Raw genomic sequence first — 71,702 nt, 5'->3', positions numbered from 1 at the left:
CCCTGGGGTTTTGGCAACGCAAAAGGGAACATCCCTGACGGGGAACGTCCCCATCAGTCCTACCTCTGTTTTGGGGCCAGGTCAGGGTAGTTTCCTGCGCCAGAAGAATCGCCTTCGAAAAAAACAAAACATTTTAAAAAGGAACACGTGTTCAACCAGGATCAATCCCTCAGATGAATCAATGCTGTTTTTATCACAGGATGATAACACGTGCCCCAAACGAGTTCTGAAGCGCGGAGGCTGGAATCCCTCTGCCAAATGGGGGTGTGACACGTGCCCCACGCAGCTCTGTGCACAAGAGGTGAGCTTACCTCCACAGGAGGATAATTTCACCAAATATCCATATCTGAAAACATTCTCTACATATACCTCATCACCTCCCCCCTGTTCATACATTGACACTGTTTTATCCCCCCTTCTACCACACACTCCCTTCTCCCTCCCTCCTCCTGAGACACCTCACAACCAGATGGCTGACATAACCCCAGAGGATGAAGCTTTCATCCAAAGGTTTGTTGGCCTTCACACTACCGACAAAACCATATCCCCTTTTAAGCTACCACCTAGTGCAACCTCAAGCACTGACTGGACACGGGCGCTTCTGCTTCGGGTAGTCTCTGATAGAACAACCCTAGATGCTCCACTCAAGGATGCAATGACTAAAGCATGGAACTCCCACCCGGATACAGTTTTTAGATCTATCTCCCGTAACTGCTATCTAGTGGAGTTTTTCCGACAAGAGGATATGGATACGGCGCAGTTAGGAGGCCCTTGGACCTATCGCGGTGATTTGGTTGCTCTACAACAAGTCACATCCCACGCAGATTTACATGTCGGCCATGTGCAGTACGGGGACCTATGGGTGCAGTTTTTCAATATCCCCGTTAATTCCCTATCAGAGGCGGGGGTTGCTATGTTGGGTGATTTAATTGGCAAGTCCTTATCTCTACCCTCAGAGGGTTATGTTAATGGGCGCAAGTTCGTCAAGCAACTGGTTCGGGTCAGGCTGGATCAAGAGCTACAGGACGTCTTACCCTTGGATCATCCTACCTTGGGCACTCTCAAAGTCCACTGTCACTACGAGAAAGTGACTAGGATCTGCACGTTCTGTGCTAAAATGGGTCACGAGATCAGCGCATGTGGGGATCGATTGAGGCTGTCTTCAATCCTGCAAAAGCCAGGGCAACAAGGGAAGTACAACATGGAACAGGCCCTCAGCCCAAAATTGGGGGACTGGATAACAAAGTTTGGGTCCATTCCCAGGCCTAAAATGCAGGGCGACGGGACCAGCGCCAAGAGGTCTCACTCTCGCCGCAGCCCAAGTAAGAACAATTCGTCAGGAACAGAGGGTTTTGGGCCTACCAATGCTGACATCAACACCTCTTCTTTGGTAATTCACTCTCAAGGAAACCCTGTTAAGAGGCCGAGGCCGGCGGGCCTGAATTCGCCGGCAAGGGATATATGAGTATTCTCTCGTGGAACTGTCGGGGTAGTGGAGGCACGACAGTTCACACGTTAAACCGTTACCTCCACTGTACAAGGGCAAGCATAGCGTTTATTTCCGAGACTAAGTGCAATTCGGAGATAGCCAGGAGAAGAATCAATCAACTGTCCTTGCGCAACTATTCGGTGGTTCCTTCAGAGGGGCGCTCTGGAGGATTATGGTTAGTCTGGGGAGACGATGTCAAAGTCAATGTAGTCAAGACATCAAAATTTTACATCTTTGCAGAAGTTCAGTTTAATGATGGAAAGGCACCCTGGGGCTTAGCGGGTATTTATGGGGACCCGCATAGAACTCTCAACCCGGCCGTCTGGGAGGAGATTGAGAATTTCCTCGGTCGGGTTAATGGCAATGCATGCCTACTGGGAGATTTCAATGCAATCTGTGACACCAAAGAGAAGAGATGACAGTGCTAAACTCTGAGCCGACGGATTCCACCTCATTGCTGACTGAGAAGGAGCTGAACAAGGAACATCAAAGCATTCTGTTGTGGAGAGAGAGATATTGGCATCAAAGATCGCGCATTGACTGGGCCCTGTTCGGTGACAACAACACACGATTTTTTCACGCTACTGCTGTCACCAGAAAGCGGAGAAACACTATTCGTGCGATTCTAGATGACAATGGAGTTTGGGTGTCGGAGCTTAAAGGGATCCGCAGTCTCTTTGTCAACCACTACAGGGGTATCTACTCAAAGGTGCGTACTGAACCTATCTCGCAGGTATATCCAGCCCAGATGCTGCAAGGTCTGCAGGGAATTCCTTCCTATGCTCATACTCATCTGGATGCATAGCCCACCGAGAATGAGGTCCATAAAGCCCTCTTAACCCTTGGGTCGAACAAGGCAGTTGGCCCAGATGGTATCACAGCAGGCCTAATTCAAGAGTAGTGGGAGGTATTCAAACCCACGGTCCTGGGCCAGGTAACAGCTTTCTTTCAGAGAGGCTGCTTGCCATCATCCATTGCGAGATCTAGTTTGGTGCTGATTCCAAAAACTGAGCAGGCATCAAAAGTGGGAGAGTTCAGACCGATATCGGTCTGTAATGTCATCTACAAGATAATCTCCAAGCTCCTAACACTCAGGCTTAAGCCATACATAGGTGGATGTATAGCCCGAGCCCAAAGTGCTTTCTTACCAGGACGGGAGATTTCGGAAAATGTAATTCTCTTTAGGGAAGTTTTGCATTCCTTTGCTCTCCCAAATTACCATAACAAGGAGTTTTGTTTGAAAGCGGACCTCTCAAAGGCTTTTGACCGTATGGATTGGGGCTTTTTGGAATCAATTTTGCCCCTGTATAATTTCCCCCCGCAATTTTCTAGCTGGATTATGAGGTGCATCAGGTCAGCCGAGTTCACGATTATCATCAACGGTAGAGGGGACGGTTTCTTTAAACCGGAGTGTGGATTGAGACAAGGGTGTTCTCTCTCCCCTTACATGTTCATTCTTGGAATGGACATCTTGTCTCGGCATCTGGACTACCTGGTGCAAGTTAGAGCTATTAAGGGAGTTAAGCTTGCCCCCTCTGCTATCCCTTTAACTAACTGCTTATACGCGGATGATTTGTTGATTTTTGGTGCAGCGGAAATAGTGGAAGCCCAGACATTTGTAAAAGCTCTCCACGATTTCTCTTCAATATCAGGCCAACAGATTGGGCCGCAAAAAAACACCCTTTGGTTCAGTCGGCCCACTACTGTCCAAGAACAGGAGGACATCTCTGCGCTTCTCCAAGTCCCGACGAACTCCCAAAGTACCTCTTACCTTGGTGCCCCGGTCTCTACAGATAGAGAGGCCTTTGATTTTCTCCTAGCGAAATTTTACTCAAAGCTACAGCTCTGGAAGAGTCGCATGCTCTCCCAAGCTGGAAGGATAGTGTTAATCAAATCTGTCCTTCTAGCCCTCCCCATCTACTACATGGCCACTTGCAGCATCCCTAAATCTGTCATAAATGAGATCACGGCTCTCATCAGGAGGTTCCTTTGGGACAAACCAGAGAATACCAAATACATGGCATACATTGGATGGCCGAAAATCACGAAACCAAAGGGCATGGGGGGCCTTGGTATTAGGGATCTCAATGTGGTAATTGAGACCCTTTTGATGAAATTCCTGTTTCGTCTAGCTTCGGGCTCCCAAGCTTTATGGGCCCAGGTTGTCCAAGCCAAATACATGCCGAGATCTGACCTCTGGCTGACGAAAAGGGATTATAAATGCACTCCTTTCTGGCGAGCTCTCATGAGACTCCGAGATTCTCTGGCTCCATGGCTAACCTGGAGACTGGGGGATGGGGGAAACTGTAGCGCCTTCGCACAACCTTGGTTTGAAGGAGCCTTAAACTTTCTCCCCCAAGTCTCTTCTGATCGGGAGTTGAAGGTACGGGATCTCTTAACTGAGGAGGGGAATCTATGGGATGTAAACCGACTTGCTGACCTATTTGGGTATGTTAAGTCTTTGGAGATAGTGCAAAACATCCAACCACCAGTTACGGGTGCAGGAAGGGACGTACTGGTCTTCAAGCATTCCTCAAATGGTGATTTCTCGGTAAAAAAGGCGTATGGGCTGATAACAGGGGCTGCTATACGGCTGGATCCCCAGGAAAAGAAAATGTGGGACCTTGTGTGGGAGAGAGGCTCAATCCAACCCCGAGTCAGAGTTTTCATTTGGAAACTGGTTCATAATGGTATACCATTGGGCTCTATCCTAAAACGAAGATTCCCATCGGTAAATGATCAGTGCCAGGTGTGCGGTGTAGGAGAAGAAGACGTGCCGCACTTGGTGCACTTGTGCCAATTCTCAAGAATGTGTCACTACACAGGCCCTCTTGCTCTTAAATCAAATACCCTCCCCCAGACATTTCCACAAGCGCTTCAATTTCTTGACTCGGTTCTGGATGATGATCAGTGGACCTCTTATGCAAACTCTCTATGGGCAATATGGAGATGCAGAAATGAGGTTATGTATGCCGGCAAAGGAGTAGACCTTGGTTCCTTTCAGAAGTACCTTTAGGCAATTACCTGGGAGTCACAGCTGGGAGCTGGTAGGTCGAGTCCAATCTCCTCCCCTCACCCGGCTGAGGCTCCAGAAGGAAGGTATCAATTCAGGTGTTTTGTGGATGGATCATGGTCAAATGGCTGGGATGGGGGAATTGGGATCTACCTAGTTCAAAAGGAGGAACTCAGGGCGTATGTCTCCAAGAGGGTCAGGGCTACCTGTGCTATCCAGGCAGAAGCGATATATGGCTTTAAGGGCTGCTGTTGAGTTGGTAAAGGAATTCCAGATTCAGGACTGTTCTTTCCTATCTGACAGCATGGAACTGGTGAAGAATGTTGGTCAGCCCTTCCCCCCTACGAATGCAGATTGGCGGGCCTTTCTGGATATTCTGCCCGTCTGGAAGCAATTTCAAGAGTCCAAGAACTTTGTGTGCTCTCACATACCACGAAGCCAGAACGAAATGGCTGACTATTTAGCAAAAGTGGGGCGTACTCAGGGATGGGACTACAGGGGGTTTACGTTACCTATGTTTGATAGATCTGTATAGGTAAAAGGGACTGGAAGAATCTAGAGGGGGTGTTTTACTTGTGATTACTTTGCAATTTTATTTATAGCGCAATCACATGTAAGAGAAAGTTTGTTGGAATGGGAAGGACCTACGGGTCATTTGAAACAAAAAAAAAAAAAAAGTAGTAGCGACTGGGGATTTGGTCAACTTATTTTTGCTGTATTTTGAATAATTCGAGCATGCATGGATGCCTCCGAGAATTACTTCAAGAGAAAAAAAAATATGAATCCATTTCATTAGAAAGAAAAACTAAATATGAATGATTCTAAATTGAAATATTTGACATGGAACAATAAATTCTGGATGAAAAATTTCGGCCAATTTTTCTGTTCTCATTATTAAGTTTATGAACGGTTCTTAAAATTTTATAAATGTTCCAATTTGGACCTTAACCTTCTATATGATTATTATTTGTCCTGAAGCTTTCATACTTTTCCTGGAGAATATATGATGACATGCCATCTGATTAAAGTAGAAAGGCCATCTGATTAAAGGTATCCATTTTATCAAAAAAAAAAAAATTTCAAATAATAAAAAAAGAGTGAGCCTATGGTACTATGCATATTACGATTTGTTACCGTGCTACAGCTCTATATTCTAGTTTTCAAATTCTAACAGTCAATCCGAACCGTTCATCTTGTTCTCCATATTAATATGTGTTTGGAGACCAAATTTTACATTTTTTGAAAATTTTTTACTATTTTTTTATATTTATTGAAAATCACTGTTTTTGGATGGTCCAGAATTTTCAGATCAAGTGATTTTCTAAATATCTAAAAAAATAGTAAATTTTTTTAAAAAAATGTAAAATTTGGTCTCCAAACACATTAATATGGAGAACAAGATGAACAGTTCGTATCGACCGTTAGAATAAACTCAAATATAGAGCCGTAGCACGGTAACAACCCGTGATATGCATAGTACCATAGACTCACTTATAAAAAAATATACAACATGTCTAATTAAGAAAAATTCAGTCTTTTCAATGGTGGATTTTAAGGATAAATGGAGAGGGGTGAAAACGAAGCCGAATTATCCGGCGGATATTCGCTTTGAATCTGATTTCTATCCGGATTCGAATAATTATTGGATACCCCATAGAAGATCCGGATTCGGATAAGGATGATAATTCCTAAATAGAGCAGATATCCAGACCATCCGTAATCCAATTATATGGTCAGACCCGCTAGCAATTAAATTCATTCGAAATCTATTGGTATGTCGGACCCGCTAGGAAACATATCGAACCCACTAAGTAATAAAATGACAGTTAAATTTGCTCGTTCAAACCCTCTTCCTCTATGTAGAGAGCTTTAGTAACTAAGGTTTGAACCACTACACCACATCAATCTTGTGTTATTATTTCTTTGTTTTGTCTATATATTATATATCAATACATTATTTCCCCCTCTCCTTTAACTTATAGTTATCATTAATATTTATATTTAATTTTTTAATTAATATTTGTATCTTAGAAGTTCATATATCTTAATTATCCGACCATTATTCGTTTTATATCCGTATTCGTGGACTATCTATTCCGTATTCGTATCCGTTTAAGGCAGATTTGGTTTTGAATTTTGATATCCGTATCCATATTCATATCCGCTCATTATCCGACGGATGCGGATATGGTATTAGCATTATCCGCTCCGTTTTCACTCCTAAAATGGTTCATTTCTTTATTTTTGACACGTATAAAGTGAGTTTTAGATATACACTTACACATACGTCATAAGTAAAGAAATGAACCATTTACCCTTCAATAAGGGCTAATTAAAATACTGATATTAGATGGTCTAAATACGCATATCATCATAATTTGTTATCATAATTTGTTAAAAATAATTAGTTTAACTTATCAAACTTATCAAATAAATTTATTTTAACTTAATTTTTTCTTATGAATTCATAAAGTTTTATAAAATTATTATTTAACAAAGATCTAAATAAGATAAGACAAAGTATAATACATATGACAAATATATGTAAAAATAATAATAATAAAAAGAGGAGGGTTCCGCTGCTCCAATAATTTGTGATCCAAAAATAAGCCAAAATCTCAACCACACATTTTGCATCAAAATGTATACTAGATCTAACCTCTAATCAGCGAAAAAATTATTTCGTCCAGTTCTACTCTTACCTCTCCAGTTCCCCTCTTTACCTATTAGTTTTCCCTCACCCATGGCGATCTCTGCAAAACCTACTAATCATTCTCACTCCCTTCTCTTGAGTCGTCGAGCCATCGAGCCGCTTAGCCATCTCTCAACTCATCTCACTCTCGCTTTCCCTCATTTCGCTTTTCTGAACGACCACATCGCCTGAGAAGATGAAATGTGAGAAAGTGATTTCAGCCGTTGAAGGAAAACAAGTACGAAGAAGAAAAATAATCGTTTAGAGTCAGGTGAGAGTTCCATTATTTTTTTTATAAGTTTTGATGTCATCTGTTGTATTGTACTAGTACTATTTTGCACTGGTACCATCACACCGACAATTATAATGGTAGTTATTAAGAGCTGATTATGGATCCCGCTCTAAAATTTCAGTCATTAGGCTCATTGATGTGGAATTTTCTACCAAAGAAATTACAATGAAATTAGACGAATTAGTACCTGGTTGTCCTAAAATTTCAGTCATTAGGCAAATTTTATATTTCTGAGTATGCCTCAAATTGTCCTAATGAGCCTAAATTAGCACCTAGTTATTTAATTTGATTCTTAATTCAATTAATTGAATCTTAGCTTATGCAAAAGTGTATACGGGGTTTAATTTGATAGGAAATCATGCTTTCTTATACAAAGTTAATAAAAGTGCATATGCCTTTATTTAATTTTCCCTAATGATCCTCAATTAGCACTTGATTGTTTAATTCGGTTCTTAATTCAACTAATTCAATCTCAACTTATGCAAAATTGCAAAAGGTGTATATAAGACTAGCTTTTATTTCTACAAATTCATGCTTCTTACACAAAGTAAAAAGAATTTAATGGTCTGATTATGTTTTTTAGGCGAAAGGCATGAAGAGTGCAAAGACATTTGGCAAAGCTGCTCCTATTATTTAGACTGAAGCATAGAGAAGAAATCAAGGGAAATGAACAAAATCAACATCTTTTGTAATATTTAGGATAAATTGAATATGAATGCTTGTAGTTATGAAATCTTGTAATGTTGTACCCTTCAAGATTAATGAAATCTTGTCATATCGAGTGATTGATGAAATATTTTGTTCCGAAATCTTAGTTCTATCTTTTTTATTTTTCTTGCTTGAAGTCATTTTTCTCATTTTTGTATATGTTAATGTTATGCAATATAAAAGAGATGTTGGATCAATTGTGTAAATTTGTTATTGTGCATATGTATGTCAAAATTCTACTTAATACATATGATATTTCAAAGTGGTAAATATGGAATAATTATTCAATTAAGCAACAACTGTTGTATGATAACCAAATGCATCAGAATATTTGATAGCAGGTCTTCATCTCTAAAATTCAAAATATTTTTCTTTTTCTTTTATTCAAAATATGGAATAATTTTTCTTTTTCTTTCTTCATTTCTAAAATTCTTAAAGAAGGTAATATTATAAGGTCTATACATCTCCACGCAAATCCATTCAGGATTTTTAGAGAAATTTATAACAACTTTAAAGAAATTTAACATGATATACTAATTTCAGTTCTCTTTGCAAAATTTGACATAAATTTAAGAAAATATATTATATCAGAATCAGGGAATGAAGTTGGCGGAGAAGCAAGTTCGACGAAGCTTGGAGCCATGGCCGGTGATGAAGCTTGAGCTTGTTCGCTAGAGAGCCGAGCAGAGGGAGGAGCGGCAAGAGCCACCGTGTGTTTTCTTTCTTCATCACGGAAAGGAGAAATAGTAAAGCGGAGAGAAGAAAGGCATCGCAAGATAAAGAGAGGACATTGCTGGAAGGAGGAAGAGCATCTCAGCAGGAAGCCATGGCAACAATTTTTTTGGGAAAACTGAAGAGACCACTAATTTTATTTACTGGAGAGAATTGAGGCGCATTATTTTGGAAACAAAACGTCGGAGGTAGAGTCAATCTGAATGGCTGATCTGAATAAGATGTGCGTTTGAGATTTTGGCTTATTTTTGGATCACAAATTATTGGAGCAGCGGAACCCTCTTCTAATAAAAATGACTGATTAATCAGACGTGTAAACGGTAAGCGGACGAAATCGGACCATTAAATGGAAACGGACAATTAGTCGGATAAATCGACCGATTAATCGTTCCCATCCACAAAATCTTTCAATAAATCTGTTCGTAACAGTTTGATCAATGACTAATCGACAGATTAATCGGACTAAATTAATAATCATTGTTTACAACGCTGACATAAAATATCTCTTATTACTTGATTCGGCTTGAGAGGATTATCCGATTATGTGAATTCGACGCGTCGCCAACAAAGTTATTTTGTGGGACTCATTGACCTTGCAATTTTAAAGATTTCGACCAAGTCAAAGTCGTCGCGACTTAAAAATTAAACAGTGGACTTTCCATGCACTTTCGTGATTTCAGTATATATCCACATGACCACTTAAATGATTTATCATTTTTTTTATTTATATATGAAAAGTTCAAGAGAGTAAAGATATATTTTATCATTATTGTATTAGTATATATTTTGTTATTTCGATCTTTTTTAAGTGTCGACGTTTCTAATTATATAGACGATTCGTATTAATCTAAATGGCCTAACAGTTGAACTTATTTTTCTTATGCACGAATCTCAACGTACCAACAAAAGCGATAGGAGAGTAGTAAATTGCTAATTTCTTATCATATATATATATATGGTATGTAGAACATAACTATCATTTTATCCACATACAAATTTTATAATGGTTGTTAGTGTTTCATACTTATAATCATGATATCAATTAAGGATAATGAACTTTTATTATTATTTATTCATTTAATTATAGAGTTCTATAATTCAAGTTTTCAACTAGAATATCCATAAATAATAAAAATTCAAGTAATAAAATTATTTATTAATCGTCCAAATTGATTAACAAAACTTATGATATATACAACCACTAAATGATTGGCTGATCACTTTTTTCAAAATACACCAAACTAACAGTTCACTTTCCACATTTGTGACTAAGTATTCACATGGCCACTTAAATGATTTATAATTTTTTATTTATATATAAAAAAAATCAAGAGAGTAAAGTTATATTTTATTATTATGAGTGAGTCTATGGTACTATGCATATTACGATTTGGCCCATAATACGGCTCAATATTTGACTTTTCAAAATCCTAACGGTCAATCCGAACTGTTCATCTTGTTCTCCATATTAATATGTGTTTGGAGACCAAATTTTACATTTTTTTGAAATTTTTTTTACTATTTTTTTTAGATTTATTGAAAATCACTGTTTTTGGATGGTCCAGAATTTTCAGATCAAGTGATTTTCTAAATATCTAAAAAAAATAGTAAACAAATTTCAAAAAATATAAAATTTGGTCTCCAAACACATATTAATATGGAGAACAATATGAACGGTTCGGATCGACCATTAAGATTTTGAAAACTCGAATATTGAGCCATAGTACGAACCAACCCGTGATATGCATAGTACCATAGACTCACTCTTAGTTTATTACTATTTTGTTATTTCGATCTTTTTGAAGTGTCCAAGTTTCTAATTTGCCCCCCTAATGTTTCACTTTTTTTTTTATTTGTTTAGTTTTGCCTTCAACTTCCATTAATTTTTTTTTTCTCAAAGAGCACCAGTACGGCATAAAATACCCTTTTAAAAGAATGATCCATTTTTTTCACTAATTTATGAAAGATAGAAACTTATTTAAGAGATTAGGATATATTTAGGACAACCAAATAACATTTCTGTAGAAAATAAGTGCACAACCCAAGGAAACAAAATTAATTCCGGTAAACTATTGTGCTTTAGTTCTTGGCAGAATTTCATGTATACCCCTCAAAAACTTCAAATTTTCATATTTCCCCCTCTAAAATTCATAAAATAATATTTACACTTTTAAATTAAAAAAAATCACAAAATTATTCATTTTATTGTCTTTTCTATTAAAAAATCATTTTAAATAAAATTATTCATTTTATTGTCCTTTATTCAAATAATACAAAACATGTAGCATGTTATGAAACTTCAGTATTCTGATTGTTCGATTTTCTAGGAAAAATGGTTCATTTCTCTATTTTTAGCGCATACATGATGACATTTAGGTATACACTTGTGCAAGCGTCAAAAGTTAAAAAAATGAAGCATTTATTCAAAAAAACCGACAAATTAGAATACAAGCAAATATTTATCTTAAATATGTTACATAGTTTTTATATTTTTCATAAAGGGATGTACAATAAATGAGAAAATTTGTGATTTTTTAAAATTTAGAAGAATAAATATTATATTATGAATTTTAGAGAAGGGAATACGTAATTTTGGAGTTTTTTATGGTATGCATGAAATTTCCCTTCTTTAATTTTATTATTTTAACTATCCAACTCTCCCACTGTACTGTTGTAGTGAGTTGTGAGTGGTGACGGCGGGGGGGGGGGGGGGGGGGGGGGGGGATGGTTTGGTCAACTTGCTCTTTCCCATCTCATCAGATTGAGATCCAGATACAAAATCTATTCATTCACAAGATCTTAATTGGAGCATGGAGGCCTTCGAGGATTACTTGAAGATAGCAGATTTGGATAATGATGGGAAAATCAGCAAAGTCGAGGGTGTTGTTTTTTTTTCAGGATTCGGTTTGCCTAGTGAAGTGGTTGCGCAGGTTAGTACCTTTGCTTCTTTGTTTTCAGGTTCTCTATTTCTTGATCTAATTGAACTTTGACTACTAATTATATAGGGTTACAACTTGGTAGCGCTACCAAGTCTTTCACAAAAAAAAATAAAAAATAAAAAATACTAATTAGGGTAATAGAACAAAAACTAAACTGAAATTAGAAATGCTAGTTAGGAACATTGTTTTTGCTGCTTGTAGCTAATGACAATGTGTGTTCTTCTATAGTTTAGCTTCAATAAGCATAATCTGAAGGACAAAACATAAACTGAGGTGGTACAAAATCAATAGAGTGAGGCTATGGTACTATGCATAGCGCATATTGGCTGATGCTATGTACTCAAATTTTCGGTTTGAAAGTCCTAATGGTCGATCCGAACTATTCAACATAGTCTCCATATTAATATGTATTTGTAAACAAAATTTTACATTTCTTTTACCATTTTTTACTTTTTTTTAGATGGGTATGAAATCACTCGATTTGACAATTCTAGACCATTCAAAAACAGTGATTTTCTACCCATTTATAAAGGTAGTAAAAAAATTCTAAAAAATGTAAAATTTTGTTTATGAGTACATATTCATGCAGAGACTATTTTGAGCGGTTCAGATTGACCGTTGGGATTTTGAAAACAAAAATTGATCCATAGTATGGACCAATCTGCGCCATAGCCTCACTCAAATAAATATCTATGTACTAGTTCTTGGATCATAAACTGATGCTACATTACATTCTTGATATACAGATCTGGATGTATGCTGATGATGACAAAAGTGGCCTCCTTGGTCGCCGAGGATTCTTCAATGCCCTGAGACTGGTTACTGTGGCACAAAGTGGATGTGCCTTAACACCTGAGATTGTAAAATCTGCTCTCGATGGCCCAGTGGCAGCTAAAATGCCTGCTCCACAGATGATGTCTGTAGGGCCCACACCTGCGCCACACGTAATCCCCAGCCCCACTATGCCTCAAGGTGCCAACCCTGCCGTCTCTGTCTCACCTTTGATTGCAATTGATGAAGGGTACAAAAACATTGACTTGTTATCATTGAACGGGGATGATAATTTCGATGTAACATCCTTGCATGAGCCTCACTTGGGATCTCAAGGTTCCACGCCAGCACATGATCAGGTGTTCTCATTGCTTCCAAATTAATATTATAGAAAACAACTGAATCAAACTTTTTTCGATCCCTTCCCCTGCCCTCCAATTGCTTATAATCTTAATTCTATTTTACTTTCCCTATTTTACATATCAGACGTATATCCGTTTAATATTTTTCCATAGTATTTCATCCTTTACTCTTACTGCTTCTATAATTCTAGCATGCATGTTGTCAGTATGACTTTTCAAACAAGCCGCCTGCACAGTAAATATACTACAATTTTTGTGTCATTGAATTATTAATCAACCAGTAGCATGATTAAATAAAATTTGAAATAATATGTTATTGTTTCAGAAGCATATTAGTTTAGCTCCGGGAACTTATTATTCCAACTATTTTCCAGAAATGGTTGCTAAAAGCTACAAAAAATAAATGAGTGTGCTAGTTGTTTCCTGTTGAAAGTTAATTCAAAATTATATTTAGATAATCTCTATATGTTTAGTTTAGTTAGAAGCAGTTTTTAGACGCATAAAAACTGCATGAGTTATTTTAGGCATTGGTTATTTTAAGCATAGTTATTTTCGGACTAGTTAGCGTAGTGGTTAGTTATTTTTAGCATGTTGTGTAGTGGGTGCTTAATTTAGGGAAGTTGTGGGTGCTTATTTTAGGAACATTGAGTAGTGGGTGCTTAAATACTGCATAACTTTATGTACTTGAGTAAGAGAGAAAGGAAATAAAGCGTTGTTTCTATTCAGAAAAATATTCTTCTCTCTTCAATCCTTTGCATACTGGCACAAAGCAGTGCAGTATTGCTAAGTTTATCCCAACAAAATGGTATCAGAGCCGAAGGTTCGGTGGGCAAGCAATTGAAGGCAGAGTCAAGTTGCAATTGATGGTAGAGTTGATTGTTGTGCAACCTTGAAGAATTGGGGCGTTTTCAATGGCAGAAAACAGCAGCAGCTTGGTGAATGTGACGCAACCAGCAATTCCTCTCTTCAAAGGCGAGAATTATGAGTTTTGGAGTATCAAGATGTCGACCTTGTTCAAGTCACATGGTCTATGGGACTTGATAGCAAATGGAGTTCCTAATCCAGATCCTAATCCGCAAGAAAATCAGAAAAGAGATGCAAGGGCGCTATTCTTCATCCAACAAACAGTGCATGACACCATCTTCTCGAAAATTGCAGCAGCCACCAACGCAAAGGAGGCGTGGACAACCCTGAAAACAGCATTTCAAGGGAGTACTCGAGTCATGGCAATAAAGCTTCAAGGCCTATGCAGGGACTTCGAAACATTGCAGATGAACAAGGAGGAATCCGTGCAAATTTTCCTCTCACGAGTACAAGTGGTGGTCAACCAAATTCCAGCATTTGGAGACACCATGGAAGAGAAGACAGTGGTGGCGACGGTGTTAAGGAGCCTAACACCCAAGTTTGATCATGTAGTTGCAGCAATTGAAGAGTCCAAAGATCTGGCAACCTACACCTTCGATGAACCAATGGGATCACTGCAGGCCCATGAAGCAAAGTTCATATCAAAGGAGAAAGGCAATGAAAAGGTGTTCTACAGAAAGGGGGAGTCCTCTCAAGGCAGAGGTGGACGTGGCCATTGTAGATTTGGCGAGTTCTTGTTTCAGCACGACATAGAAGATGTCCAGTGCTTCCACTACAAAAGATACGGCTGTGTGCAAGCCGATTGTTTCAGAAAACAAAGGGAAGAACAGCAAGCATGCTGTGAAGAAGAAAAAAAAGAGCAACCCATGCTTTTCATGGTGTATAAAGCAGGTGGAAGGCAAAGATCCGCAATCTTTGAAGAAATGGCAGAAAATGAAAAACTAGCATCAAGCATTGCAAGAAGAAATATTAGAAGCGAGAACAATGGAGATCAAGAGTGCAAGTTCAGAAGAACATAAGGCTGAAATTCTGATTAAGACATTGGCAAGAGGAATGTTTGAAGAATTCAAAGCAGTTTTTGGCATAATCAATTTTGAATTAAGGGGGAGTGTTGAAAGTTAATTCAAAATTATATTTAGATAATCTCTACATATGTTTAGTTTAGTTAGAAGCAGTTTTTAGACGCATAAAAACTGCATGAGTTATTTTAGGCATTGGTTATTTTAAGCATAGTTATTTTCGGACTAGTTAGCGTAGTGGTTAGTTATTTTTAGCATGTTGTGTAGTGGGTGCTTAATTTAGGGAAGTTGTGGGTGCTTATTTTAGGAACATTGTATTGCTTTAAATACTGCATAACTTTATGTACTTGAGTAAGAGAGAAAGGAAATAAAGCGTTGTTTCTATTCAGAAAAATATTCTTCTCTCTTCAATCCTTTGCATACTGGCACAAAGCAGTGCAGTATTGCTAAGTTTATCCCAACATTTCCATCACACTAATTTGACATAAAATTTCATAGTTCTTTCAGGGAAATATTGAAGACATTTGCGCGAAACTTCAAGTAGCCTTAGCAGATGCTGCAAAATACAGGTTCGAACTTAATGAGGAGATCTGCAAACGTGAAAAGGCTGAAATGGAACTGGTTTCCTTAATTCAAAAGGTATCTATTTTTACAATTTGTTGTTTGGCGGGAGCGTTGCACAAGGATATTTACAGACAAGTCAAATGAAATTGAGCAACTCATTCAATAGATACACAAACAGTGGTCAATCACCATGAAGACAGATACATTAACATAGGCCTATACTTAATCTACTTAACCAGCAACTGAATCAGATCAGTATACTGGCATTTTTACAATTTAGCTGATTTTTATTTTTCACTTTCATCTTATTTTGCTTTATTTTCTCAAGCTCAACTATATTGAGCTACTTGTCTCTTTATTTAAAATTTGGATATACATCTCATGTAAACCTAATCCGCTTAATTAATCAAATGAGGGCATGACCCGCATTTTTTCTCAAAAAAAAAGAAAAGGTATCTATTAGATACGCAAATGCAAGTTATTTGGAACTTCAATTACGACAATAAAAACTGGGTATGATTTATTGGCACAATTGAATTGGACGTTCCAGGTAGAAGAATCAGAAAATGCCCTCTCAGGAGAATTGGACTTGAGCGAAAGCCGACTATACTTACTGCAAGAAGAAAATAAAAAATTGCAAGAGGAGCGAGATAATGAAGTTAAAGAGGCTGAAGAATCAAAAAATGCCCTTCTAAGAGAATTGGACTTGAGGGAAAGCCAACTAGATTTGCTGGAAGAAGAAAATAAGAAATTGCAAGAGGCTCGAGATAATGCAGTTAAAGAGGTTGAAGAATCAGAAAATACCTTTCTAAGAGAATTGGACTTGAGGGAAAGCCAACTAGATTTGCTGCAAGAAGAAAATAAAAACTTGCAAGAGGAGCGAGATAGTGCAGTTAAAGAGGTTGAAGAATCAGAAAATACCGTTCTAAGAGAATTGGACTTGAGGGAAAGCCAACTAGATTTGCTGGAAGAAGAAAATAAAAAATTGCAAGAGGAGCGAGATAATGAAGTTAAAGAGGCCGAAGAATCAAAAAATGCCCTTCTAAGAGAATTGGACTTGAGGGAAAGCCAACTAGATTTGTTGGAAGAGGAAAATAAAAAATTGCAAGAGGCGCGAGATAATGCAGTTAAAGAGGTTGAAGAATCAAAAAATACCTTTCTAAGAGAATTGGACTTAAAGGAAAGCCAACTAGATTTGCTGCAAGAAGAAAATAAAAAATTGCAAGAAGAGCGAGATAATGCAGTTAAAGAGGCCGAAGAATCAAAAAATGCCCTTCTAAGAGAATTGGACTTGAGGGAAAGCCAACTAGATTTGCTGGAAGAGGAAAATAAAAAATTGCAAGAGGCGCAAGATAATGCAGTTAAAGAGGTTGAAGAATCAAAAAATGACCTTCTAAGAGAATTGGACTTGAGGGAAAGTCAACTAGATTTGCTGCAAGAAGAAAATAAAACATTGCAAGACGAACGAGATAATGCAGTTAAAGAGGTTGAAGAATCAGAAAATACCTTTCTAAGAGAATTGGACTTGAGGGAAAGCCAACTAGATTTGCTGCAAGACGAAAATAAAAACTTGCAAGAGGAGCGAGATAATGCAGTTAAAGAGGTTGAAGAATCAGAAAATACCCTTCGAAGAGAATTGGACTTGAGGGAAAGCCAACTAGATTTGTTGCAAGAAGAAAATAAAAAATTGCAGGAGCGAGATAATAAAGTTAAAGAGGCTGAAGAATCAAAAAATGCCCTTCTAAGAGAATTGGACTTGAGGGAAAGCCAACTAGATTTGCTGGAAGAAGAAAATAAGAAATTGCAAGAGGCTCGAGATAATGCAGTTGAAGAGGTTGAATTATTAGAAATTACCTTTCTAAGAGAATTGGACTTGAGGGAAAGCCAACTAGATTTGCTGCAAGAAGAAAATAAAAAATTGCAAGAGGAGCGAGATAATGCAGTTAAGGAGGTTGAAGAATCAGAAAATGCCCTTCTAAGAGAATTGGACTTGAGGGAAAGCCAACTAGATTTGCTGGAAGAAGAAAATAAGAAATTGCAAGAGGCTCGAGATAATGCAGTTAAAGAGGTTGAAGAATCAGAAAATATCTTTCTAAGAGAATTGAACTTGAGGGAAAGCCAACTAGATTTGCTCCAAGAAGAAAATAAAAAATTGCAAAAGGAGCGATATAATGCAGTTGAAGAGGTCGAAGAATCACAAATTGTCCTTTTAAAAGAATTGGACTTGAGTAAAAGCCGACTAGATTTGTTGCAAGAACAAAATAAAAAATTGCAAGAGGAGCGAGATAATGCAGTTAATGAGGTCAAAGAATTATGTGATGGTACTGGTCCTGGATCTTATGAAGCGTTCTCTAAGTTTTCTATGTTAGAACTTCAACAGGCAACTGAGAACTTCAATAATTCACATAAGATCGGCGAAGGAGGTTTTGGCTGTGTCTACAAAGGCTTTTTACGGAACACCATGGTTGCTATAAAGATGCTGCATCCGGAAAGCCTACAAGGCAAGTCAGAATTTGCACAAGAGGTATAACTTCATTTTATTGGAACCAACCAGTCATTTGACTGAGCATATTGTTGCAAGAAAAAAAAACAAATTGAAACAAAAGAATGTTCAATGTTTTTACCTATTTTGGATGATATGGGACAGTATCAACTCATACCAACTCATGTTTCTCGTTTTGCATTGATAGGTCACTATTCTAAGCACAATGAGACACCCGAACCTTGTTACTCTTATAGGAACATGCTCAGAACAGTCAGCTCTAGTCTATGAGTATTTACCTAATGGTAGCCTTGAAGATCGACTTGCTTGCCAAGGTGGTACCCCGCCACTGACATGGCAGGTGCGCACGCGTATCATCGGTGAAATCTGTCGTGCTCTACTGTTCCTTCATTCAAACAACCCCAATCCAATTGTCCATGGAGACCTTAACCCAGCAAACATCCTCCTAGATGCCAACTTGGTTAGTAAGCTCAGCGACTTTGGCATTTCTCGCCTCCTAATCGAATCCAACACAAACACGTTAGTGTACCGCACCGAGAACCCTAAGGGAACGTTTGCATACATGGACCCAGAATTTCTAAGAAGTGGACAACTAACAGTAAAATCTGATGTCTACTCATTTGGTATAATCGTCTTTCGACTATTGACCGGAAAACCTCCATTAAACATAATACCTGATGTGGAGAATGCAGTTAATGATAACTGCTTGCACTCAATTATGGATAAGTCAGCTGGAGAGTGGCCTTTCGTACAAGCAAAGCAATTGACAAACCTTGGGTTGAGATGCACTCAAATGCATAAGAGGAAACGCCCGGATTTGGAGAGTGAGTGGAAGTTGGTGGAGTCCTTGATGATGGCTGCTTCCTTATCTGTGTTGCCAAGTTTCAAATCTCAACTTGATGACAAAGGCATACCTTCCTACTTCATGTGTCCTATTTTTCAGGTAAATTTTTTTGGGATCTCGTTTGAATTGATGAACCATTATTCTTAGTGTGGAACTTAATTTTGTTGAACACATAGCATGCCTGAGTAATAATAATGCACTAGTAAGCATAAACCGAGCAAATAAAGTGGCAATCATATAACCACCTCTTGGGAATATATATGACTGCTGATATTGCCTGATGAGAAATTTTGTTTTTGTTGGTATGGTGTTTCCATCTTCTTTTTCTAAGTATAACAATAAATATCTAAACAATACATAGATATTTTTATTTTGGAAAAGATCTATTACACTAACAGTTTATCGGTGGAATTTGGGGAAAAAAAATGATTTTCAGGAGGTAATGAAGGATCCTAACATAGCGGCAGATGGTTATACATATGAAGCTGAAGCCATTAAAGGCTGGCTCGATGGCGGGCATGAGACGTCACCAATGACAAACTTGCCCCTTGACCACCTCGAACTTACTCCAAACCGTGCCCTTCGTTCTGCCATTCAAGAATGGCTCCAGCAACATCCATAACAGTATGTAGCAACATGAAATATATCTTGTATATATACAGTGCCTTAATTTAAGACTCAAAATGTAAATTTGTTTTGATATATAATGTAAAAGCGTGCACATGAAGAGAATTACAGCTGCAATATAATTAATTTGTAGGATAGTTTTTCTGGTAATGTAAGTGACATTTTTTGTATAATGATTATTGCTGGTTGATGTCAGCGATTGCACTTGCGAAAGTTCAATTCTTTCTAAATATTCTGTCTAATGAATTCCTTTGGGGCGAAGTGCAGGACACCTAGCTAGTATCAGTAGTTCAGTACTCTAAAAATGAATTCTCTATATATGTTAACACCTGGTCGAAGTTAAGTTTCAATAATAAATTACAACATTAGAATAAAAAATTAATGTCAAATATTTTTTAATTATGAGATGAAAAGATTAATACAAAACAAATTATTTGTTACTTGATAAATGAAATTTACTCGATTAATGAACAAATTTGACATTCGTATGTATAGTAAAATATTTTGAACGAAACTGTTATTAATGAAAGCTACGTGATAATGAATGCTAGAACATACTAGATGCATTAGTAAATAATATTATTTGAGTCATGAAATCTTACACTACTATGAACATGCGTGCTGTTTGAGTGACTCATATTCTATACGTATGAGTATGCAACATATATTCTACTTTTATAAATTAAAGAAGGCACAAGAAAATATGTCGTTTATTGGTCGAACCGCTAAAATATAATTAAAGACCATTGCATTTTGTTTTTTGTAACAAAGTTTGATCAAATTTAATTTTTATTTATCTATCCATCCAGTTGATGAAATATTAAAACATCGGAAGACTATAAACACTTCACGTGTTGATCGATATTCAAACATGCATAATTAAATTGCAAAAAAGTTTATATTGGTTATGTTCAGTATTTTCTTAGATTATTTCGGAACAAATTTGGTGTCATATTGTAAGATCAACTTTTGACTATCTCATGTGAAAATAAATGATCCACAAATATTGGCATATATTGAAGGTGGGAATAATGATAAAATTCTTTCAAACTATCAAACTAACTATTCATTACGATTACAGTCGGTGTTAGTGTTGTTCAATTGAAAAAACAGTCAATATAGACTAAACTATCAACACTGACTATTATACTAAAGAAGCTGTTGGTGTACATTAAGACAACACTAACGCTTCTCTTAATAAAATAGTCAGTGCTGGTGAACTCATCAACATTGACTGCTCATTAATATAACCGCTAGTGTAGGTTATAAGCAACATTGGCGGTTTTCATAATAAAACAGTCACTGTTTGTTCACTGACGATGGTTGTTTACAAGTGAACCATCAGTGTTGAATTTTCTTATTTATCATTTTGTCATGCAATCTCTATACTGACTGTTACATATTAAAACCGTCAGTGTTTGAAGGTCATTGTAGGGTTTTTTTGTACTAGTTTAATCATTCTATTCATGAACAAAACCTATAATACAACCATTAAATAATTGAATGTAGATAACAACACTAACATAAAAGCAGTGTTGTAAATAATGATATGCGCTCGTCCGACAGTTGGAATACTACCAAGTGATTAATCAGTGTACGACCTTTGAGGACAATTTTATGTTTTTATTGAAATTATATACATGTCATCATAATTTGTTACAAATAATTAATTTAACTTATCGTACTTATTAAATAAACTTATTTTAACTTAATTTTTTCTTGTTAATTAATAAAATTTTATAAAATTGTCATTTAGCAAAGATCTAGATAAGAGAAGACAAACTATAAAACATATAACAAATACATGCAAAAATAATAATAATAATAAAAATGACTGATTAATCAGACATATAAATATAAAGTGGACGACTAATCAGACTGTTTAAACAAAAAATGAGCGATTAATCGTTCTCATCTACAAACAGTTTTCTAATAAATATATTCGTAACAGTTTAATTACTGTCACTGAGTAATCGACAAATTAATCCAACTAAAGGATTATTTTTTACAACACTGGCATAAAACATCTCTTATTACTTTTGAGCGCAAGACGCTTTGTACCGGTCTGTTCGGCTTCGGCTTGAGAGGATTATCCGATTATGTCAATTCCACGCGTGGCTAACAAAGTTATTTTTATGGGACTCATTAACCTTGCAATTTTGAAGATTTCCACCAAGTCAAGTCGTCGCGACTTAAAAATTAAAAAGTGGACTTTCCATGCACTTTCGTGATTTCAGTATGCACATGACTCACCACATGACCACTTAAATGATTTATCATATTTTATTTATATATAAAAAGTTCATCAAGAGAGTAAAGCTATATTTTATTATTGTTGTATTACTATTTTGTTATTTCGATATTTTTTAAGTGTTGGAGTGTCTAATTAATTATAGAGACGATTCGTATTAATCTAAATAATTTAACAGTTGAACTTTTTTTTGCGCACGAATCTCAACGTACCAAGGAAGGCGATAGGACTTATTAGGAGAGTAGAAAATTGCCAAGTTCTTAATTATCATATGGTATGTAGAACATAAAACCATTATTTTATTCACATACAAATTTTATAATGGGTTTAGTGTGTCACACTAATTATGATATCAGGATTATGAACATTTTAGAGTATTTATTAATTTAATTATAGAGTTCTACAATTCAAGTTTTCAACTAGAATATCCATAAATAATAAAAATTCAAGTAATAAAATTATTTTTTAATCGTCCAATTTATCAACAAAATTTATAATACAACCATTAAATATTGGCTGATCAACTAACATAAAATACACCAAATTAGACAGTTGACTTTCCACTTTGGTGACTAAGTATTCACATGACCATTTAAATGATTTATCATTTTTTATTTATATATAAAAAATTGAAGAGAGTAAAGTTACATTTTAATATTATTTTATTACTACTTTGTTATTTCGATCTTTTTGAAGTGTCCAAGTTTCTAATTTTACCTCTAATTAATGTTTTCACTTTTGTTACTTATTTAGTTTTGCCTTCAACTTCCATTAGTTCTTTTCTAATGAAATCAATTCATTTTTTTTTTCTCAAAGAGTTTCAGTACGGCATAAAATACCCTTTTAAAATAATGATCCATTTTTTCACTAATTAATGGAAAATAGAAACTTATTTAAGAGATTAGGATTTAGGACAACAAAACAACATTTCCCTATAAAATAAGTGCACAACCTAGCTAAGGAAACAAAATTAATTCCGGTAAACTATTGTTCTTTAATTCTTGGCAGAATTTCATGTATACCCCTCAAAAACTTCAAACTTTTGTATTCCCCCCTTAAAAATATGCATAATATCATATTTACCCTTTTAAATTAAAAAAAATCACATAAGTATTCATTTTATTATCTTTTTCTATTAAAACTCATAGAAGTGAAAACTCAATTTAAAAGATTCTATTTTATCCTTTATTCAACTAATACAAAATATGTAGCATGTTTAAGAAAATTCAATCTTCTTATTGCTCGGTTTTCGAGGACAAATGGTTAATTTCTCTATTATGCATACACGGTGACATTTAGGTATATACGCTTGTGCAAGCGTCAGAAGTAAAGAAATGAATCATTTGCTCAAGGAAATCAATCAATTAGAATACTGACATTTTTCTTAAACATGTCATATAATTTTTATTTTTATTTACATAAAGGGTAAAATGGACACTATAGATATAAAATGAGTTTTAATAGAAAAAGGTAATAAAAATTAGTAAATTTGTGAGTTTTTGAATTTTAGAAGGATAAATATGATATTATGAATTTTAGAGGAGAAAATATGTAATATTGAGGTTTTTTAGGGTATGCATGAAATTCCCCTTCTTTAAACTTAATTTGTCAGCTCTCCCGCTGTACTAGTAGCTACCGGGGATTTGGTCAACTTGCTCTCTCCTTTCCCCCATTTGCGTCGAGATAGTGGTACCAACACCCTCCTGTCTCATCAACGGGATCAAAAGAACCTCAACTCCTCTCTACTATCTCTTCAGATTCATATGCAGAGATGAAACGATTCTTTGATGTGACTTCACGAGATCTTTATCCGAGCATGGAGGCCTTCGAGAATTACTTCAAGGAAGCAGATTTGAATAATGATGGGAAGATCGGCAGATTCGAGAGTGTTATTTTTTTATCAAGATTCGGTTTGCCCAATCAAGTTGTTGAGCAGGTTACTACCTTTGGTTCTTTGTTTTCTGGTTCTGTATTTATTGATCTAATTGAACTTTGACTACTAATTAGGGTTGTGGTCAACTTTTAAGAAGCTAAACAAAACTAATTAGGGTTGTGTTCTCCATATTAATATGTGCTTGGAGACCAAATTTTATATTTTTCTGAATTTTTTTACTATTTATTAAGCCACTTTGAAAATTGTTGATCCAACAGTTGGTTAACAAAATAGTAAAACCGTTGGATCAGCGATTTTCAAAGTGGTTTAATAAATAGTAAAAAAATTCAGAAAAATGTAAAATTTGATCTCCCAACACATATTAATATGGAGAACAAGATGAACGGTTCAGATCGACTTTTTGGATTTTGAAATTTCAAATTTGGACCGTGTGTATTTCGGCCCATATGCTACCGAAAGCACATTAGCCTATCTATCTCTCTCTCTCTCTCTCTATATATATATATATATATATGAGGAGGGATCAAGTTACAACAATTTTTGAGTTACAACAACTATTTTCTACATTTTCAAAATTCAAATCGTCGATCCATACCATTAGATGTGATCTCCACAATAAAATGTGCTTGGAGACCAAATTTTATATTTTTTGAAATTTGTTTACTATTTATTAAGATGGGTACAAAAACTAGTCAAATTCAGACCATTGAATTTTGTACCCATCTTAATAAATAGTAAAAAAATTCCAAAAAATGTACAATTTGGTCTGGAAGCACATTTTATTGTGGAGATCACATCTAACGGTTTGGATCGACGATTTGGACTTTGAAAATGTAAAAAATGGTTGTTGTAACTTGTTGTAACTTGATCCCTCCTATATATATATATATATATATATAAAGGTTGGCTAAGATCAAAGTGGTAGTTCCTGAACTTTGGTGCTACCAATTCGTTTTTTAATTTTCAAAGTTCAAAACGTCGATCCGAACCGTTCAAATTGATCTCCATATTTGTGCTTGGAGACCAAATTTTAAATTTTTCTGAATTTTTTTACTATTTATTAAGCCACTTTGAAAATCGCTGATCTAACGGTGGCTTAACAAAACAGTAAAATCAGAAGCCACCATTGGATCAGCTATTTTCAAAGTGGCTTAATAAATAGTAAAAAAATTCAAAAAAATGTAAAATTTGGTCTCCAAGCACAATTTAATATGGAGATAAACTTGAACGGTTCGGATCGACGTTTTGAACTTTGAAAATTGAAAAACGAATTGGTAGCACCAAAGCTCATGAACTGCCACTTTGATCTTAGCCAACCTCTATATATATATATATATATGGGTCTGGCTAATTTGCTGCGGGCAGCATTTTAGCCGAAGGTGCTGCCACAGTTTTTTTTTCATTTTTTGATATTCAAACGACAAATCTAAACCGTTAGATGTTTAATCTATATTATAATCTACTTGGAGACCAAATTTTACATTTTTTGGAATTTTTTTACTATTTATTAAGCTGGTTTGAAAACCGCTGATTTCAGTAAATTTCTGCAGCATTGAAATCAGCGGTTTTCAAACCAGCTTAATAAATAGTAAAAAAATTCCAAAAAATGTAAAATTTGGTCTCCAAGTAGATTATAATATAGATTAAACATCTAACGATTTAGATTTGTCGTTTGAACATAAAAAAATGGAAAAAACAGTAGCAGCATCGCTGGCAGAAATGCTGCCAGCAGCAAATTAGCCACTGCCTATGTATATATATATATAGGTACTCGTTCTTGGGTCATAACTGATGCTATATTACATTCTTATATACAGATGTGGACGTACATCAATCATGACAAAAGTGGCTTTCTTGGCCGCTCAGAATTCTTTGATGCCCTGAGACTGGCTACTGTGGCACAAAGTGGGCGTGCCTTAACACCTGAGATTGTAAAATCTGCTCTCCATGGCCCAACAGCAGCTCAAATTCCTGCTCCACAGATTAAGTCTATATGGCCCACACATGTGCCACAAGGGACCCGCAGCCTCGCAATGCTATTTCCCAACCCAACTGCCCCACCATATAGTCAAACGAATGAATTCACCCCAACCCGGTACATGGGAGCAGAGTCACCACAACTGATAACTCCAAATTTGGGTATGAATCATCAAATACTTCCGACTTCTTCTGCATATCCATTTCAAACGCTTGGTATCACCGAAGGATTGGGCTTGATCCCTCCGAGTCCTTCTCCCTCCCCACTTCAAGCGCTCGAGCCTTACTTGGGATCTCAAGGTTCCATGCCAGTATGTGAGCAGGTGCTCTTCAGTAGCCTAATGCTTGCTTCATTGCTTCAAATTTTTTTTTTTGTGTCATTGAATTACTAATCAAACCAATAGCATGATAATCTCATTATAAAATTTGAATAATGCATTATTGTATCTCGAGAAGCAGCACCGTATTAGTTTAGCTCTGGGTAATTATTATTCCAACTATTTTCCAGAAATGGTTGCCAAAAAAAAAAGAGTGTGCTAGTTGTTCCCATCACACTAATTTCACATAAAATTCCTAGTTCTTTCACGGAAATATCGAAGACATTTGCGCGAAACTTCAAGTAGCCCTAGCAGATGCTGCAAAATACAGGTTCGAACTTAATGAGGAGATATTCAAACGTGAAAAGGCTGAAATGGAACTGGTTTCCTTAATTCAAAAGGTATTTATTTGATATGCCAAAAGCAAGTTATTTGGAACTTCAATTACGACAATAAAATTAAGTATAGTTATTGGCCCAATTGAATTGGAAGTTTCAGGTCAAAGAATCAGAAAATGCCCTTTTAAGAGAATTGGACTTGAGGGAAAGCCGACTAAATTTGCTCCAAGAAGAAAATAAAAAATTGCAAGAGGAGCGAGATAATGCAGTTAAAGAGGTTGAAGAATCAGAAAATGCCCTTTTTAGAGAACTGGACTTTAGCGAAACACTACTGTATTTGCTGCAAGAAGAAAATAAGAAGTTGCAAGAGGAGCGAGATAATGCAGTTAAAGAGGTTGAAGAATCAGAAAATGCCCTTTTTAGAAAACTGGACTTTAGCAAAAGCCTACTATATTTGCTGCAAGAAGAAAATAAAAAATTGCAAGAAGAAAATAAGAAGTTGCAAGAGGAACGAGATAATGCAGTTAAAGAGGTTGAAGAATCAGAAAATGCCCTTTTTAGAGAACTGGACTTTAGCAAAATCCTACTATATTTTCTGCAAGAAGAAAATAAAAAATTGCATGAGGAGCGAGATAATGCAGTTAAAGAGGTCGAAGAATTACGTAATAGTGCTGGTCCTGGATCTTATGAAGTGTTCTCTAAGTTTTCTATGTTAGAACTTCAACAGGCAACTGATAACTTCAACAATTCACATAAGATCGGCGAAGGAGGTTTTGGTTGTGTCTACAAAGGCTTTTTGCGCAACACCATGGTGGCTATAAAGATGCTGCATCCGGAAAGCCTACAAGGCAAGCAAGAATTTGAACAAGAGGTAACTTCATTTTATTGGAACCAGCTAGTCATTCGACTGAATCTACGGGAGCATATTGTTGTGGGAAAAAAAAAAATTAAACAAAAGAATGTTCAATGTTTTTATTTATTTTGGATGATATGGGAAAGTATCAACTCATACACGAAAGTCGATAACAATTTTCTTTTCTGATCAAGACTAACTCATGTTTCTCGTTTTGCATTAATAGGTTGCTATCCTAAGCACAACGAGGCACCCGAACCTTGTTACCCTTATAGGAACATGCTCAGAACAGTCAGCTCTAGTCTATGAGTATTTACCTAATGGTAGCCTTGAAGATCGACTTGCTTGCCAAGGTGGCACCCCACCTCTGACGTGGCAAATGCGTACGCGCATCATTGGTGAAATCTGCTGTGCTCTCTTGTTCCTTCACTCAAACAAGCCCAATCCAATTGTCCATGCAGACCTTAAGCCAGCAAACATCCTCCTAGATGCCAACTTGGTTAGTAAACTCAGCGACTTTGGCATTTCTCGTCTCCTAATCAAATACACTACAAACACGTTAGTGCACCACACCGAGAACCCTAAGGGAACGTTTGCATACATGGACCCAAAATTTCTAAGAAGTGGACAACTAACAGTAAAATCTGATGTCTACTCATTTGGTATAATCATCTTTCAACTATTGACCGGAAAACCTCCATTAAACATAATACCTGATGTGGAGAATGCCGTTAATGATAACTGCTTGCACTCAATTATGGATAAGTCAGCTGGAGAGTGGCCTTTCGTACAAGCCCAGCAATTGACAAAGCTTGGGTTGAGATGCACTCAAATGCATAGGAGGAAACGCCCGGATTTGGAGAGTGAGTGGAAGCTGGTTGAGTCCTTGATGACGGCTGCTTCCTTATCTGTGGTGCCAAGTTTTAAATCTCAACTCGATGACAAAGGCATACCTTCGTACTTCATGTGTCCTATTTTTCAGGTAAGATTTTTTGGGATATCGTTTGAATTGATGAACCATTTTTCTTAGTGTGGAACTTAATTTTGTTGAACACATAGCATGCCTGAGTAATAATAATGCACTAGTAAGCATAAACCGAGCAAATAAAGTGGCAATCATATAACCACCTCTTGGGGATATGACTGCTGATATTGCCTGATGAGAAATTTTGTTTTTGTTGGTATGGTGTTTCCATCTTCTTTTTCTAAGTATAACAATAAATATCTAAACAATAGATAGATATTTTTATTTTGGAAAAGATCTATTACACTAACAGTTTATCGGTCGAATTTGGGGAAAAAAAATGATTTTCAGGAGGTAATGAAGGATCCTAACATAGCGGCAGATGGTTATACATATGAAGCTGAAGCCATTAAAGGCTGGCTCGATGGCAGGCATGAGACGTCACCAATGACAAACTTGCCCCTTGACCACCTCGAACTTACTCCAAACCGTGCCCTTCGTTCTGCCATTCAAGAATGGCTCCAGCAACATCCATAACGGTAGCAACCTGAAATTATGTATATATACAGTGCCTTAATTTAAGACTCAATGTAAATTTGTTTTGATAATGTAAAAGGGTGCACATGAAGAGAATTACTGCAACATAATAAATTTGTAGGATAGTTTTTCTGGTAATGTAAGTGACATTTTTTTGTATAAGGGCTGGTTGATGTCCCCGATTGCACTTGCGAAAGTTCAATTCTTTCTAAATATTATGTCTAATGAATTCCTTTGGGGCGAAGTGCAGGGCACCTAGTATCAGTAGTTCAGTACTCTAAAAATGAATTCCTTTGGGGCGAAGTGCAGGGCACCTAGTGAGTATGGCTGAAATTTCAGCTTGTACGCTCGAGAGAGTAAGTGTAGAGAGATACAACGTCGTGGAGGGGGGACTGCATGAGGGCACAGAGAGAGAAGAGAATGGGGCAGTAGCGCAGTTGGCTATAAAAAAGTGTTGGACCGTTGTTGGGTCCAGCCCATTTGGTACAGTGAATAGAGAGTTCTTCACAACTTACAAGACTGAAGACCTTGGTACAGTGAAGATGGGTAATACTAGCTACTCGAGCATTGTGGGTATTGGTGATATTTGTCTGCAGACAAAATTGGGATATCGGTTAACACTGAAAGATGTGCGGCATATTCCTGATTTACGTCTAAATTTGATAACAGGTGATGCATTGGACAAAGATGGATTCAAGCATTACCTAGGTGGTGGAGAATGAAAGCTTAGCAAGGGATCAATGGCTGTAGCAAGAGGGAAATCGTGGCACTCCCTATACATAACCCATGTGAAGGTACTCAAGAATGGGCTGAATGCAGTACAAGCTGAAAGCTCTCTAAATCTGTGGCATCAACGCCTCGGCCACATGAGTGAGAAAGGGCTGCGAATTTTGGTGAGGAAGTCACACATCCCCTCGACCAAAGACGAGGTTCTGGATCTATGCGACTACTGCCCTTTTGGTAAGCAACATCGAGTCTCTTTTAGTCAAACATCAGAAAGGAAACATAATGTGTTGGACTTGGTTTATTTTGATGTGTGTGGTCCTTTTGAGGTGGAGTCGTTGGGTGGCAATCAATACTTAACATTTATTAATGATGCATCTAGAAAGGTGTGGGTTTATTTCCTGAGAACGAAAGACCAGGTATTTAATTACTTTCAAGAGTTTCATGTCATGGTAGAGAGAGAGACAGACAAGAAGTTCAAATGTCTTTGCTCTGACAACGGGGGAGAGTATGTTAGTTTGTAATAATCTAGAAGTCAATAATACAATAAATTAATCATAAAGCTTTATTCATGAATTGAGTGTTTATTTATATATCATTTTGTTGCCTTGAGTATTATTGCATTTATGGATCATTTCGAGTTCATGACTGAAATTGTGAAACTCCATAATATAGATGATATATACTCTTAAAAGGTCACTGACCAAGGTAATTAGCAGGAACACTAATTACCGCTATAAGGTTAGTATGTGGATTAAAAGATGGTTAAGTTTTACAAACCACCTGACACGAGATGTCATTTTAATCACATAGATACATGTTCTAGGAACATGGTATTTGACAGACCCCGAATGAAACATTAAATAGAATTGTGTTCGTGTCATTAATGTTTTCATTCAGTGTCAAAGTTCTACAGTATGAGGTATTTATCGTTCCCACTAAGAAATATATATGAGCAAGTGTTATCTAACGCTGTTCGTAAAAAGCAGCCATAACGGTAGCATTTCCATATGTATAGCTTAGCTGAGGAAGTGATAGTCTGCCAAGAATACTATTTGTCCCTCGTATCTCTATACGAGCTATAGCATCACTGGGCCCCTTGATAGAGTTAGATTATCTGCATGCGGTATAATTACAAGAGTAATTATATTTGATAATCTACTCAAGATCAAGAAAAGATACAGTTAACAAGGATGACACATATCTACCTTGAAACTGATCTGATAGCTATGAGACAGAAGAACAGACACAAGTAAATAGTTTACTGGATCGTGATATTGTACAGTACAGCATCATCTGTGTAATTGGATGGTCATGATGTGTTGCCAGACGCCACCCATGATTATAGAAGTTAAAACAGTTTTAACTCTGTTTACCAACATAACACAGATCCTATTGGGTCACACCATATAGGAGCTACTCGGAGAATCTTACTGATTAATTATAAATTGATTATAATTAATATTAAGATGGTTATAATTAATTATATGTGATATAATTAAATTATAAATGTCATTTAGAATGACAAGCAGAAACATCGGTTAATTTATAAACGTACACGTTACGTTGTATAAAAGTTACCGAACAACAACCGAAAAGAAATATAATTGTATATGACAATTATATATATTTGATTTGGATTTTAATTTGTTAATTATGGATTTGAATTATGGGTTTAAAAGCCCAAAATAATCAAAGTCTTAATTAAAATTAAAAACCCAAAGTCAAAGCCCAAAATCAAAGCCTTTTACTATTCATGCCTTAATGGGCCAAGGGCAAAATAGTCATTTCACACCTATGCCACCTTGCATGACACCTTAGGGTGTAGAAGCATGGAGAAGAGTGTGGAAGGCTGTGGAAGGGGTATTTTGGTCTTTTCACATATTAAAGGATGAGGTGTCAAGGGTTTTTGGTAAATAGATTTGTTTTGAGGGGTATTTTGGTCTTTTGCGAACCTCCTCAAAACACTATAAATAGAGGGGTGAGGGTAGAGAGAAAATTTGCTAATTCACATGTTAATCTGATTACTTTGTTAATCGATTTTTCTCTCTTCCTTGATTTCGGTTATTTCGAGATTAGGAAATAATATATTTTGTGTAATCCTGCGGTTTAGCTTTTAAAGCAAAAAATCGAGTTACTTCGGGACACAAATATATTTATTTCATCATTTTCTCGGTGAATAGTGTTTCTGCAGAATTCTGCGGTTTACGGTATTTCTGGCAGAAGAAGTAAATCGCTCTCCGGTTAGTCCTGGTGGATAACCAATAGAGGTATCACACGTGTGATACTGTGAGTCGATTCCATCCCTGGTGAGGCTCTACTCGCTCGGTCTGTATTCCAACTGAGATTTGGAATCAAGGTATAAATTGTTATATTAATCTATTTAATTTGTAAATAGATTTAATGCTTTAGGAAATCAATTATGGAGTAGATCTGTAAATAGGATTAAACGAATCTTCTTGATTCATTTAATCCGTAGCTTAAGTTAGATGTAAAAATTTTTGTTTTACTCTTTCCGCAGCTTAAGCTAATTAAATGGGTTTGAACCGTTCCACAAAACCCAACAGAGTATACCTCCAAAGAGTTCAAAGCATATTGTGCAAAATATGGAATTCGGCATGAGAAGACAGTACCTGGAACCCCACAACACAATGGTGTGGCTGAGAGAATGAATCGCACCATTGTAGAAAAGGTGAGATGCATGCTGAAGATGGAAAAGTTGCCTAAACAGTTTTGGGGAGAAGCAGTTCGCACAGCTTGCTATCTCATAAACAGGTCACCATCTGTTCCTTTGAAGTTTGAGATACCAGAAAGAGTATGGTCCAAGAAGAATGTTTCATACTCTCATCTAAGAGTGTTTGGATGCAAAGCATATGTGCATATTCCAAAGGAGCACAAATCCAAGTTGGATGATAAAGCAACTCCATGTATTTTCCTTGGATATGGAAATGAGGAATTTGGGTACAGATTATGGGACCCAGAAAAGAAAAGAATTGTTAGGTGCAGAGATGTTGAGTTCTACGAGGGTCAGATAGGGATAAATTCGGAAATCAACAAGAAGTCAGAGAGAGTTGATGAGTCCATAGAACTCATACCAGTTCCTTCACCTGTACAGTCAACAGCAGCAAATGAAGATGAACATAATGAAGAAGCCACTGAGGAAACCTCTGACATGAATGGTAGTAATGATGATGAGATCGTTTATGATGCTCCTGAGCAGGGGGAGCAACATCATCAAGAGGAGCCAGAAGAGCTCCAGGTAAGAAGGTCCGAAAGAGAGCACCAACCTTCTAAAAGATACCTTTCTTCAGAGTATATCTTATTGACAGAAGAAGGAGAGCCAGAAAGTTATCAGGAGGCACAAGTTCATAAAGACAAAGCTAAGTGGCAGGATGCAATGAAGGACGAGATGAAGTCATTGCAAGAAAATGGCACATATGAGCTGGTAGAGCTTCCTAAGGGCCGAAAGGCATTGAGAAACAAATGGGTGTTCAATCTAAAGAGAGATGGAAATGGAGAACTTATGAAGTACAAAGCCCGACTGGTAGTGAAGGGTTTTGGACAAAAACAAGGCATCGACTTTGAGGAGATTTTCTCACCAGTGGTAAACATGACCTCCATTCGTGTGGTGTTAGGTCTAGTAGCTGGCTTAGATCTTGAGCTTGAACAACTTGATGTAAAAACTGTATTCCTTCATGGTAACTTGGAAGAAGAGATCTATATGGTGCAACCAGAGGGATTTGAAGTGAAAGAGAAAGAGTACATGGTTTGCAAATTGAAGAAGAGTCTATACGGTTTGAAACAAGCTCCGAGACAGTGGTACAAGAAATTTGACTCTTTTATGATGAGTCATGGGTACACACATGCTGATATGGCTGGAGACTTGGAAGGCTACACACATGCTGATATGGCTGGAGACTTGGATCATAGAAAATCCACTTCGAGTTATGTGTTTACTTTTGCAGGGGGAGCCGTGTCATGGCAGTCCAAATTGCAGAAATGTGTGGCTTTGTCAACCACAGAAGCAGAATACATTGCAGCAACTAAGGCTGGTAAGGAGCTATTTGTTGGGGTTTACGGTGCTGTAACCAAAACCCATTTAGGCTTAAGCTGCGGAATGACCGTAGAACAAAAATTTCTACAGCCAACTTAAGCTCAGGATTAAACGGGGTATGTCAGGAAACTTTCCAAGGCGGTCTACCTTCAGTATTCCTTTGGCATCAAAACCCAATTTAATCATTTTTACAGATCTACTCCATGATTGATTTCTAAAACTTTAATCTACTTACCAATTAAATAGATTAATATAGCATATTTATACCTTGTTTCCAAATCACAGTTGGAATGCAGACCGAGCGAGTAGAGCCTCACCAAGGAAGGAATCGACTCGGAGTATCACACGTGTGATACCTCTATCGGTTATCCACCAGGACTAACCGGAGAGCGGTTTATTTCTTCTACCAGAAATACCGTAAACTGCGGAATTATGCAAAAACACTATTCACGGGAAAAATATGAAAACCCGTAAACACGAATTTTCGATTGCTTAGTTTCATCAATATGCAAAACTGACATACCGCGAAATTAGGTAAAACACTATTCATCGATCCCATAAATATACTTCACAACAACTCGCAAGATTATACATCAACTACGTATAACTTTTTTTTCTCAACCGAAACACTATTTGGGAGAGAAACCGAGAAAGAGAGAAAATACCGATTCGATTCTACACGAAACAATACGTGTGAATTAGTCATTTTTCTCTCTACATGCACCCCTCTATTTATAGGCTTTTGAGGAGGTTCGCAAAAGACCGAAATACCCCTCAACATATGCCTATTTACAAGATATGCCATTGAATGGATAAGGATGACATGTCATGTGGATAGGATTGATGACGTGTCATCTGGATAGGATCGATGACGTGTCATGCGGATAAGGACGAATCTGAAAAGACCCAAATGCCCTCGGCCCGAATACAAATAATATTCGTATAATTATTCTGAATAATTATATATATTTATATTTTATTTCTTGCGGTTGTTGTTTTGGTAATTTATACAACGTGTCCTGCACATTTATAAATTAACCGATTAACTTTTATACAACGTGTCACACACGTTTATAAATTAACCAATGTTTTTGCTTGTTATTTTTACATAACATTTATAATTTAATTATAACACGTATAATTAATTATAACCATCTTACTATTGATCATAACCAATTTATAATCAATCACAATAAGATTCTCCGATTAACTCCTATATGGTGTGACCCAATAGGATCTGTGTAAAGTTGGTAAATAGAGTTAAAACTGTTTTAACTTCTATAATCATGAGCGGCATCTGGAAACACATCATGACCATCCAATTACACAGATGATGCTGTATAGTACAATATCACGATCCAGTAAACAATTTACTTGTGTCTTTTCTTCTGTCTCATAGCTATCAGATTAGTTTCAAGGTAGGTGTGTGTCATCCTTGTAAACTTAATATTTTCTTGATCTTGAGCAGATTATCAAATATGATTACTCTTGTAATCATACCGCGCGCTGATAATCTTATTCTATCAAGGGGCCCAGTGATGCTATAGCTCGTATAGAGATACGAGGGACAATAATACTTTTGGTAAACCATCACTACCTCAGCTAAGCCATGTATACCGAAGAGCTACCGTTATAACTGCATTTTACCGACAGCGTTTGATAACAATCACACATATACATTTCTTAGTAGGAAAGATGAATACCTCATACTTTAGAACTTAACACTGAATGAAAGCATTAATGAGACGAACACAATTCCGTATAATGTTTCATTCGGGGTCTGTCAGATATCATGTTCCTGGAACATATATCTATGTGATTAAAATGACAACTCCTTGTCTATGGTCTGTAAAACTTGACCATCATTTAATCCACATACTAACCTTACAGCGGTAATTAGTGTTCCTGCTAATTACCTTGGTCAGTGACCTTTTAAGAGTATATATCATCTATATTATGGAGTTTCACAATTTCAGTCATGAACTCGAAATGATCCATAAATGCAATAATACTCAAGGCAACAAAATGATATTAATCATCCAATTCATGAACAAAGCTTTATATATAATCAATTATCGTATTATTGACTTCTAGATTATTACACTAACACTATTGTGGTTGGTTAGATTTCTCCTGGAGCTTGGTATGCAACAGGAAGATGCAATTGTTTTCTGTGATAGTCAGAGTGCTATAGATTTGAGCAAAAATGCTACATATCATTCCAGAACTAAGCATATTGATGTGAGATTTCATTGGTTAAGAGATGTAATAGAAAATCAGCAGATGAAGCTGAAGAAAATCCACACGGATAAGAACCCGTCAGACATGTTGACGAAGATAGTTCCGAAAGACAAGATTAAGCTTTGTTGCCGGCTTGTCGGCATGAATACCAAGTGATGACTTGAAGATCGGCGTGCCTCTCTCCGTGGGCTGGAGGGGGAGATTGTTGGGCCATTGTTGGGTCCAGCCCATTTGGCAAAAAAGGAAAGAAACAAAAAAAAGGGGGCAGTGTGCTTCGTTAGACACACAGAGAGAACGCAAAGAGAGAAAGACAGAGAGGAGGCGGAAAGAAGAAAAGAGAGAGAGAAGAAGAAGGAGAGAGAAAGAGAAGGTGGAGAAGAAGAAGAAAACGAAGAGCAAGCTAGTCTCTTCGATTTCACTACCTTGATCAACTTTCTTCTTGTTTGTAAGAAGGGAATTTTCTCGCTTTCTCAAATCTAGGGTTTACTTGGGTTTGAATGAAATTGGAAATTTGAAAGGGATATTTCTTTCTAATATGTTATCTCTTTTTTTTCCTCTTTATTACTGTGTGTATACCTCAGTTTAGGGTTAAACTAGAGAAGAACAATTGTACCCATTTCTTGTTGGTATAGTGAAATTTGCCGGTGTGCCCCGTGGTTTTTTACCCTCCAAGTTGAGAGGATTTTCCACGTAAATCTGGTGTCATTTGTGATTGTGCTTGATATCATATTATCTTGTTTGGCTTGTGCATCTTTACCTTGAACTTTTCAGTACCAACTGGTACGGTGCTTATATTACCCATCTCTCACATTGGTTGATTACACAATAGGCATTTCTCTCAAATGGTATTATTCTTAAATTCCCAACAAAAAGTCGAGCTTCTGCGAAGATTTTGTAGAGATAGAGAGGTGTTTGGAGGAAAACGGACTGAACAACACATACTGGCGAGCAGAATCAGCCTTGAAGGAGAGATGTGGGCAAAATACGGATGAGGCCTCCTACAAGAATAGGACAGTATTTGCGAGGGTAAATTGACTTTCTGCGAGGGTATACCAACAAAAATGTGTTTTTTCTATTAGCGACGGGAGTATCTGTGAGGGTATACCAACAATATCCCTCAAAGATACTATCCATATACTATCTGCGAATTACTGCATTAATTGGTTTGTATTTTTTTTTCTAAGCGAATTAGTGCTATATCGCACCAATACAGTATATATTATGGGTTTTATGCCATCTTAAATACCCTTCAAATAGTGCTAAATCCACATCAAGTAAATGTTGATAAACATTAAGTTGTTTTCAATATATAACTTGTTATATTTGAATAAATGTTGATTTATAAAACGGTAATTTACCAAAATCGTTTAATTTAATTAGCAGTTTACAGTGTTTGGTATAATTTTGTTAAATTATATCTCTATTTTAGTAGTAACAATTGAGTATATTTTGTGGAATATTGTGAATGATTAGAGAAGATTTTGGGTATCATAATAGCATTTTATGATTTTTCTATATCTAAACAGTAGATAGCAATTGATTATATTTTGTGGAATATTGTGATGGATTAGAGAAGATTTTGGATATCATAATAGTATTTTATGATATTTCTATGTCTGAACATTAAAATTAGACACTAGTGGAAAATATGAAATAAGGATCGGTTACATACGCATATTAGTATCAGAATACAACTGATCCTGATGAAGGCGATACTGATACTACACTAATCTGAATCGGTTAAATAACCGATCCCAATAATTACTATCAGGATCGGTTGTTTCAAACAACCGATCCTGATGTTATATTGGATCTAAAAAAAATATTTTTTTATTTGCCAGTTTCCATATACATTTGCTGGCCAGCATAAAATATTTTTTTTATATACCATTGATTTACTGGAGCTCAAAACCAATTAAGAACACAAAATAAAATTCATGAAACACAAAAAGAAGTACAATAGTTGAAGAAATTTGGTGCAATAACAAAATAAAATTCAGCCACATGTATGACACTCCCTCTTTTATCGTTTCCACCAGTGCAAACTTCAAAATCTGAACAAATATTTATATCATTAATTGCTTGCTTGTGCATCTTCGATACATGTATTATTTAAATTGAAAGACAAGGAAAACCTAGCTAGCATACCTCAAAGTGTACCTCTTCACCGTCAATGGAATAATCTCAAAAAACCTTGCTCAAATGAAAAAAAAAAAAATTTGAAACCATGAACTGTAACACTACAATTTAGTGTAAATTAAAAATACAAAAGATGCTCAAATGTACATAAGAGATTTGAGGAAATAAACAGTATGTACCTTAAGTATAATTTAAGGGCATAAGTCGGCATCATCATTCATCTCATTCCATGAACTTGGAAGAGATGGATGGCACATCCTTGTCAATTTTTGTCTTCTTCGCCTTTTTTTGACATGATCGAGACAGAGAGAGACAGAGATCGCTAAGTTGAGAGGCGCCGGAGACAGAGAGAGAGAGACGGAGGAGTTGAGAAGCGAGTTTGATTTTTGCTAAGTTGAAAATGAGAGGCGCGAAATGAAAATAAGAACCCTTGAACAGGGAGAGACTGAGACAGAGAGAGAGACGGAGGAGTTGAGAGGCGGGTTTGATTTTCGCTAAGTTGAAAATGAGAGGCGCGTAATGAAAATAAGAACCCTAGGGAGTTATCAGGATTGGTTGTTTCGAAATAACCGATCCTGATAGTTATACTATCAGGATTAAAAAAATACTCTAGACAGAATTAAAAAAATTGATATTCGAAGTCCGAGTAAGTTACTATACAGTGTAATTTTATTTTATAAAAAAATCTTAAAAAATGAAGTACTTATTAAAATTATAAATATAAAAAACAAAATTGTTAACTTTTAATTTATAAGAATGACTTAGCCATCTCTAATCAACACATAAATCCGCCCTTATACTATAACTAATTATAAAATTTCTGACCAAAATTAGAATGTGATGTGCTCATCAAGAGTGGTTGGTGAACACACTTCTAAAAGACTATCGGATTGATTTTGAACTACGAATACAAACCGTTGAAATCCATGTACTTTGTGATTGATGCATGTACATACAAAATTTTTAAAGTTTCAAATTCATTTAGCACATGGTCAAGTAGTAAAAATAATAAATATTTTATAAGTTATTTTTTAAATTGTTTTGTATATTTATTTTTCATCATTTTTCTGACTGCTTGACTATGTACTAATTAAATTCGAAACTTTAAAAATTTTACATTTACATGCATAATTGCCCGTTTTTTTTATGTACCACCGTGATAAATCAGAATTAAATCAATACCACCGTTAATTCCGAATTCAGATTCCACCACATTCGCACAGTAGATCTGCGAACGGGTCGCTACGCGTTCGCGTAATGGATAAACGGACTGACCCGTTCCCGACGACCCGTGCGCGTAACTGATCTGCGGACGGACCCGTGCGCGACCTGACCCGTTCCCGACGACCCGTTCACACTATAGATATGCGTACGTGGTGGATCCGGATATAAGCCCCTCCGCAGTGGTTTTTACGCCTGTCCCTGTCTCCGCACTGCCGCGTCCAGCATAGTAAAAAGGTAATTTTTTTTTTATTAGTTTAATTTTGTTAAATAATTTAATTTAATTTAATTTAGTTATTAAGTAGTTTAGTTTTATTAGATAGTGTATTTTAGTTAGGTACCAAAATAGTTGTATATTATAAATTAGATTAATTTTTTTTCTAGTTTTAGGTAGTTTATTTTATTAGATAGTTTATTTTAGTTAGGTACCAAAATAGTTGTATATTATAAATTAGATTAATTTTTTTTCTAGTTTTAGGTAGTTTATTTTTGTTAGGTACCAAAATAGTTGTATATTGTAAATTAGATCAAAATTTGGTACCAAAATAGTTGTATATTGTAAATTAGATCAAAATTAGGTACCAAAATAGTTTATTGTAAATTAGATCAAAATAGTTGTATATTGTATATTGTAAATTAGGTACCAAAATAGTTGTTTATTTTTTTTTGTAGTTTTGTAAATATTTGTGTTAATTAGATCAAAATAGTATATTGTGATCTATTTGTAAATATTTGTGTAATTTACGATATACTATTATTTGTGTATATTTTTTATTAAATAGTAGTATATTGTAAATTACACTAAAATAGTAGTTTAGTTGGGTACCAAAATATTTGTGTATTTAAACCAATTTAGAATTGTGATTGTATGTAGAATTTAGAAATGTACCAATTTACAAATCGACAAATTTAGAAATGTTGTATTTAGACCAAAATAGAGTATAAATGCACCAATTCAGAATTTATTTTTTTCTGAATTAGCTTAGATTGTAAGATTTTTTACCGATTCATTCAAGAATGGTGATATATTATTGAATTACCATAGATATTTGTATTATTGTTAGATTTGTACTATTTGAAATTATCAATAGAGGTCAAAATTGATAAAATTGTTAAATTTGTTGTTAGTATGGCGTCAACCAGCGGTACCAATCAAAATCGGACGCAAAATGATTTACAGTTAGATTTATCACTGGCCCGTCACATATTTCCAAATATGACGGAAGAGAGTATCAGTCCTCTTTGCTGGTATAAATTCGAGGAGCACAAGATCAAAAACGCATATGTAAGTTTTTGTTTTGAGAAATGCAAATAATTTTCATTTTCATTTAGATAAAAATAGGTAAGTTATATGTTTGTTTGTTTTGAAATTGAATGCAGACTCATACCTTGACGAATACGCGGAACAATCAGATGAGTATCATCTACGACGACCGATACGCTCCCATGTTGAAGAGTTTGGGTCTGTGGCATGTCTCACAGCTGACCCCCATTGTCGCAGATGTCGCTCTTCTATCTCGCAGATGTCACACACATTTCACATGCCTGTCGGAGAGATTACGGTGTCTCTCCAGGATGTCAGTTGTCTCTGGGGACTGCCTATTACTGGACGAGCTGTGACGGGTGTGGAGTACGGGGACTTCACAAAGGACGTCGAAGAACTGTTGGGACCCAACCTGAAGAAGGAAAGGTCCCTCAAGAGGTCGAAGGTTGCATCGAAGAATGACATTAGTATCCCTCTTTTGCGGGCGGTATTCAGGTAAGTATTTTTTTTGTAATAGTAAGTATTTTATTGTGATGCTTCATACTCTGTACTAAATTAGTTCGTATATGTAGTGGAAAATTGGAAGAAGATGCGCCTGAGGAGAAGATAGATCGGTGGACACGGGCTTACATAATGGAGTTATTCTCTTGCTGGTTGTTCCCAGATTCCTCTGGGAACACCGTCCCTGCTTGTATGCTGCAGTGGCTAAAGGACTTGGATGACCTTCCACAGATGAATTGGGGTGCAGCGGTCTTGGCATGTCTGTATCGAGGCTTATGCATTGCATGCCGGGTATAAATTACTTTCTCTTCTTATTGTAAATAAATTATTTTCTCTTATCGAATTTAAAAATAAATGCAACTTGTATAAAAATAGGTCGACAAACAAGGTCTGTACGGACCGATTGGTCTCCTTCATCATTGGTCGTGGACGAGATTTTCATTTGGTCGTCCACAACCACTAGACGAGCGTTGGGCTCCAGACTGGGGTCGTCCGAACGGGGAGACCTGTCCTGCGTATGCTCAGAGATTCTGCGCTAAAAAGACCTTTGTCGCGACCCCTCACGGCAAGCCTTCGGGAGTTTTCTTTTTCAGAACTCAATTCGAGCAGATGACTCCAGATCTACATATCGAGTGGCGACCGTATGATTTTCGCGTCACAGTGTATGAGGATTACAAAATACAAACCTGCGAGAAGTTTTGAAGACATGGTTGAGCGATTCGGAACCGTTGCTAGTCATTATTTCCCAACGAGATCCATCATCCATAGCTTGATACACCTTCCATGGCTTAGGCAGTTCTTCCTCGTCATTTTCATTATATTTGCCACATGTATCCAAATAAGCCAACCAAGCAGGATTTCGCCTCCCGATTGCATCAAGTCCTTCTTGCAATCTTCTTCTCTTCTTCTTTTTAACCATAACCTTGAAAAAAGTGGAAGCTACCTTATCCTTAGTGTGCTTTCCAAAATTCTCAAACACATGTTGAGAGCAGTAGCGGTGAGCACACTCTCCTTTCTCCTCACACCAACCCAAATCATCTTGAATAAACACCTTTTTTATGCCCTTGTGTCGGTCAGATACCACACACATGTATCTATTTCGCCCAATTACAAACTCCCGCACCCACTTCATGAACCATCCCCAATTCTCAAAATCCTCGTTCTCTACCAGTCCAAATGCTAACGAGATTAACTGATTCTCTGCATCATATTCGGTTACAATTAACAGCTTACCCTTGTATCTGCCAGACAAGAAACAAGCATCGATACTGATGACGGGTCTGAGGTGACCGACTGCGGCAATACATGGTCCCCATGCCCATGCTGCTCTCATGAAAAAACGATACCCTGGCTTAGTGGTTGGCTTTGAAACAATTTTATATTGGGTTCCCGGATTTGACCTTTTTATTGCCTCCAACAAAGGGACAATCAGCCCGTAAGACCCCTCCCAACTACCAAAGGCCCGAGCAATTGCTAACTCTCTACCACGCCATAATTTGTTGTACTTTGGAACGATGCCCTCCTACCTTTCAGCGCATAAGTCAGCGACTGCCCGGATAGAAATATCAGCATTTTTTAACAATGACAATTTTATACAGTTGGCGACCATAGCGGACGTCAACTGTGCATGATCTAACCTGGATGCCGATGCGTGACATGTGTGCTTAGCCACATTCTTCGTGATGGCCCAAGTATTACCAAAGCCTGTAGCCCTCGCAACCAACGCCCACCTGCACCGAGCGCTAACACACTTGTACCTCAACCTGGTGGTATCGCTGTGTGTATTTTTAATCTCCCTATTTTGTTTGATGTGCCAGTGGTTAATTGTATCTTTCATCTTATCCTTGTTGTCATATGTCATCCCCTCAGACAATTCATGTCTTTCTCCCTTTTATTGTACAAAAGAAACAACAAAAATTAAACAACATCAATTTAATAACAACATTTTAATAATTAAATTAAAATTAAATATAAATTAACAAACATACCTCACAAGTCACAAAAAAAGAGCTATCGGCCTCTCCAAACCCTGATGTGTCATGAAATTGCTCAAACGGATGTCTTTCCCCACGATCCACTATAGGCCACTTCCGTCTACCAAGCACAGGAATACCAGTATCCTCATCACTGTGATATGATACCCCACCGTCCCCATTATCATCCCAATTACCCTCTGCCTCCATTTCTTCAGGATCATCGTCCGTATTGTCAGCATAATAAAGCCGTTCAGGGGTTTCAGATCGCTCCCTCTCAGATTGGACTCGGTTAGAGGACGAGGATGGAATCTGAGATCGACCCCTGTCAGATTGGACCCTACTAGGGCCCGCTACACATGGGACCCGACTTGGACCCGCTACAGATGGGGCCCGGCTAGGACCCGTTACAGATTGCTCGAGCCCCAAACCCTGAGTCAACTGCAACAATTGCCTAGTATTCTGTCTGGAGTTATGTCTAGAGTTTTGTCTGGGGTTGGCTACAACATATAACTCCAGGAACTTGAAAGTCATATTCATTGTCATTTGGACATATAACTCCCAACTGCTATCGTCTTGTACCGGTAGCTGTTGGAACCAGGTTTGATTGCCTTGGCCAATATTGATTCTTGCGGTAATTATCAATTCATAATTACGGTGGTCAATACCGAGTTGTTGGTACACTTCCCTATTTAAACCTCTAAAATCCAAACCAAGCTGGATATTGAACATTTTCGGCACTTGGTGGCTATAATAAGCGCCATTTGGTCCTTGTAATACTTCACCATCAAAATAACAAGCAATTCCAATCATAATTGGTTGAATAAACCTAATAATAAAAAATAACTAAATTAAAAAAACTACAAAAAAATCAATTTAAAAAAAAAAGGATGAAAAGGAAAAAAAACGTACCTATGCAGCAGCTTCGGTGAAAATGAGGGTGTAGAATGCTCTGCAGAACTGATATATATCTATATAGGGAGAATGTGCCACGTGTGCAGATCAACAATGCGAACTCATCCGTCCGCAGATCTGTTACGCGCACGGGTCGTCGGGAACGGGTCAGTCCGCATATCCATTGCGCGAACGGGTAGCGACCCGTTCGCAGATCCAGTGTGCGAACGTGGCGGAATCTGAATTCGGAATTAACGGGTGGTATTGATTTAATTCTTATTTATTAGGGTGGTACATAAAAAAAAACGGTCACTCACGAAGTACATGGATTTCACCAGTTTGGATTCGTAGTTCGTAGTCAATCCGGTAGCCTTTTGAAGATATGCTCACCAACATCTCTTGATGAGAACATCACACTCTAATTCTGTTCAAATTTTCTATTGTGGAAATCATTTACTTGAAGAACATATTATTTGTGGAGATGAAATGGTAGAGCAGTTGATTAGAAAAAAGTCATATGACAAATAGAAAATACGAGCTCCTCTCACGACTTTGTAGATTATCACAAACTTTCAAAAAAAAAAGAAAAAAAAAAGAACATATTACGCCTATCGTGATCAGAACAATGAGACATGATTTGCAAGGAGAAAAAAAATAGAAAATAAATGAGGCACATCTAATTTAATTGGAATTAGTAAACAAACATATAACGAAAACAACCATCTCTATTTCATAATCAATTTCTCTCCTCCTCATGCACATCTAATTTCTCATTTCTTTTCAAGAATATCTGAGAGTTGCAATCGAGTAGAAATTAGCGAAAATGTCATAAAGAAAATATTAGGTCAAGGACAAATGGACAATAAATAAATTAAGAAGTGAGGAGAAAAGAGAAACACTGGAGAAGGCTCAAGGCAATTAAGCTTATTATTATTTGATATATATATTTCAAAAATCAATATTTTTGACAAATATTCTAACCCTATTTATTAATTCAATGCCTAGTTCTTAACGTCTTGGGTTTGATCGACATTACGTTGTTAAATTGTTAATATGGTTAATTAATACAAAGTTGTGATTTCTAAAAATTCAAAAAATATAGTAAATTTTTTTCAAAAAATATAAAATTATGTTGAGAAATTCGAATGAACTGTTTGAACTTTGAAAATAAAAATATGAGAAGTAAAAACATCTTTTTTACTTTCCAAAGCAGTGTAGCATCACTCTAAACTAATTATATTACAGTTTAAACTGGCTACTAAGTACTAACAGAGACAAATTAACATGAGGCATGCACGGTGCTCTTGGCTAGTTCTAAAAATGTTGAATACAAATTAACAAAAAAAAAAAAAAAAAAAAAAAAAAAAAAAAAAAAACCTAAGAAGGATCAAATTTGTAGTGTTTATCTACTGCCACAGAAACTTCCCAAGTGCAACTATGCCCCTTGGGAAATATTACAAGATCACCAGCACCAATCTCCACAAATTCATTTGAGCCTTTCACATGCCCTTTGATCGATCTTTCCTCTCAAGAAATAGCATGTCTGTTGTGCATCAAATTTCACTGGAAACTTGCCTGGTGGACACCCCCATCTGATGTCAAAAGTATAAAGAATAAAGAAGATCAATGCTACTACTACTGGTAAAAAAAAAAAACACACACACACACATACAAGATTTATATATTAATATACTATCAGGATCAGTTGTTCGAAATAACCGATAGTATCAGGATCAGTTATTTCGGAACAACTGATCCTAATAGTATTAGGATCGGTTTTTACAAACAACCGATTCTAATTAATTAACTATTAGGATCGGTTGTTTGTAAAAACCGATCCTGATAGTATCTGGATCGGTTCTAACAAACAACCGATCATAATAGTTCATTTATTAGGATCGGTTGTTTATAAAAACCGATCTGAATAGTTTTTAGAATCGGTTTTTTTAAGAAAACCGATCTAGATAGTTATTAGAATCAGTTGTTTCATATAGCCGATCCAGATAGGCCGATCCTGATTCTAGTTTTTACACTAGTGAGATTCTTTAATAACTCGTTTTCCTTGTTTGTACAGGAACCTCTTTGTCCCTTTTGTATATCGGTATATACAAAAAGCAACTAAAAGTTTCAAATTTAAAGGTTTTGAACTTAAAAAAAGTATCGAAGATCTTTAAATTACGCAACACGGCTGGACGTACCATTTGTGCAATTTTGAGATGTTCTTTCGACATTGATTTGTAAACACGAACTATGTTTAATAAGGAGGAATTCAATGTCCATGATTAATTGTTGGGATTAATTATATTAGTGCCAATAAATTTAAATATCAAATAATTACTACTTAAACTCCTAATCTGCGATGATATCCTAATTTTCTATATATGTTAACACCTGGTCGATCGAAGTTAAGTTTCAATAATGAATTACAACATTAGAATAAAAAATTAATGTCAAATATATTTTTTTAATGATGGAATAAAAAAATTAATACAAAACAAATTATTGGTTACTTGATTAATGAAATTTGCGTGATTAATGAAATTGACTTGATTAATGAACAAATTTGACATTCGTACAGTAAAATATTTTGAACGAAACTGTTATTAATGAAAGCTACGTGATAACGAATGCTAGAACATACTAGATGCATTAGTAAATAATATTTGAGTCATGAAATCTTACACTACTATGAACATGCGTGCTGTTTGAGTGACTCATATTCTATATGCATGAGTATGCAACATAAATTCTAGTTTTATAAATTAAAGAAGGCACATGAAAATATGTCGTTTATTGGTGGATTTGAACGGCTAAAATTAAAAACCATTGCATTTTGTTTTTTGTAACAAAGTTTGATCAAATTTAATTTTTATTTACCTATCCATTCAGTTGATGAAATATTGAAACATTGGAAGACTATAAACACTTCACGTGTTGATCGATATTCAAACATGCATAATTAAATTGCAAAAAAGTTTATATTGGTTATGTTCAGTATTTTCTTAGATTATTTCAGAACAAATTTGGTGTCATATTGTAAGATCAACTATCGACTATCTCATGTGAAAATAAATGGTCCACAAATATTGGCATATATTGAAGGTGGGAATAATGATAAAATTCTTTCAAACTATCAAACTGGCTATTAATTACGATAACAGTCGGTGTTGGTTATAAGCAACACTACTGTTCAAAAAACAGTCAATGTAGACTAAACTATCAACACTGACTGTTATACTAAAGAAGCTGTCGGTGTACATTAAGACAACACTAACGCTTCTCTTAATAAAACAGTCAGTGTTGGTGAACTCATTAGACCCGTTTAGAATTAAATGAAGCTACTGTAGCATTACACCTATTTTTGCATAGGCAACTGTTGGAATTTACAGCTGTTATTCCAACAGCTATTTTTTTCTTTTAGTTATAAATAGAGTTGTACTGTAACAGAAACAAAAAGTAAGTAATGAAAAAATAATTTTCTCAAACTCAAAAACTCAACAAGAATCTGTCGCAAGTTAAGAAGGTATGTGCCCCGGATATGCACCTGAGCTATATATGCATCACATATATTCAAATTGAAGTATATACTTGCACATGCATCAGTTGGTTTCTCAAAGAAAAAAAAAATCATGTGGCGGTCATAATATCATCCGTTAATCCACCACCTAATAGTTACTGGTACCAAGGAAAGTATTGATTGTTTCTATTCGAATATGGCCACTTGGCCAGCATCTAACCTCACGTAAATTAAAGGACCGTAATGTTAGGTGCTCGTACATTGACCATTGTACAAGCTAAAAGCCTCACACAGGAAGAATTTAAATTTAAAATGATGATGCAATAACTTGTATAGACAAATGAATGGATTTCCCACTAGTGGAAAATATGGAATCAGGATCGGTTATATACACATATCAGTATCGGAATCCAACCGATTCTGTTGAAGGCGATACTGATACTATCAGGATCGGTTTTATATTTTTTAAAGAACCGATCCAAATAGAAACTATTAGGATCGGTTTTTTAACAAAACCGATCTTAATAGTTGTTATCTAGATCGGTTTTTGCCTAAGAACCGATCCCGATACGTACTATCAAGATAGGTTTTTAGATAAAAACCGATCTTGATAGTATTTTCGAATTTTTTAAAAAAAAATTACATAACAACTGATCCAGATACGTACTATCAAGATCGGTTTTTATATAAAAACCGATCTTGATAGTTTTTTCGAATTTTTTTTTAATTAAAAATTACATATCAAGATCGGTTTTTATATAAAAACCGATCCAGATACGTACTATCAAGATCGGTTTTTATATAAAAACCGATCTTAATAGTATTTTCTATTTTTTTTTTAAATTACATATCTAGATCGGTTTTTATATAAAACCGATCCTGATGTTTTATTGAAGCTAAAAAAATTATTTTTATTTATTTGACCAGCTTCCATATATATATTGCTGGCCAGCATCCTAAATTTTTTTTTTTTGCACAGTAAGAAGCAATAATCAATTAAATATCATATACACATTCTAAATTAATTATCATACACATCTTAAACTATTACAAAAAATTCATGTACTTCATACAAAGTTTTGTGAAGCATTACATATTATAACAAGAAATTTAAATCAAAAAAAAAATTAATTAACAAACATACAAGTGACTAATTGGGCTATTTCTTCAATTAACACACATTTATGCAATTAATGTAAAGCACAACAATAAAAAAATCAATAATTACCTCTTTTGCAATCACATCACTTGAGATTAAAAAAGACCCTAAAATCAAAAACAAAGGTAACAATTAGATGGAAAAACATTTTCCAATAAAAAATACAAAAAAATGTGTTTTAAAAGTATAATAATGAGAAAATTAGATAAAGCTAATACCATGATAGTTGATCGGCCGGATGATTAAGTAACTTGAGCGAGATGTCCTCAAAACTGTAAAACAATATACAAACACCATTAATTAATTTTTGAAACAATAAAAAAAATTAAAAACTTACACAATTGAGCCGGAGTTGCGAGAGGCTCGGCTTTGAGAGGAAGAGACGGAGAGAAAGAGAGAGAGAGACACGGAGGAGAGGGAGAGACGGAGAGAGAGACGCTAAGTTAAAAATGAGAGGCGCGAAATGAAAATAAGAAGAAACTTAAGCAGGTTATATAGGGAGTTATCATTAGGATCGGTTGTTTATAAAAAAAACCGATCTTGATAATCTTTTTTTTTTTCAAAGTCGGTTCTGCAAAAAAAAAAAAAAAAAAAAAATCAGGGTTGGTTTTTTATAAAAAAACCGATCCTGATACTATTAGGATCGGTTTTTTTATAAAATACCGACCCTAATAGTATTTTTTTTTTTTTTTTTTTTTTTTTGCAGAACCCACTTTGAAAAAAAAAAATAGTATCAAGATCGGTTTTTTATAAAAAACCGATCCTGATACTATATATAAGAAAGATCACTGAGGTAAACCCCACTCATATTGATGGTCTATCAACCATCAAACGGCTACCATTTATTTTCTTTTCTGTTTGGTAATGCATGTACACAGATTAATATTAAGAAAAATGTGAAAAATATAAAATTTATTTATTTGTGTTTGTATGGCCAAATCAACTCTACTATGATCAATTTTGTACAATTTTATTATTATGAATGGCATCAAATTGTTAAATGGAATGCAGACCGTTCATTTCTGCATGATTATCCAACGGTGGGTCTGTAATTAAATGACATGTAATAATTTTTAAAATGATCAAGATATAACATGGAACATTAATAACGTAAAAGTGCCGAAGGCCCGACAACTGTAAGTTTTGATCCAACGTAAATTATTTACGGCTGTGCGATGTTGCTCTATTGTTTTGCTTTGATGAACTAGTACACGAATCCCGAATTGTATCAAATTTTATAATGGTGAAATTAATATGACATTCTTTCATTTTAACGGTTCCGATCGACCAAATGCTAATATTCGTATTCGTTCCTTCACAACCCCACACAACAAGAGTTCAAGTCCTATGTATATTATTATATGGCACAAGTCATTGATGCATCATGCATGATTGTATAAAAAAAAATTAATTTTCAAAATGACTTCAAAATGAAATATCAATGTCAAATAACTAATTATATTATCACATAAATTTTAATAATATAAATTACATTAATTTTCATCAAAAAAAATTTATAATTGAACCATATGCCATATACAACAACCATATATATATTCTATTAATCACCACACTAATTACATATAACACAAATTCCTAATTACATATACTTCTCAATATTAAAATTACAAACATAAATATTTTAAAATATTGAAAAAAAAACTAATTATAAAATGAAATTTGATATCTCAATTTTGAAGCTGTCACTGTGCCAATTTGTTTTCAATCCGAACAGAGCATTTTAGACTACATACAGCGCACCACACAAAGTTGGTTCTGCAAACAAAAAAAAATAGTATTAGAATTGGTTATTTGAAATAACTGATTCTAATACTTTTTTTTTTTTTTCAAAGTTGGTTCTAAAAAAAAAAACCATTCTTTCTAGTACAACTACATGTGCTTTCTATTATTTCAAATATATATGTACAATTTTTTTGCATTTCAAATATTTTGTATTTCAACATAAAAACCATGAAAAGTTAATTTCTAGAAGTAAATATTGCTATGCTAGATTTCAAAACTGTACCGGTCAAAACAGACACAATATCTATTTTGTTTGAGATTGTTTTTACGTCCATAAAATTATATAGTTAATTAGGTAATTTAGTATCAACCCATAAATAAGTGAAATGGTTTTTAATTAGTTCCCAAAAATTTACTACACAATCCTGGTTAAAGCCTTTTGCTTCTGTTTAAACAGTTTTATATCTCAAGCAAAATAATCATATATATTTTACAGGAATATACAAATCTAGTCGGAAATAAATCCAATTTGGTGAACACAGCATGGGCAATGCTCTCACTTCTGAAAGCTGCCCAGGTTTTACCATGCTGCTAAAAAAAAAAAACAAAAAAAACAAAAAAAATCAAGATCGGTTTTTAGCAATAAAACCGATCCTGATAGTATCTGGATCGGTTTTATTGCTAAAAACCGATCCAGATACTATCAGGATCGGTTTTTATGTACAGAACCGATCCAGATGCTATTTTCTGATATATTTTAATTTGTTAGATGTATTTAAGTTACCTGGATCGGTTTTTAGCAATAAAACCGATCCAGATACTATCAGGATCGGTTTTTATGTACAGAACCGATCCAGATGCTATTTTCTGATATATTTTAATTTGTTAGATGTATTTAAGTTATCTGAGAAATATTTGGTTAGAATCTGAGAAATATATATATAACCAGAGATTATTTTAAAAAATAATCTTTATCTCATGTACAGAAAATTGCAACATGAATTATTGTATTTTATAACAAGATTAAATAATTATGTTTCTCATATCAACCAGGTAAGTACCAACTTATCTAAAAATTGAACAGATTGACAAGATAGAATTGTATTCCAGCCTGATCTGTTTAGAGCGTCTTTTATTTAAAAAAAATAAACAACTTGTTTGTGTTTGTATAATTGTTTGTTTAATTATTTATTTGTTATTTATAAATTAATACCATAAAATTAATTGCTTAATTGATGTCATGAACAAATGGAAACGAATTCATATTACCTGAGATAACAAAATATATATGGTTAGACCAAGACCATATTGATTCGAATTTGATCAGACGGTTCATATATAGGACGTACATAGGAAATGAAATATCTTTAATTTGACCTCTTTAAAGAAATTAATTCAATTATAAACCTCTTTTAGAAAAATAATTAAAAAGAAAATGATAAAAAATAACCCTTTTTATTATACTAAATTAATTAATTACATGCTGTGTCTCCGTTGAATTTGTATCATTTGCAGTACAAATAATTAATTTGGATTGTTATATAGATAAAAGAAATAAAAGAGAGAATATTGTGTTATATTATATATTATTGTGTTTAAATAGAGATATTGGCTATTTTAGAAGTTTAGATGGGGACACTAGCTAGAAGTCAAAGTACAGAAGTACAGCTTCAGAATTTAACAACAGAAGAAAGAAATTGTTTTACTGCTGTAACCTTGATAGCTGATTTGAGGCTTAACAACGTACATGTTGTGTTTGCTAAAAACCGATCTAGATACTATCAGGATCGGTTTTTATGTACAGAACCGATCCAGATGCTATTTTCTGATATATTTTAATTTGTTAGATGTATTTAAGTTACCTGGATCGGTTTTTAACAATAAAACCGATCCAGATACTATCAGGATCGGTTTTTATGTACAGAACCGATCCAGATGCTATTTTCTGATATATTTTAATTTGTTAGATGTATTTAAGTTATCTGGATCGGTTTTTATGTACAGAACCGATCCAGATGCTATTTTCTGATATATTTTAATTTGTTAGATGTATTTAAGTTATCTCGATCGGTTTTTAGCAATAAAACCGATTCAGATACTATCAGGATCGGTTTTTATGTACAGAACCGATCCAGATGCTTTTTTCTGATTTATTTTAATTTGTTAGATGTATTTAAGTTATCTGGATCGGTTTTTAGCAAGAAAACCGATCCAGATACTATCAGGATCGGTTTTTATGTACAGAACCAATCCAGATGCTATTTTCTGATATATTTTAATTTGTTAGATGTATTTAAGTTATCTGGATCGGTTATTATGTATAGACCCGATCCAGATGCTATTTTATGATATATTTCAATTAATAAGATTTATTTGAGATATTTCAATTATCAGGATCGGTTTTTTGTTAGAACCGATCCTGATACTATCAGGATCGGGTTTTATAAACAACCGACCCTGATAGTTGAATTATTAAGATCGGTTATTTAGAATAACTGATCCTGATAGTATCAGGATCAGTTCTAACAAAAAACCGATCCTGATAGTTCATAAATCAAGATCGGTTGACAATAAAACCCGATCTGAATAGTTTTTAAGATCGGTTTTTTTAAATAAACCGATCCAGATACTTATTAGGATCGGGTGTCCCATATAACCGATCCAGATAGGCCGATCCTGATTCCTGTTTTTCCACTAGTGTCCCAACAAGATTTTTGTTAGCGATTCAACGATACAACGCTGTTGGGGACATGGGAAGCACTGAAAGTCTGAAATTTTAGTAATGGGTTTGCATAGATTATATTTTATTTATCAAAGGCCCAATTCAGGCCGTTGCAGTCCCAACTTTTGTACCGTATTTGTTTGTAATACGTACAAATGAGAGAGCCTAAAATTTTCTAATAAATCTACACTCTCTGCTCTTATTCATTTCTTCTAATAACACCATCCTTTTTATATAGACTCCAACATAAATTTTAAAAGACCTAAAACATACTTAATAGCAGTTAACTCGTACAATTACTTAAGGGCGTGCTTCAGAATCGGAAACCGTAGAGGAAGAGGAAGGGAAGGGAGGAAGAGAAATGAGAGTTCTCTCCCTCCGAACAATAATTGCTACACCCCGAATCGGAGGTGACAGATTTCGCTAAAAATCAACACCACACTACTCTCTCCTCCCCTCCGAACAGTAACTCCTCTCCTTCGCTCCCTCTATGTTTCTTCTCTTTTGGAGTAGGTGAACGACATAGACAGCAACATTGACTGTTCATTAATATAACCGCCAGTGTAGGTTATAAGCAACATTGGCGGATTTCATAATAAAACAGTCACTGTTTGTTCACCGACGATGGTTGTTTACAAGTGAACCATCAGTGTTGAATTTTCTTATTTACCATTTTGTCATGAAATCTCTATACTGACTGTTACATATTAAAACCGTCAGTGTTTGAAGGTCATTGTAGGGTTTTTTTGTACTAGTCTAATCATTCTATTCATGAACAAAACCTATAATATAACCATTAAATAATTGAATGTAGATAACAACACTAACATAAAGCAGTGTTGTAAATAACGGTATGCGCTTGTCCGGCAGTCAGAATACTACCAAGTGATTAATCAGTGTACGACCTTTGCGGACAATTTTATTTTTTTATTGAAGTTATATACATGTCATCATAATTTGTTAAAAATAATTAATTTAACTTATCGTGCTTATTAAATAAACTTATTTTAACTTAATTTTTTCTTGTTAATTAATAAAGTTTTATAAAATTGTCATTTAGCAAAGATCTAGAGATAAGAGAAGACAAACTATAAAACATATAACAAATACATGCAAAAATAATAATAATAATAATAATAAAATGACTAATTAATCAGACGTATAAACATAAAGTGGACGACTAATCATACTGTTTAAACAAAAAATGAGCGATTAATCGTTCTCATCTACAAACAGTTTTCTAATAAATATATTCGTAACAGTTTAATTACTGTCACTGAGTAATCGACAAATTAATCCAACTAAAGGATTATTTTTTACAACACTGGCATAAAATATCTCTTATTACTTGATTGAGCGCAAGACGCTCTTTGTACCTGTTCGGCTTCGGCTTGAGAGGATTATCCGATTATGTCAATTCCACGCGTGGCTAACAAAGTTATTTTTATGGGACTCATTATAAACCTTGCAATTTTGAAGATTTCCACCAAGTCAAGTCGTCGCGACTTAAAAATTAAAAAGTGGACTTTCCATGCACTTTCGTGATTTCAGTATGCACATGACTCACCACATGACCACTTAAATGATTTATCATTTTTTATTTATATATAAAAAGTTCAAGAGAGTAAAGCTATATTTTATTATTGTTGTATTACTATTTTGTTATTTCGATATTTTTTAAGTGTTGGAGTTTCTAATTAATTATAGAGACGATTCGTATTAATCTAAATAATCTAACAGTTGAACTTTTTTTTGCACACGAATCTCAACGTACAAAGGAAGGCGATACGGCCATTTTTATTAATAACCCAAAAAAAAAAGTTTTTTACAAAAGTAACCCCAAAATCTGATTTTTTTCAAATATAACCAAAACGCCAGGGACGCTGGCGGTCCACTTCTATAGCAGACCGCCAGGGACATGGGCGGTCTGCTAGGGACCAGACCGCCAGTGTTCTGGGCCGTCCGCTTCTTTTTTTTTTAGAGATCCGATTTTTTTTCTTAATATTTTCATTTGTGAAGTTTTAGTTTTTTTTGCTTAGAATATTTGCCAAAAAATAAAACATTTGATATATTTATAAGTGATGTCGTAACTCTTTATAACTTTCAATTGATTTGTCAGTTGGGTATCACGAGTCTAAAGATAACACTAATTAAGGACTTGGCCTTGATTCAAAAAATTTCAAGCTCTGACAGCTTGTTGATATTCTTCTCTATATTTATGGTACTAAAACAATAGTTTAGAGATACCGAGGCGTGTGCAGCCGGACAGGGAGCTCAAAGGCAAAGCAGCTGCTAGGTTCAGTCCCTCGGGGAAGAAGCATAAGAGATGATTGCAGTTTTTTTATGATGTATTTATTATGATTGCATTTTATGATGTATTTTGGACTGTAGTATTATTATGATTGCAGTTTTATTTTATATTTCATGTTGGTTTTTTAAGGAACCACTTCCATAGCAGACCGCCAGGCACCTGGGCGGTCCACTAGGGACCAGACCGCCAGTATCCCTGGCGGTCCGCTAGCTGTCTTATAAGCACGCTTTCTCTCTCTCTCCAGCACACAGTCTCATTTGTTAAACCACAGAGAAGAAAGAGAGAGCGATTTTGGCGATTTTGAAGCGGTTTTAGGCGATTTATAGGCGATTGCTACAGGTATTTTATTTTTTATTTAATTATTTTCTGTTTAATTTTTAATTAATAATTATTATACCCGCAGTATGTAAATACTATAAATTAGTCTTTAATTAATATTATAATTAACTTTTAAATTGCAAAAAATAATGAATCTATTATACTGTAATTCTTATGATTTTTTTTTTTTAAATGTAGTTTGTTAAGGAAAAAATGCTGGTTGCACTGTACGTGGGCGGTAAGCTAACTAAGGGTGTAGAGGGCGTGTATTACTCGAAAGATGCCTCATTCGGCTTGCAGGTTAATGAAAGAACCACATTTATTGAACTTAAGCAACTAGTATACGAAAAGACTGGTGTAAACCCCAACCGGTATGACTTAGAATTGGCTACCCGAATTGACACACAACGGGCTGGGGCGGGTAGACCTTACTTTGTGAGTTTTCCTATAACAGATGAGGAGTTGTGGAAGGCTGTGTACCAACAATTTGAGTCTAGGGGGGTCACGATGATAGACTTATATTCCAGGAGGGTTCCCCAGGCCGGGGATAGACCTTTTAGTGCGGCTGGGGCTGGACCTTCAGGTTATGACAATTCGGCTTATGACAGCCAGGGGTACCACCACTCCCCTCATGACAACCAGGGGTACCACCACTCCCCTCATGACAGCCAGGGGTACCACAGTCCCTGTTATGACAACCCGGGGTACCATAACTCCCGTGAGTTTACTGAAGTTGTACCACCACCACCACCACCCAGACAGGCACCCATAATCCCTACATTTCCAGCTATACCAGAGTCAGTACCGATACAGTTATCCGTTAATCGAAATGATACTAATATTGATGTTGATGCTATTGATGCCATACCGGAAAGAGAAATGGAAACTGGAGATGAATACCAAGGAATTTGGGAATCTGATGACTTATCAGATGGTGATGCAAATGTACCAGGTTTGTCCAGGGAAGAAAAATTCCCAATCAGGGGTCGGGGGAATAGGCATCCTGTCGCCACATTCAACGATACCACAGCTTTTGAAGAGGCTGACATTAGTTTCTTTGGTCCTCGTGTTGTATACAATCGTGAACTTGCCCCAGGGCAAGTCTATACCAACATAGATGAACTTGTAAAGAAAATCTATGAGACTCATGTTCACGGCAACTAGGAATGTATATTACAAAAAAGGGAATCAAAAAGATTGGTTGTGATATGCAAAAATGCCCCTCGTTGCGAGTTTCGCCTTTATGCAACCCCTGCGGGTTCGGGGGAAGCATGGATAATTAAAAAGTGTGAACCACCTCATACATGCAAGTCTGCGTCCACAAGGACAGACCATTCAAATCTGACAGCATCACTAATTGCCGATGCAATTGAGGCAGACATTAAGTTGGACCCATCGATGAGCATCAAGGCGGTGGCTATGGCCGTCAGACACAAAGACATACATGTAATCCCAAAATATAACAGGTTGTGGAGAGGTCGTGAACTTGCGATTTGCAGAATATTCGGTAGTTGGAAGGATTCATACGACTATCTGGCACCATTGCTCCAGGCTATGGCAAGTACAAATCCCGGCACTGTATTTCAGCGGTGGCATGGCTCCATTTATGACAAGAATGGAGTACTAATAGAGGGAGTTCAACAATTCAAGGGCATAGCATGGGCTTTTGGTCCTTGTATCCAAGCTGTGCCATTCATCAGACCCGTTATCAGCATTGATGCATGCTTCATGTCTGGCCATTACGAGGGGAGGCTACTGATAGCATGTGCATATGATGCTGAGAACCAGCTGTTGCCTTTGGCGTTTGCAATTGTTCAGAAAGAGGATGGTGAGAACTGGGGATTCTTTATGCAGTTTTTAAGAAGACGGGTGGTTGGGCCAACAAAGTTTTTCTCTGTAATATCAGACCAGCACAAAGGAATAAAATATGTTTTTGATCGTGAAGAATACGGTTGGTCAACACACACTGGCGAGTGTGTGCACAGGTTGTGTATGCAACACGTTGCGGAGAACCTTAGCAAGGCAACCGGACACGATACATGGGTCCTAGAAATATTCAGACGTAATTGCAAAAAGAAGAAGCCGAGAAGGGTGGAAGAGATGAGTAGAGAATTTGCAAAGGTATGTGTTTGTTGATTGTTTACATGTCTTATTGTACTTTGTGGACATATTTTTATTTTAATTGTTTACTTATATTATTTTATTTCCTTATTTATATGTAGTATATGCCGAAAGCAAATCTCTACTTAATGAAGGTGGGCAAAAATAACCCCAGAGATGTCCAAGAGCCACCAGCATATGAGAAAATATTTCAAGCACGTGATGGAGGTTACTGTTGGGGAATTATGACCACCAACGGTTCTGAATCACTGAATGCAGTTTTCAAGGAGAGCCGGACGTTGCCTGTGGCTGCAGTTGTAGAAGACACTTTCTACAAGTTAAATACCTGGTTTCAGGAACGGCGTGCTAAGGCCGCAGAATTAATAAGGATGAACCAGTCATTTTCAACAAGGGTGGAGGAGAAACTCAGAAAACACAGGAACAAAGGTGCAACTATGACCGTGATCCCGATGGGTAATGATGGTACAGAATTCGAAGTGCACAATCCAAATGAGTACGTTCCTTCCAGCCGTAGACCTGATGGCACTATGGAGTTTGTGAAGAGGGCTTTCAAGTACGTAGTGCAATTCCGAGAGGCAAGAGAGGTGACCTGTACATGCCAAGGACCCCAACTATCTGGAATACCTTGTAGTCACGTGATGGCGGTATGCCGAGTGAGAAACTTCTGCGAGGATCACTATGTCGCTGACATGTATCGTACCGATTACCTTGCTTCTACTTGGGGTGGATCTTTCCATTCTTATCCCAACCAGCATGAGTGGCCTGCGTATGTCGGTGATAGAACACTCCCTTCAGAAGGATGGATAAGGAATGGGAGGAGGAGACACAAACGTGCTATAATGACCATGGACGAGATGGGTGGTAGGAGGCCATCGGGAAATCAGGCTCGCCGTTCCGTTTCTGACAGGCGCAAGGCAGGTATGTAACATTTTTTGGAATTAATTTATGATTTTATTATATTAATAACTGGATTCTGTTGTTATGTTCAGATGCCATAAACGAACACAATGAAAGAGAAAATGCGAGAGTTGTTGCTGAAGCAACTGGTAGACCACAACCACCTCTTGTGACCCAATCATCTAGTAGCCAAGGGTCTACAAGTACTGCCGCACCTGCAGCTGGCACCAAAAAATCTTCTCGTCTATTGGGTTTATTCCGACGTCGTGAAAGATGAACTTATTATTTTGCTTGGGTGAACTTATTCTGTTTGGTTGGAACTAAGTTATGAATATTGGTGAACTTCAGTTGTATAATTGAACTTTAATTGTATTCGTGAACTTTACTTGTTAGACTATGTTAGACTACTTTAGAACTACAGTTATATTATCTAGCATATTCAATAATTAATTCAGAGATAAATGATAAATTGTCTGACAAGATGATAAAATACATTAAGAAACATCTCACAATGGAAAAACTAAATTAACGAATTTAAAATCTTATTTCTTACCAACTGACTTCTTAGGAGCCGGATTCTTAACAGCAGTATTCTTAGCCGCCGGCTTCTGATTCGTGACACCCGACGATGTGCTCTCCTTACTAGTATGAGTACATGGAACAAAGTCTGGGGTTGGAGGGTCTTCATGAATTATTTTTTTTTTTCAGACCATATCCATATGGATTTTCAACAAAGTCATCGTCTGAAAGGGGTGGATTTTCAATGGGACATTTGACACCAACTCTTTTCAAAAGAAGTACTGCATTACAGTGACATTTGGCAGCATGAGTACCTTTTTCGCTATTGTCCATCCTGTTCAACAGAACCACAAACATAGACTAATTGTACAGTAAACATATACTAATTATAAAATAATTACAAAGGAATGAAAAAAAAAATTACCTGTAGATCTAGTAGCCTAGAAAATCGTCTGAAATCACCCAAACAATCGCCTGCGCTCTCTCTTTCTCCTTCTTTGCAGTGTGTGCTGGAGAGAGAAAATGCTGATTTTGTAGGACAGCTAGTGGACCGCCAAGGATACCAGCGGTCTGGTCCCTAGCAGCTGATTTTGTATTCGTGAACTTCACTTGTTAGACTATGTTAGACTATATTTATAAGTGATGTCATAACTCTTTATAACTTTGATGTAATTTGATTTGATTTGTCAAAAAAAAAATAGCAGACTGTTTCAATTTTGGATAATTTTGGGCGATTGCTACAGGTATAAGACCGTTTCGATGAAATTGCTTAGTTTTAACACTTGATTAGTTATAATTTGACGAAACAGATACGTTGTAATTTCAGAAGACCGTTTCAATGTAAAGCAGAAAAAACATAAAAACCAACATGAAATATAAAATAAAACTGCAATCATAATAATACTACAGTCCAAAATACATCATAAAATGCAATCATAATAAATACATCATAAAAAAACTGCAATCATCTCTTATGCTTCTTCCCCGAGGGACTGAACCTAGCAGCTGCTTTGCCTTTGAGCTCCCTGTCCGGCTGCACACGCCTCGGTATCTCTAAACTATTGTTTTAGTACCATAAATATAGAAAAGAAGATCAACAAGCTGTCAGAGCTTGAAATTTTTTGAATCAAGGCCAAGTCCTTAATTAGTGTTATCTTTAGACTCGTGATATCCAACTGACAAATCAATTGAAAGTTATAAAGAGTTACGACATCACTTATAAATATATCAAATGTTTTATTGTTTGGCAAATATTCTAAGCAAAAAAAACTAAAACTTCACAAATGAAAATATTAAGAAAAAAAATCAGATCTCAAAAAAAAAAAAAAAAAAAAAAAAAAAAGCGGACCGCCTAGAACACTGGCGGTCTGGTCCCTAGTAGACCGCCCATGTCCCTGGCGGTCTGCTATAGAAGTGGACCGCCAGCGTCCCTGGCGTTTTGGTTATATTTGAAAAAACTCAGATTTTGGGATTACTTTTGTAAAAAACTTTTTTTTCTGGGTTATTAATAAAAATGGCCGAAGGCGATAGGAGAGTAGAAAATTGCTAAGTTCTTATCATATTGTATGTAGAACATAACCATTATTTTATCTACATACAAATTTTATAATGTTTTTAGTGTTTCACACACTAATTATGATATCAGGATTATGAACTTTTTACAGTTTGCTAATTTAATTATAGAGTTCTACAATTTAAGTTTTCAACTAGAATATCCATAAATAATAAAAATTCAAGTAATAAATTATTTTTTAGTCGTCCAATTTATCAACAAAATTTATAATACAACCACTAAATATTGGCTGATCAACTAACATAAAATACACCAAATTAAACAGTTGACTAATTTCCACATTCGTGACCAAGTATTCACATGGCCACATAAATGATTTATCATTTTTTATTTATATATAAAATGTTTCAAGAGAGTAAAGTTATATTTTATTATTAGTTTATTACAATTTTGTTATTTCGATCTTTTTGAAGTGTCCAAGTTTCTAATTTGCCCCCCTAATTAATGTCTCACTCTTTTTTTTTATTTGTTTAGTTTTGCCTTCAACTTCCATTAGTTTTTTTTTTCTAACGAAATGAATTCATTTTTTTTTTCTCAAAGAGTACCAGTACGGCATAAAATACCCTTTTAAAAGAATGATCCATTTTTTTCACTAATTTATGAAAGATAGAAACTTATTTAAGAGATTAGGATATATTTAGGACAACCAAATAACATTTCTGTAGAAAATAAGTGCACAACCCAAGGAAACAAAATTAATTCCGGTAAACTATTGTGCTTTAGTTCTTGGCGGAATTTAATGTAATACCTTCAAAAAATTCAAATTTTCAAATTTCCCCCTCTAAAATTCATCAAATCATATTTACACTTTTAAATTAAAAAAAATCACAAAATTATTCATTTTATTGTCTTTTCTATTAAAAAAAATCATTTTAAATAAAATTATTCTATTTATTGTCCTTTATTCAAATAATACAAAACATGTAGCATGTAATGAAACTTCAGTATTCTGATTGTTCGGTTTTCTAGGAGAAATGGTTCATTTCTTTATTTTTGACGCATACATGATGACATTTAGGCATATACTTCTGCAAGCGTCAAAAGTAAAAAAAATGAAGCATTTATTCAGAAAAACCGACAAATTAGAATACAAGCAAATATTTATCTTAAATATGCTACATAGTTTTTATAATTTTTCATAAAGGGAATGTACAATAAATGAGAAAATTTGTGATTTTTTGAAAATTTAGAAGAATGAATATGATATTATGAATTTTAGAGAAGGGAATACATAATTTTGAAGTTTTTGAGGGTATGCATGAAATTCCCCTTCTTTAATTTTAACTATGTCAACTCTCCCGCTGTACTACTGTAGTGAGTTGTGAGTAGTGACTGGGGGGTTTGGTCAACTTGCTCTCTCCCATCTCATCAGATTGAGATCCAGAGACAAATCGATTCATTCACAAGATCTTAATTGGAGCATGGAGGCCTTCGAGAATTACTTGAAGATAGCAGATTTGGATAATGATGGGAAAATCAGCAAAGTCGAGGGTGTTGTTTTTTTTTCAGGATTTGGTTTGCCTAGTGAAGTGGTTGCGCAGGTTAGTACCTTTGCTTCTTTGTTTTCAGGTTCTCTATTTGTTGATCTAATTGAACTTTGACTACTAATTAGGGTTACAACTTGGTAGTGCTACCAAGTCTTTCACAAAAAAAAAAAAAAAAAAAAAAAAAAAATACTAATTAGGGTAATAGAACAAAAACTAAACTGAAATTAGAAATGCTAGTTAGGAACAGTGTTTTTGTTGCTTGCAGCTAATGACAATGTATGTTTTTCTATAGTTTAGATTCGATCAGCATAATGTGAAGGACAAAACATAAACTGAGGTGGTACAAAATCAATAGAGTGAGGCTAGTGCATATTGGCTGACGCTATGTACTCAAATTTTTAGTTTGAAAGTCCTAATGGTCGATCCGAATGGTTCAACATAGTCTCCATATTAATATGTACTTGTAAACAAAATTTTACATTTTTTTACCATTTTTTACTTTTTTTTAGATGGGTATAAAATCACTCGATCCGACAATTCTAGACCATTCAAAAACAGTGATTTTCTACCCATTTAAAAAGGTAGTAAAAAAATTCTAAAAAATGTAAAATTTTGTTTATGAGTACATATTCATGAAAAAACTATTTTGAGCGGTTCAGATTGACCGTTAGGATTTTGAAAACAAAATATTGATCCATAGTATGGACCAATCTGCGCCATAGCCTCACTCAAATAAATATCTATGTACTAGTTCTTGGATCATAAACTGATGCTACATTACATTCTTATTATATACAGATCTGGATGTATGCTGATCATGACGAAAGTGACCTCCTTGGTCGCCGAGAATTCTTCAATGCCCTGAGACTGGTTACTGTGGCACAAAGTGGATGTGCCTTAACACCTGAGATTGTAAAATCTGCTCTGGATGGCCCAGTGGCAGCTAAAATGCCTGCTCCACACCTGCGCCACAAGTAACCCCCAGCCCCACTATGCCTCAAGGTGCCAACCCTGCCGTCTCTGTCTCACCTTTGATTGCAATTGATGAAGGGTACAACAACATTGACTTGTTATCATTCAACGGGGATGATAATTTCAATGTAGCATCCTTGCATGAGCCTCGCTTGGGATCTCAAGGTTCCACGCCAGCACGAGAGCAGGTACTCTTCATTGCTTCCAAATTAATATTATAGAAAACAACTGAATCAAACTTTTTTCGATCCCTTCCCCCGCCCTCCAATTGCTTATAATCTTAATTCTATTTTACTTTCCCTATTTTACATATGAGCCATTTTTCCCTTTAATAATCTCATGGTATTTCATCCTTTACTACGTACCTCTATAATTCTAGCATGCATGTTGTGAGCATAACTTTTCAAGCAAGTCGCCTGCAGTGTATATATGTTAGAATTTGAGATACAATTTGAGATAGACTTTTGTTGAGAATTGTATCTTTATTTAATTAGAGTTCTATTGGTAAATAGGAATTATACAGAAGTCTAGAGATTTATTCGTAAAATGTAAGCTCTATATAAACCTAAGAGGTCAACCAATAAAGTATGTTTTGTTTTGTCTGAAATTCTTTTTAGTATCAGAGCTATGGATTTTCTTTTTGGACTTTCCTACAGGGGGATATGGGATCCCCAAAGTTCAACTTTTCAAAAGTGCAAAATTCTGAATTTAATAGCATAAATTACAGAAAATACCCTTCATGCTATACAAAGCTTTTAGGCTGGGAAATATTGATCAGAAAATCATGAAATTTAGTACAGAAATTCTTGATACATATATCTTTGAATCTGTAAAAATAAAAGTTACACCTTTTGTACAAAATTCAAAAGAAATCAGATTCAAAAGTCTGAACAATGCATATTTTCATGCCTTGTGCTTGACAGAATCCAATTCAAACCAGTTAAGACTTCTACAATGTTTGAAATGATAAAAAATAGTCTAAATGACTTCTCTGAGCTCTTGAACCAGCTCCAAAACCCCTGTACCGGTCATCGGTACCAATTCAAGGTGCTCATAACAAGTAAAACCCTTGAATCATCTTCAAACCTCACCCAAATCCTAAATCAATGCCCCTATTGCCCTTCATGGCTTCATATGAGTTCAATCAACCGAATTCCTGAAGAAAATCGCAAGGAAACAGGTCAAAATTGATCCAATACCCAATCGGTACCGACAGGTGCTATTCATGACTCTACCACCACCTCTGATGAGCGCCGACGGCTGATAATACCATCATTAGATTCTTGAAACCAAGGCGATCACAGCCGTATAAGTGGCCGGAGCTGCCGTGGCCGGAGTCAGCCGAACTCAATGATGTCAAAAGGAACCCTAACCCTTATCGGGTTTGCACGATTTTTGATGAATCCATTTGATCGGATTACCTGTGTTCAAATCAAATCCAACAGGCTCTGACCTATAGACCCCACTTGTAAGTCCGTTAATTAATTTAAATGATTCAGTGCGAATCTCAAAAGCCTAATGCTCAATAGTCAATATCTATGCTCTGCACGCTGGCTAATAATCCAGTACACATAGCAAAGCCCAAAAGCCCAATCTCAAAGCCTTTTGGATCAAATCATGTCTTACATCAATCCCAAAGCCCATATTATGAAATCCAGTGCCTTTGCACACATTTCAAAGGTCAGCACAACAAACTCAAACCTCATAGGCCCAGTACTAATCTCAGAGCCCATAAATGAATAAAAGATAACATTTTGTGTATAAACCCCTCTGTTTATTGAAAATTTGTAGAGAAGCCCTTCGAAATTTACAAACAAGTCCCTATCAGGTATCAGCATAAAAACATCTTCAAACAAGCCCTTGGAAGCTCAAATTGCATTCCAGACATTGTCAAAAGCTCAAATTACAGTCCCAAGTTCCTGGGAATTTATAAATAGGTCCTTGGAAGTACAAAAACTTCACATAAAAGCCATTTCCAGTTCTTTTTTGCCATAACTTCTTCGTTTTAAGTCCAAATCGACTCAAATTAGTTCCAAATGAACCCAAATTCAATTCTCTACAATTCTTAGTAATTGAGCATATCCAAGTTTCAGCCAAAATCTGAAATGACCAAAATACCCCTCTCCTGACATATTTTTATAAATAAAAATATAAAAATGATGTTTAAACATATTTTCTCAAATAGAAATCATACAACTGACATGTCTCGTGCATTTTCACATGTTTTAAGTATATAAATGCACATGTATATGTACATATGTCCAAAAAAAATGTCCAAATCATGTCCAAATCAATTGAGAACCTACCAAATGACCAAGTAAACTTTACATGAGCCCTCTTTTAGCCCTAATTGCCCAGTTTACACCAAAATATGCATAAATCCTGGAATGAACGAGGTATTCAGTACTGACCCGAGAGGTCGTCTGATGTAATTAACGGCGAGGGCTTGCGCGCCCGTCGAGAGTTAAACGCCCCACAATCAAATAATAAAACTCTAACGGGCCGATTATGAATTGTAGGCCCATCACAAGAGTGAACCGGAAGGTATGCCGAGGGATATCCCGGAACTCTGTTCCGCATTGCACTAAAAGGGATCAATACAAGATATTCCCATTCCTCTTTCTCTAGTACAACTCTCAACGCCCTACAAGACCATATAGTGTTCTTTCGGCAACAAGAAGGTCACATCACGATGCTTGTTGTGTATGTTGATGATATGGTTATCACAGGTGATAATGAATGGGAGATTGCTCAACTAAATAAGAAATTGGGCAAAGAATTTGAGGTGAAAAATCTAGATTTGCTTCGATACTTTGTTGGGATTGAGTTAGCTCGTGGAGCAAAGGGGGTGGTCTTGTCTCAAAGGAAGTATGTACTAGATCTCCTCATAGAAACATGCATGTTGGGATGAAGCATGTAATCTCTCCAGTTGATCAGAAATTCAAGTTGAGTGCAGAGGCAGGAGAGTCAGTTGATCGTGAGAAGTACAAGAGATTGGTATGCCAACTAATATATCTGAGTCATACTCGTCCTGACATCTTATTTGCAGTGAGCGTGGTGATCCGCTATATGCATGACCCAAGGAAGGGCCACATGGATGCAGCGTATCAGATTTTAAGGTACCTGAAGAGTGCACCAGAAAAGGGGTTGATCTTCATAAAGAATGGTCATTTTGACATTGACTGCTATTGTGATTCTGACTGAGCTAGTTGTGCCGAGAATAGGAGGTCCACATCAGGATATTGCATGTTTGTAGGGGGCCGGGCAACTTGGTCTCTTGGAAGAGCAAGAAGCAATTGGTAGTGGCGAAGTCGACAGCAGATATATAGGGCCATGGCTTTAGGAGTTGCTGAAATGTTGTGGCAGAAAGCTCTATTGGTAGAGCTAAAGATGGACCAAGGAGCTCAAATAAAATTGTGGTGCGACAACAAGTCAACAGTCAGCATTGCCAACAACCAGGTGCAGCACGACCGAACCAAACATGTTGAGATTGATAGATTTTTCATCACGGAGAAGCTGAATAGTGGACTACTTGATCTAAGTCATGTTGCTACTAGAGAGCAAGTGACTATCTGCCTCACCAAGGGACTTAGCTTATTAGATATATCTAGATTGTGTGACAAGATGGACTTAGTGGATATGTATCTTTCGCCCATCTTGTGAGGGAGTGCTGAAAATTATATCTTTGTTTAGTGTCCTATTGGTAAATAGGAATTATAGAGAACTCTAGAGACTTATTAGTAAAATGTAAGCTCTATATAAATTCAAGAGGTCAACCACCAATAAAGTATCTTTTGTTTTAGCTGAAATTCTTTTACTTAATTTGAATAAGAAATATTTCATTGATTGATCATTCATTACATTGTACAAATTCGAGGCCATATTTATAATGGATACAATGGCTTATAGCCATTAGAGAGAAAGAGACCATTGGCTAAAGAGCCGTTAGAATACAGAAAGTGTAAGGAAAAGGGAAAGTAAAAAGTGAGAGGGTTCAATTTGTAAAATTTTCTATTTTTGACTTTTGCTCGGTGTACCCAAGATACCATCCAATTTGTGTGTTTTGTTTGTTAATCTTTAACAATATATACTACAATTTTTGTTTTATTGAATTACTTATTGTTTGAGCAGCATATTAGTTTAGCTCCGGGAACTTATAATTCCAACTATTTTCCAGAAATGGTTGCTAAAACCTACAAAAAAAATGAGTGAGCCAGTTATTCCCATCACATAATTTCAGATAAAATTTCCTAGTTTTTACAGATAAATATCGAAGACATTTGTGCGAAACTTCAAGCAGCCTTAATTCAAAAGGTATATATTTGATATGCAAAGAAAGTTATTTGGAACTTCAGTTATGACAATTAAAAAATAAGTATGATTATTCGCCCAATTGAATTGGACGTTTTAGGTAGAAGAATCAAAAAATGCCCTTCTAAAAGAATTGGAGTTGAGCTTAGATTTGCTGCAAGAACAAAATAAAAAGTTGCAAGAGGAGCGAGATAATGCACTTAAAGAGGTCGAAAAATTACGTGCTGGTCCTGGATCTTATGAAGCGTTCTCTAAGTTTTCTATGTTAGAACTTCAACAATTCACATAAGATAGGCAAAGGAGGTTTTGGTTGTGTCTACAAAGGCTTTTTGCACAACACCATGGTTGCTATAAAGATGCTGCATCCTGAAAGCCTACAAGGCAAGCCAGAATTTGAACAAGAGGTAACCTCATTTTATTGGAACCAACCAGTCATTCGACTGATGTATCTATGGCAGCATATTGATACACACAAAAAAAAAAAAAATCAAACAAAGAATATAAAATGTTTTTACCTATTATGGATGATATGGGACGAGATCAACTCATACACGGAAGTCGGTACCAGTTTTCTTTTCCGATCTGTTTATGCAATAACTTTTGCTAGAGTACTAACTCATGTTTCTCGTTTTGCATTAATAAGTCGCAATCCTAAGCACAATGAGGCACCCGAACCTTGTTACCCTTATAGGAACATGCTCAGAACAGTCAGCTCTAGTCTATGAGTATTTACCTAATGGTAGCCTTGAAGATCGACTTGCTTGCCAAGGTGGCACCCCACCTCTGTCGACATGGCAGGTGCGCACGCGTATCATCGGTGAAATCTGTCGTGCTCTCCTGTTCCTTCACTCGAACAACCCCAATCCAATTGTCCATGGAGACCTTAACCCAGCAAACATCCTCCTAGATGCCAACTTGGTTAGTAAGCTTAGCGACTTTGGCATTTCTCGCCTCCTAATCGAATCCAACACAAACACGTTAGTGTACAACACCAAAACCCCTAAGGGAACGTTTGCATACATGGACCCAGAATTTCTAAGAAGTGGACAGCTAACAGTAAAATCTGATGTCTACTCATTTGGAATAATCATCCTTCGACTATTGACCGGAAAACCTCCACTAAACATAATAGCTGATGTGGAGGATGCCGTTGAGACTGACTCCTTGCACCTGATTATAGATAAATCAGCTGGAGAGTGGCCTTTCGTACAAGCCAAGCAATTGACAAACATTGGGTTGCGATGCACTCAAATGCATAGGAGGAAGCGCCCGAATTTGGAGAGTGAGTGGAAGTTGGTTGAGTCCTTGATGATGGCTGCTTCCTTATAGGTGTTGCCAAGTTTCAAATCTGAGCTCGATGACAAAGGCATACCTTCCTACTTCATGTGTCCTGTTTTTAAGGTAAGACTTTGTTGATCTCGTTTGAATTGATGAACCACTCTTAGTGGAACTTTTATTGAACACTTAGCATGATAATAATGCAGTAGTAAGCATAAACCAAGCAAATAAAGTGGTAATCATATAACCTAATATTTAATCCGAACCACCTCTTTGGGATCTGAATTCTGATCACGCTTGCATTAATATTCTATCATAATGGATATTAAAAGTCGATCACCAGGTCTTCTACCTGAAAATTAAAACCACTTCTCAAGGATTATCTAATATTGATAGAAGGCATCATAAATCCCAATTTATTTTCTTACCATCTTTCAGAAGAAAATAAACAGAGTTGACATGTTTTTCGTGAAAAAATTCCACTATAACCAGGGACACAAATCTTATATGTGCCCTATCCAGGGCAAGGATGCAGATAAGATCTGCGCTCCCCGCGAAGTTTCTGGTTATTCTATCAATTTTTTTTTTTTTTTTAAAGTTGGTAAGAAGAAAAAAATTCAGCTCATAGATCCCGTCCCCACATATATATTTAATTACCTGGAGAGTAAATTTTTTTTTTTTTTTTGGGACGGTGTTTCCATCTTCTTTGTCTAAGTATAACAATAAATATCAAAATATATCTTAGAGCATCTCCATCTCAGTAACTCAAATGAATTTCTAAATAAATATTAAAAATTAAAGCCTCTAAAGTTTCTAACCTTTCATATTCCTCAAATTAAATTTTAAAGTTTCTATTAAGCCAAGTTAACAATAAATTTAAAAGGAGAAATTATTTAAGTCGATCATTTGGCCATTGCACATGTGGAGTTTATAAGCAATTTCTTAATAAGAAACTTTTCTACATAGCTTATAAATAAGAAACTATCCCACATCTCTGAAATTGAAATAAAAACTGCCACCTCATTTTAGAAACTCTAATAATATCAGGGACAGACTTAGATATTCTTAATTTGGAAAAGATCTAGCAGCAACACTAGCTAATATTTTATCGATTGAATTTGGGAACAAAAATGATTTTCAGGAGGTAATGAACGATCCTCACTTAGCCGCAGATGGTTATACATATGAAGCTGAAGCCATTAAAGGCTGGCTCAATGGCGGGCATGAGACGTCACCAATGACAAACTTGCCACTTAACCACGTCGAACTTACTCCAAACCGTGCCCTTCGTTCTGCCATTCAAGAATAGCTCCAGCAACATCCATAACTGTAGCAACTTGAAATGTTGTGTATATACAGTGCCTTAATTGAAGACTGAATAAATTTGATTTGATAATGTAAAAGCGCGTACATTAAGAAATTGACAGCTGCAATATAAGGTGTAGCCTTGTAGGATAGTTTTTTTTGGTAATGTAAGTGACATTTTTTGTATGAGGATTAATTTGATGTCAGAAATTGCACTTGCGAAGTTCAATTCTTTCTAAATATTCAGTCTAATGAATTCCTTTGGGGCGTGCATGACACGGACAAAAAAAATTCAAAATTGATTATACACAACATTCAATTAATAGTTCATTACTCTAAAAATGAATTCTCTAATCACAAAACATTCAAATTTGTGATTATTAAAGAAATTCAAATTTGTGATTCTTTAATTTGACTATTAAAGAAATTTGAATTAATAGTTCATTACTCTAAAAATGAATTCTCTAATCACAAAACATTCAAATTTTGCTACAAGTCCCGTGCTTATTATAATTTCAATCAACCCTCTACGTACAACTATTTTCTAATTCACCAAAAACCCATGCAATAGTGAGTACTGCTCAAATTTCTAATATGGACGTTTTATTTTATTTTATAATTCAATTATTTTTACAGATTTGGTTGATTTTTATATATATAGAGTAAAACTAAGGTGCTCTTAAGCTGACTAAGCATTTTGGAGATGCATCAAGAATGTAGTACTCATAGAGACAGCAAAGGTGGTCATCAATTCTGTTGCAGGAAAAACAAATACACTAAAGAGAGTGGTCAGAGAGGGAGACCCTCTCTTTCCATATCCAAAGACCATTCCAGTCAGAACTTCATGTTATTTTCTGATGATACACTATTGATAGTAAAACCAGACACAGCAAACTCAAATCCCTCAGCATAATAATGGACAACAATATATACTTTGGAGTCACAGGACTGAGGGTAAATATGGAAAAGTCAGAGTTCCTCACAACTGGCACTGATCAACAGGAAACATACAAACTAGCAACAATACTAGGATGCAAAGTTGGAAACTTTCCATCGGAGGCAGGCTCACACTGATAAATGCAATGCTCTCAGCCATGGCAATATGCATGTCAAATTTCATATACTACCAAAATGAGTTATACATAGGGTGGATCAAATAAGAAAGAGGTGCTTATGACATGGGCACAAATCACAGGCTCAGAACCATAGATCATAAGGTGATTTTTAACTATCGTAGATTAGCAAAAATAGTATTTATATGCATCTCATCATAAAAAATCCTGATCACATGGAAGGTAATGCGTTATTCTATCAAGTTTTTTTACTCATAATTAACGAAAATTTTAAGACCAAAAATATAAATGGTAGGGGTGAAAACGGAGCGAATTCGGAGCGGATAATGTTAATTAATATCAAAATTGTATATATTTTTGAATGAGCGGATACGAATACAAATACGGATAATAAACGGATGTCGAAGTTTGAAACCAAATCGTTCTTAAACAGGCTAATCAAAAGAAATAGAAAAATGTTCTATAGTTTGATCTTTGATCAAAAGTAGCAAGAAGAATCACCAAACACAATTTTTAGAGATAATAATGGTTCTCCTGAAATTAATATCCAAGCTAAGATCGTAAAAATATACATTTCTATTTTAAGCATGTAGATGTCATGATCTGCCAATAATTTCGATTAAAAGATGAAATTTAAGATTAAATATTAACCCTCAATTAAATATTCTGATTATGTCCATCTATTTAATTTTTTTTTATGTATAAAAATTTAAATTTATTTAGACATGTACTATTCACTCTTCACATGCAAAGTGTATAATTTTTTGAATGGTTATGATTTATTTGTATTTTTTTAAATGTTATTTAAGGAATTTTGAATTGATTGATAATTGATT

General features: G+C 35.7%; 2 protein-coding genes and 2 long non-coding RNA genes across 5 annotated transcripts; all 4 read left to right on the top strand.

Moving 5' to 3' along the window:
• Nucleotides 1-15,375: 15,375 nt before the first annotated feature.
• LOC144564161 (U-box domain-containing protein 70-like) lies at nucleotides 15,376-19,615 on the top strand. 2 transcript variants are annotated; one of them, XM_078313699.1, is made up of 4 exons: nucleotides 15,376-15,520; nucleotides 17,631-17,969; nucleotides 18,136-18,891; nucleotides 19,229-19,615. In XM_078313699.1, the coding sequence occupies exons 1-4, from the start codon at nucleotides 15,494-15,496 to the stop codon at nucleotides 19,412-19,414; spliced, it is 1,308 nt and encodes a 435-aa protein (XP_078169825.1). In that variant the 5' UTR covers nucleotides 15,376-15,493; the 3' UTR covers nucleotides 19,415-19,615. The 2 variants fall into 2 exon arrangements, with proteins under 2 accessions (XP_078169825.1, XP_078169824.1); XM_078313698.1 differs by having other exon boundaries at nucleotides 17,397-17,969.
• A 6,105-nt stretch (nucleotides 19,616-25,720) lies between these two features.
• LOC144564160 (uncharacterized) lies at nucleotides 25,721-67,355 on the top strand. Its single transcript, XR_013514565.1, has 3 exons — nucleotides 25,721-25,841; nucleotides 63,065-63,087; nucleotides 67,311-67,355. It is a non-coding gene; the product is annotated as an uncharacterized LOC144564160 (long non-coding RNA).
• Nucleotides 26,228-26,499, top strand: LOC144564158 (uncharacterized). The gene is made up of 2 exons (XR_013514564.1): nucleotides 26,228-26,259; nucleotides 26,357-26,499. It is a non-coding gene; the product is annotated as an uncharacterized LOC144564158 (long non-coding RNA).
• Nucleotides 26,764-28,705, top strand: LOC144564157 (U-box domain-containing protein 70-like). The gene is made up of 3 exons (XM_078313697.1): nucleotides 26,764-27,067; nucleotides 27,276-28,031; nucleotides 28,365-28,705. The coding sequence occupies exons 1-3, from the start codon at nucleotides 26,906-26,908 to the stop codon at nucleotides 28,548-28,550; spliced, it is 1,104 nt and encodes a 367-aa protein (XP_078169823.1). The 5' UTR covers nucleotides 26,764-26,905; the 3' UTR covers nucleotides 28,551-28,705.
• Nucleotides 67,356-71,702: the final 4,347 nt, after the last annotated feature.

The sequence above is a fragment of the Carex rostrata genome, chromosome 13 (genome assembly GCF_964058835.1).
Source record: "Carex rostrata chromosome 13, lpCarRost1.2, whole genome shotgun sequence".
Classification (NCBI taxonomy): Eukaryota; Viridiplantae; Streptophyta; class Magnoliopsida; order Poales; family Cyperaceae; genus Carex; species Carex rostrata.
The sequence above is the reverse complement of the archived record's forward strand: the minus strand, read 5'-3'. Positions and strand labels throughout refer to the sequence as shown.

Bases quoted from the DNA above. Each gene is read 5' to 3' on its own strand.
- LOC144564161 (XM_078313698.1), top strand. From the start codon at position 15,494: ATGGAACTGGTTTCCTTAATTCAAAAG. The intron at 15,521-17,396 runs GTATCTATTTTT...GCAGTTAAGGAG, and splicing joins TGGTTTCCTTAATTCAAAAG to GTTGAAGAATCAGAAAATGC. The intron at 18,892-19,228 runs GTAAATTTTTTT...AATGATTTTCAG, and splicing joins TCATGTGTCCTATTTTTCAG to GAGGTAATGAAGGATCCTAA.
- LOC144564157 (XM_078313697.1), top strand. From the start codon at position 26,906: ATGTTAGAACTTCAACAGGCAACTGATAACTTCAACAATTCACATAAG. The intron at 27,068-27,275 runs GTAACTTCATTT...TTGCATTAATAG, and splicing joins AGCAAGAATTTGAACAAGAG to GTTGCTATCCTAAGCACAAC. The intron at 28,032-28,364 runs GTAAGATTTTTT...AATGATTTTCAG, and splicing joins TCATGTGTCCTATTTTTCAG to GAGGTAATGAAGGATCCTAA.